Source organism: Anastrepha ludens, chromosome 3, assembly GCF_028408465.1.
Source record: "Anastrepha ludens isolate Willacy chromosome 3, idAnaLude1.1, whole genome shotgun sequence".
Taxonomy (NCBI): Eukaryota; Metazoa; Arthropoda; class Insecta; order Diptera; family Tephritidae; genus Anastrepha; species Anastrepha ludens.
The window spans coordinates 42989915-43050862 of NC_071499.1; the positions used below are offsets into that span (position 1 = coordinate 42989915).

Here is a 60948-nt window from a genome sequence, read left to right on the forward strand (position 1 = left end):
TCTGTTTGCGGTTTTGCAACGTTTATCTGCTTTGGCCGGAAACATTCTGTGATCTCGACTTGCCTTTCAGCCATTATTCACTTTTAAGTAATCGTACGCTGTTGTTTCGGTCTTTAATTTTTTTATTTTTTTTTTTTAATATTTTTTTTGTGTTGCGTTGCCCATTATTGCTTATGATTGCTGATTGTTGTGTCGGATTTTGTTGACCGCTATAGTTGTTGTTTTTTTTTCTTATTCTTTACTTTCAAGTTAAATTTTCCGCAGTTTATATTCTTGGCACCGGCCACTTGGCCACTTCGCTGGCATTCGCGTCCGTTGAAGTGAAAAATGTGAATTGGGACGCGCTGCCACTTGCTTGCCAACTACATATGTTTGTGTGTGTATGTACATTTAATCCGCACATCCGACACACATCCGAGCGCACACAGAGCTCAGCCATTGAAATACACAAGAAACGCTACAAAAAGTTTCGCTTTCGTTACGCGCTTTTCAATTCATTTAATGCACACTTTACTCGCTTTAGCGCCGCTTTCACAGCAACTTGACCAGTTTTCCTGCCAGTTCTTTTATAAATATATTTCTGTGCTTTCTTATTCACGACATTCCTGGCAGCTTGAGTTTTTGCCAAAAATGTGAAGGCTGTACACTTTCTGTTATAGTCGCCATATTTTCCTCTACAAACCTTATGGCATTCTTGTTTTGTTCTCTCCTCCTCCTCCTTTCAATGCCACAATTGTAGCCGGCAATAGCTCGATTTCTGGTGTGGTTGGTTTTTAACAACACAAATAAATAGGAGTTTGTTCAATGAACGAAAGAGGAAAATTTTTATTCGCAACAAAATGCAATTTTATTTGTTTACATATTTTATAAGAGGTAAATATTTGAGCAATGCATTAACTAAAGGAATGCAGAGCGTAGTGAACTTCGCCAAACCAACTTTGGAATATGAATAAAAGAAAAAAACTTAGAGTCACTTAAAATACTTATAAAAGAAAACTGCATAGCATTCACTGATGAAAAATAAAATATTGTAATTTTAAAAAGTCTATGAATCGAACGGGCAGGCCAAAAAATACGACCAAACGGGTTTTGGATAGACGTTAAAGGAGTATTCTGGTCTAGACGCCTTAATTTTAGGTATTTTTAAAAATAAGATTAAAAAAAATGAAAAACATTTTTACTATCCATTTTTTTATGATTTTTATTAATATTAGAAAAGTATATAAAACAAAAATAAATAAAAGAAAATAAAATAAAAAAATCGTGGAATTACAGGCCGGCGGAGTGGGGGCTACATAAAAAACGGTGCTCCATGGTTAACATGATTCCAATCATTGTAGTGATCTAAACAACCAAATTAAAAAAATTCTTCATTAGTTAGGATGTCGCTATCGGAGTACGCCAAATCAAAGAAAAGAAAAAAAATTCACAAAATGGCGTCAACTTGAAAAAAAAAATGTTGTACGCTGTTTTTTATCTTTTCAAATTTTTTAAAAATACTTCAAACTTAAATTTTTCAAAATCCGAGGACGGCGCGATAGACAAATGTATAATAAAAAATTCTTATCAAACTTCAAACCGATCGGTCGAGTAAAACTTGAGATATCATGACAACCATCTCAAAAGAAGTAGTTTTGAGAAAATCGCGTTTGAAGTTTGAGCAACAATTCCAATGGAATAACTTCTATATATATTATTGGTGCGTACACCCTTTTTGGTGTTTGGCCGAGCTCCTCCTCCTATTAGTGGTGTGCGTCTTGATGTTGTTCCACAAATGAAGGGGCCTACAGTTTCAAGCCGACTCCAAACGGCAGATATTTTTATGAGCAGCTTTTTCATGGCAGAAATACACTCGGAGGTTTGCCATTGCCTGCCGAGGGGCGACCGCTATTAGAAAAATGTTTTCCTTAATTTTGGTGTTTCACCGAGAATCGAACCTACGTTCTCCCTGTGAATTCCGAATAGTAGTCATGCACCAACCCATTCGACTACGGCGGCCGAATAACTTAGATCATAATATTTACTACTCACTCTGGATTAAACGGCGATATACCTATTTCCAGGTATATATTATAGAAGTATAAAGTATAGAATAAATAAAGGTTGTGTGGGATACAAAAGATTTTCTGGAAAGAACGAGTCCTCAAGTCGTCCGGTAACATCTGCCATTCATTGTGCGATTCGCTCCACTCGGCCAGCTTAGACGCCACGTCACAAAATCCGCTGTATCTCTGAAAATAATTTTGAAAAATTCGTTGAAGAGCATATTTTTTAAGGTCTAGGCTTTGAAAATATGCAAAAAAAGAAATCGATTTTTTCAAATTTCTAGACCAGAATACCCCCTTAAAGTGTTGAAAACTCAAATCCATTAATTTCAGCTTCGAAAACTCGCGTCCAATTGCAGAAAACAAAGCTTCGGATGAGAAGTACGAGTACCTACAGTGGTAACGTCTGGGATATCCGGTCCCTTAATGGGGAAGGTGCCTCTGCCCAGCTGGTTGATGTCCTCTTGAGGGCAAAGGCTGACATCACTGCCATTGAAGAAATGCGATGGACGGAGCAAGGGAACAAGATCAATTGACCTTGCGACGTCACTACAACTGTCATATAAAAGAGCGCAAACTCTATATTGTATTTATTTTGGTAAAGAGACTTCGTCGCCAAGTAGTTACGTTTACTTCGGTGTATGAATGTCTCGCAATAATCAAAGCGAGATTCTTTAATCGCTCGCTCATTTGGACTCACGTCCCGACAGAAAAGAAGGAAGATTCGTTCTATGAGCGCCTGGAACGTTCTTATGAGCGCTGCCCCCGCCATGACAAAAAAATCGTGCTTGAAAACTTCAGTGCCAGGAACCCACACAGGAAAGAATTTTGATACCACAGTCGGAAAATTTAGCCTGTACAACGAAACATCCGATAACGGACAGAGGCTGATCGACTTTGCCGGGGCCCGAAACATAGTAGTCTGCAGCACCAGATTCCAGCATAAAAAGATACACCACGTCAAACCAGATGGATCATGCTGCGATAGATGGAAGACACGCTTCTAGTAATTGAGATGCACGTACGATCCGAGGACCCAACATCGACTCACATCATTACCTTGCTGCAGCAAAAAGATTTTGTCAGTCAGCCAGAAGATTCGCCACTCGACTCTCACTCCTGCTCTCTGAGAATATTGCCCAGCAATCTGGCATGCACGAGCAATGAGGCGACATTTCTCTTTCTTTAGCCCGAAAAAACCATTTGTAAGACGAGAAATGTCATGCTGCTTCGCAAAGAAAGGGCCTATAGACTGCAACGCAAGCCATGGGGGATCGCTATCGGGAACTGCAAAGGAAGAATCGTGAGGGCGAGGAGCTTGAGATACTGACCAATAGGAAGAACGCCCGAAAATTCTACCAGAAAGTTCTGCGGCTTACTGAAGATTTCAAGGCCGGGACGTTTTCCTGTAAAAACAATTAAGACGATGGTGACTGATATCCAGAGCGTGCTTAAATTACTTAATTCTCGAACTTGTTATTTGTGAAGATCCCGATACCCTAATCGCTGGTAAGGTGTGTGCATCAGCTCTATGCAAAATATGGTCGGATGAAAGCATGCCTGCCGATTGGAATTTAAGTGTGCTCTGCCCAATCCATACGAAGGGCGATCCTGCAATCTGTGCCAATTACCGTGCCTATAAGGTTCCAGGCGAGCGTATTGTGTGAAAGGCTGAAGTCCACCATCAACCAACTGATTGCACCTTATCAGTGTGGCTTTAGACCTGGAAAGTCTACCATCGACCAAATATTTACAATACGCCAAATCTTGGAAAAGACCCATAAAAGGAGAATCAACACACACAATCTTTTCGTCGACTTCAAAGCTGCATTCGACAGTGCGAAAAGGAGTTTCCTGTATGCCGCGATGTCTGAATTTGGTATCCCCGCAAAACTAATACGGCTATGTGAAATGTCATTACTCAATACATGCAGCGCCGTCAGAATTAGGAAGGACCTCTCCGAGTAGTTTGATACCAAACGAGTTTTCAGACAAGGTGACCCTCTGTAGAGTGACTTCTTTAAACTGATGTTTGAGAAGATCGTACGAGCCGCAGAACTTAATCGCTTAAGCACAATATTTTATAAGAGCGTACAATTGTTGGCGTATGCCGATGATATCGACATCATCGGCCTTAACAACCGCGCTGTTAGTTCTCCCTTCTCCAAACTGGATAAAGAGGCAAAGCGAATGGGTCTGGTGGTGAACGAGGACAAAACGAAGTACCTCCTGTCTTCAAACAAACAGTCGGCGCACTCGCGCATCAGCACCCACGTCACTGTAGACAGTTATGATTTCGAGGTTGTAGACGACTTCGTTTATCGGAACCAACAATAACACCGATAACAATGTCAGCCTCGAAATCCAACGAAGAATTTCTCCTACCAACAAGTGCTACTTTGGACTAAGTAGGCAACTGAGTAGTAAAGTTCTCTCTCGACGAACAAAACTAATACCCTAAAAGGCTCTCATCATGCCCGCCCTAACGTATGGCGCAGGCGAGAGGAAGATTTATAAACCTTTGCATGTTAGTGACGGCGTGCATCGTAGGCAATTGAACAATGAGCTGTATGAGCTTTAGTACGGCACAGACATAGAATCCAGATCCAGCGACTTCGATGAATGCAAATGCTGCGAATCTAAGAGTATTCAATGCGGTACCAGCTGGTGGTAGCAGAGGAAGAGGAAGGCCTCCTCTGCATTGTAAAGATCAGGTAGAGAAGGACTTGGTTTCACTTGGTGTGTCCAAATGGCGCCAGTTAGGATGGGAAAGAAACGACTGGTACTTTGTCAAACACGGCCAAAATCGCGTAAGTGGTTATCGTGCCAATCAAGAAGAAGAAAAGTATAAGTATTTAAAACCATTTTTTATTTAATTTAGTAAGTTTAAACAAAAAACCCCAACTGCCAATTAAAGAAATATTAAATACGAACATAACAAGTTGAAATCTCAAGATTTCTTCTGTCATAAAATCATCAAAAAACCACAAATTTTATACTTACACCGAAATATGCAAACAGAAATCAACATGAATCACTATCTTCATTGGAATGCCACCGCAATAGCAATAATAAAGTCATAAAATTCGAGATGTTACCAAACGTTGAAGGAAATGAAGACTTTTATGTCATACTTTACGATAATATTTCAATTACACTTGGCAAAATTGATGAACATTTTTTTTTTTATATATATTTTTTATTTATATTTATATTTAATGGAATAGATATCACAGCTTGCCTAGCCATCATGTAGAGTTACAATTACGGAGAGAGTAAACTCAAAGTGTAGTAAGGGGTGACAATGACGAGTCTGAGTCAAGCGAAACTGCATGAATACTTACGTAGGCACGTAATTAAATAAGTTGTTAGGTTGAACTGGCACTAGGTTGCTAACTGGTTGCCAAAGCAATTAGGTTAAGTTAGTTAAAGTGCCTGCCTTACGACGCACCTAGGCCAAACAAAGAACCCTTTTTATACTTTCCTATCTTTACTTCACTTTGTCCTCTTTAGACCTTCCTGCAAATTTTATAAATCTATCAATTCTAGCTAATTTTATATATATGTAATATCCGCGATGGTGTCCAGAAAAGCGATTTCAAGGAAATTCAACCTTCCTCTACACAGAGCCATGCATCCGCATAAAAGGTGTTCAACTGTAAAAGTTAAAATATGGTGCCCCAATTCTACTGACATGCCTTCCTATAAGACAATGCCCAGATAAAACTCCTACTAATATTCTTGAGATATTCCTATTAAATTTCAATAGTTTGTTAGTGCGACCCACATTCCATTCTGGCCATGCCTGCCTACTAATGCTACAGGTATGTAACTGTGTCCAGCGATTGTTGGCAATACTTAAGGGAAATCTATCTATTTGTAGCTTAAATATTGTAACGGGCATAAGTATATCATTGTCTTGAGTAATTTGCAACGTAGAGTCCATTCTATCTAACTCATCCCCCTTGCAATTATCCTTAATGCTACTGTATCCCGTCACACAGAGTAGAGTTAGAGAGAAAAACTGTGCAAGTACTCTTAATTGTTCATAGCACCCAACCACTGTTTTCGAAGATTGCTTCAATGATGATTACACTTTCAGAGCTGCCTAAATATCGAAATATATGCAGATATTTCTGGCCGTTATTGCGTCTTTATTTTCCGCTAAAAGGTCTTCTTTAATCACCAAAAACTTCAGCTTGGAATACGCTGCAATAATCAGGTAAGCGGACAGGTATACTGATGCTTATAGTTTCCGAATAGACACTGCCTCCCACTCGATCGTGAAGTTCACAATCATTGGTATATATACTGACTCCATTTTCATAAAATACTACACCATTTTTCCAGTCTTCTCTAGATAAAATTTTGATCGTATAAGACCTCTCAGCGAAGAAATTCACCGAGTCATAAAAGTTTGTGGTAACGGAAATGTTTTTCATTTTAAGCGGATACAGTTGACAACTTTTTCGTATTAGTTCTATCAACTGCTTGTGGATAAAGATACAATGAACCATATTTTGTGTAAATGTCCCGCCTTCATCAGACAAAGATTGTTACACTTAAGATCCTGTACGAGGATATTCGAACCCATAGGTGTATGGAATTAGTCTATCAATGACTCATTAGCGAAACTGAAGACGTCTTGGGCAACCAGTTTGTGGTTTCTTATAAATAATTTTCTATTTAACTACCCATCTAAAAACGAAACGGATTAACCATAATGAGGCAGAACTTACTGTACAGGTTAGGAGCAATACAGGATGTTTGTTCCGTTGGGATCATATACTACGGTACTATTTTCTATAGGCATATACAGATGTTATATGATATTGATATCCAATAATTAGGCAGGAAATGCTCATTTTCCCTTTTTTACAATAAAAAAAAAATTAAAAACGATATTTAAATTTTGTAAGTTTTTTATTTAACTTCTTTTGCATACAAAAATGAAAAAAAACAAGATATTTTTTATTTTAATAATTTAAAAAATGGCTCTGAAGTTGACCCCCCCAATTGGGAAAGCTTGTGGCTACTAATCACGGATTTCTCTTTTAAGGGCAATATCGCTATTCTTTCGGATAGCCAAGCTGCAATCCAGGCACTGGACTCGGCTACAACAACCTCTAAATTAGTGGAGCAAAGTAGGAATAGCCTCACCAGCTTGAGCGAAAACCATAAAGTTACCTTAATCTGGGTCCCGAGACATCGGAGCGTCGAAGGTAATGAAAAAGCGGATGAACTGACAAGAGGGGGATCTGCCACGAATAGCGTTCTTGCAGTACCGGTATTCACACCATTAGGTGCAGTCAAGAATGCAATTTCCCTAAAATACCTTCGAATCGCAGATTGTAGATGGAGATACCAGACGGAATGCAAAATCAGCAGGACGTTATGGCCCACCTACAACCTCAAGCAATCGTCGACATTGATAAACATGAAACGACGGGCCGCCTGTAGACTAACGGCAGTCATAACTGGCCGCCAAAAGGGGCATCCCTCACAACACATACTGTCATAGTTGTAAACAACCGGAGAAAAAGGAAACAATCTTCCATTTCTTCTGTGAATGCCCTGCCCTATGGAAGGACAGAATGTAAACCCTGGGTAAACCGATGTTCGAGAGTCTCGCGCAAACTGTCTGGCTTAGACCTCAACAACCTTATTAGGTTCCTAAACCGCACAGACTGGATATAGTCTTGCTGTAAATAACTGTAAAACAAGTTAATAACGAGGATGTGGCAACAAAATGGTGCGGAAGCGCTAGTTGGATTCTGGATGAATCACCACTCTAACCAACCAACCGAAATTCAGACGATTCGGTTGAATAGTTTTTTTTTTTTTTTTGACAACACCAGGCCGAAAAATGTCGTTTCGAGATAAATGAGTTTAAAGTTTGAGGTAAAGGAGCGCGCCGACCGCACTCTACCTAGTAGAAGCTATACTATTGGGAATTTCCTAGTAGAAGCTATACTATGACAATTTCGCGGTATATTCTTAATATACTACACTTTCGAAATATCGAAAAAAATAAAAATCGATTTTATGAAAATTTTAGAGCACCGGGTCCCCTTAACAAAGTCTCGACTCTCGATGGTCATTAGTGCCTTAACTGATAGGTTTTTGCAGTAAGACTCAGCATAACTCGCTGTCCATTTTTGCGGTAGCTGCTTGGAGGATTATGAGATGGAATAATCTCAGCAGCTACTCCTCAGCTACCTTGCATTAGTAGGGCTGAAAATCACGTATCTTGACTACTACTTTTTTACTTACACCCAACGAGCTATCAGTCAAGGATATTAAGGGAGTATTCTAGTGTAAAATTTCGAAAAAATCGAAATTTTTTTTAGCATATTTTCAAAGTTTAGACATTTTCATATAAGGCATTAAGATGATGATTTCAAATTCCTATTATTTCGTGAGTTGTAGTATTTTTGGTGACATGGCATCGGTTCCGATCCGACCGCTTCAACTCGACTTTGAACGCGTTTTCCTCAAAACCACCTTTTTCGAGCTGACGGTAAGGATATCTCGAGTGCAAATGGAAAAATGTTTACTTCAAATTTAGGGAGGATATTCTTTATACATTCCTTCATGGAATGACCCTAGATCGCAACTATACAAGTTTAGTACAAGTTTAGTTTTATGCAAAACAAATTTAAAAATCTTTTTAAATTAAAATTAAATAATTTAAAAAAAATTAAATTTAAAAAATTTAAATTTTTTTTTTTTTTTTTTTTTAATTTTTTAATTTTAATTTAAAAAAATTTAAAAATTTATTTAAAAATAAAAATAATAAAAAAATTTTTTAATTCATTTCATTTTATTTTATTTTATTTTTTTTAGTTAGTTTTTAATGTAGTAATTAATAATCAATAAACAAATGATAAAAAATGGATAGTCCATTTTTTTTTGTACAACACTTCAAAACCGGTCGAAATTCATGCCTCTACACTAGAATACCCCCTTAACTGTCTACGAAATTTTATCATCCACATGCAGCATGTTTCCGGTCTGTCATCGAGATAAAAGACAAGTCATCGAGACAAGACAGCTTTACAGCTGCATAGGCACAGTGCAGCGAATAAAGATCCAGCGGCTCCGCTGGTTAGGTCATGTCATCGGAATGGATACAAAGGATCTGGTCCTGAAAGTATTTGATGCGGTATAAGCTGGTGGTAGCAGAGGATAACAAAGGTCTGCGATTGAAAGATGGAAAAGGATGTGATTGAAAGATGATGAGAGGCTTGGCTTCGGTTGTTGTGTTTATCTGTCACCGGTTAGCACGAAAAATAAACGACTTTGTTAAACTCGGCCAATGTCGCCTAAAAGGTATCGTAATATTAAGAAGAAGAGGAAAAGAAGAAGATTTTACTTAGATATTAGTCCAAATAAAGTAGAATTCCCAAATAATGACTGACTACTGCTAAGCTTTCGAGAAACACGAAAGTATATACGCATTACCTTCATAAGTAAAAAACAAATTATTTCGCTCAGTGTACTTATATACTTGCGTTTTAAGAAAAATGCTTCAAACGAACCCGCCAATGTCGTAAAATAACTATCAACTCAAGATGATTGCCAGCGTTTGCCGTGTGGATGTAACGGTTGTTGGTGACCAGTTGCAGGCATCTTGACGTTAGTATTCTTATAAGTGTGTAAATATGTATGTATGTATATGTATGTTTGTAGATGTAGGTATATGGTAGGAAGAGCTCCGCAGATGTCGGAAGAACACAAATGCAAAATCATGCGCATTTATATTGACTGTTTAAAATGTGAAAGCAAAAATTGATTTCTTAAAGCCAAAATATTGCGAATTATTGTTGAAGGACTAAGGGCTGAAATGTGTTGGTGTGGTGTACGCCGATACATACATAGTCATGTATGTATGTAAGTACTTATGAAAGCAAGCAAACATAAATGAAGTGGAATAAAGGCGCTGAAATGTGTAAGGATACATTGATGTTATTTATTTTACAAAGCCATGAGTAGAAGACACAACTACATTTGCACAATTGTATATGTACTTATATATAGTAAAGGGTGATCAGGTTGGAGGTACTCTTTGGCACAGGGTCTGTTTGACAGATCACGCGTGACTACAAACTAAATACATAATTCTTTTCAGTACTCATTGATATTTCATCACGGAAAGACTTACGCCTCAAGAACGTTTGCAATTCATAAAATTGTATTAAGAAAATCGACGCTCTGTGAAAAGTGTTCAACGCGCTCAGGCCAACTTATGGTGTTCAGCGTAATGGCTAAGTCGATTGACATATTTGGGCTGAAGAGCAACCCGCAGCTATTTCAGAACAGCCATTACATCTATTGAAAACAACCGTTTGGTGCGGCTTATGGGCTGGAGGAATCATCGGCCCATATTTTTTCAAAGAGAAGACTGGCGCCAATGTGATGGACGAACGCGATCGGGTCATAATAAAAGACTTTTTGATGCCAGAAGTTGAAGCCCGTGATCTCCACCACATTTGGTTCCAACAAAGCGGCGGACGCCGCTACCTGCCATACAGCCCGTGAAACAATGATTTTACTGCGTCGTGCATCCTTTTGATGAGCCAACCACCTTTCGTCTCGGACAAGCGATTGGGCAACAACTCACAAAGATCGTTGATATCTCACCTTTTACTTTATTTGTGGGGGTATGTAAAACCTAAATATAGGTATAGGTATATAATTGGCGCGTACACACTATTTGGGTTTTTGGCCGAACTCCTCCTCCTATTTGTGGCATGCGTCTTGATGTTGTTCCACAAATGGAGGGAGCTACAGTTTCAAGCCGACTCCGAACGGTAGAAAATTATTATGGGGAGCTTTTTTATGACAGAAATATACTCGGAGGTTTGCTGTTACCTGCCGAGAGGCAACCACTATTCGAAAAACTTTTTCTTCATTTTGCTTTTTCACCGAGATTCGAACCTACGTTCCCTCTGAATTCCGAATGGTAGTCACGCACCAACCCATTCGGCTACAGCGGCCGCCCACATGAATGCTTTGTAGATAAAACAGCTTTGCTTGAGGCATTGGAAGCCAATATTTCCAAAGTTATTGCGGAAATACTGACCGAAATCCTCCAACAAGTCATTCAAAATTGGTGTTTACAGATGGCCGGATTACGGCACAATTGCGGTTGCATTTTTTTATTTTTATTTAAGGAATTATCTGAAAAAATAAATGTCATGAATGATTCTACACAAAAATAATAAAGATTTCCCAATCAATTTGAGTTTTCGTTATTTTATTTCAATTTAAAATCCGACACCTCTAAATTGACCACCCTTTAGTGCTTATTCGATACGTTGTATTACACAATAAATAGTGGAATTTTCAGTACACAAAAGTAAATTTGGCTGATACGTATGTAATAAAAATGTATAGATGAATGGAGCATTCTGTGTTTGGACAGCATCTCAATCAAGTGCATCTCTAAAATTAACTGTAAATTTTTCTTAAAAATTATTCTTATATTTATTTTGTAGCGCAGTTATTCCAGCAGTGTAGAGCTATTGGATTCGCTGAACGAAAAGTTCAGTAGCGAGCATAACTGAGTTTATTATAATTTTCGTTTTAATATTTATAGTGTTTTCCGAGTTAAAATTTGTTGTTATTATTTTTTTCATACTGTTCTTACTTTATCAAAATCATATAATAAAAAGTGATATAAATCAAACTTTCGAATTTTATATAAAATTTAGAAAAATTCAACAAACTTTTATCTAAATATTAAACTTTTTATTCTGAATTTTTAGAAAAAAATTTTAGTATGCAGTTTTATAGCCCATGAAATTTTGTTGAAGACTTTTGCTCTTTTTGAATTTTTCCGCCTAGGCCGAATGACTACCATTCGAAAATGCGCAGGTTCGAAACCTTTTGCACGAAAGAGCCATTGATAACAAACTTTTTTTCGTTTTGGCTGATTACTTGCAAGTTGTGTGGCAAATAAGTTGTTCGGCAAGTTTTCATCTAATGCCAATTGGCGTAAACATTGCAGACATTCTCACATTTTTTTAAATATTATACCCTTTAGAAATGACAGAAGTTACACGGTCGACACAAGCATCTCATCTTATGCTAGAAGATGTATAGGGATGGTTCCGCTAATAACTAAAACCAGTGCTTCTGATACTGTTCTATATGAAAAAGCCACTCTGAGAGTCCAGGTGCGTTGCACAGATTGTTAAATTTTTCTCTTAGCGAATTATTTCACCAAAGTAAGCAACTCTTGTGGCAGCATGATTTATGAGCGTCCAGTAAGTTAATCTTGAATCTAGTTGCACTCCTAGGTATTTGACCACTCTTTTTGTCAATAAAGTGGCACTTTGGTCTGCGGTCAAAGGATTGGTTAAGCCAGTTTTTAAGGGCTTCTTTGTTATCGCCCTTCATATGGCTTGACAGGGACCGGAAAAGATGGTAATTGGTCGATGTCAGGTCCGAAGAATAAGGCAGATGCTAGCGGACCTCCCATTCGAGCCCTTAGAGTGCGGCTTTGACGATTTGTGCAACATGGGGCCTGGCATTGTCGTGAAGGAGCATGGTTTGACCATGTCGATCAGGTCTTCTCAGTCGAATAGACTCATTTACGTGAGGAAGCTGGGCAATGAGGAGCTCCTTGTTAACCGTGGCATTCTTTTCGAGCATTAGCCAGTTCTCCATGCTCTCCCAATGCCACCAAACACGTATCATAATCTTCTTAGGATGAAGAATTCGAATTCAGTTCTTTGGCCATTTTTGAACTTTGCACACCATATCCGTGCTGTAGACTCGCGTATGACACCCTTTTCATACACGTCTCAAATGTCCCTGGTTGCTTCGGCAGCTTTTTGACTTCGATAAAAATCAAAGAAAAGCAGGTGTCGAAAATGTTGATTTTCGCCTAATGGGTATTCCATTTCTACGGCTCAAAGCTAATAAAACTTAAATAACTTAAAAATACAATTAACATTGTTTTGTAGAGCAGAAAGAGTTCTATCGATTAAATATTTGCACTTTTCCGAGCAGCAAGCAAATCGTTGTAAAAGACAAGAAATTATAAAAACGCTATGAACTTATTCCCCAACGTAATAGATGCACAACCTCGGGCATCTCTATTCGAAGGATTTCAGCGTGGCTTATATTTCAAAGTTCAGGTCCGAGTACCGCCTGCTATTTCTTTCCTCTTGCATCCATTGACAGCTTAACCAGAGCTATGTACACTCTTCACTTTCGACTGAAACCATCCGCTACAGTGGTACTCAAGTTCAGCGCAATCGTCTTAGTACAAATTGCAAGTATTATTCTGATATTTCATCTGCAAATGGTGCATTAGTGTGCCACTTCTTCTAAAATTGTTATAATTGTTAATTGTAACTGAACTTACTCACTTCGCTTTTTTAAGCAAAATGTTGCAGACTCTTAAAAAAATGTATGTTATATTCATTGTCATGAAAATTCACAAAGAAGTGTTTGCCCCTATCAGTTCAAATCAGTTGTTATATTCTCACAAGCAAAAATTCGTATCATACTTGTGTGAAGTGTACGTAGGAGCTCAATAATATTATCACTACTAAAATTTATTACCCGGTAAGCAGGTTCGGCGCCAATGACACTATAATAAAAGGAAGCTAAAATATCGTCATATAACCAACTCAATGTTGCGCTCGAGTACAACAAATGATGTTACGTAGCGGAAAATATTGAGTACACCATTACAAATGCATTTTCAATTGCTCTACTACTATCATACTTAGGCAGTGATGCAAAGACACAATGTCACGCTCTGTCCACATATGCTCCACCAAACACATTCACAGCTCAGTATTGTTAGTGGCAAGTGATCAGCCTGCTTGCCGTATATCAATATTTTCTGGATATGTAAATAATGTAAAAGCAAGTGTGAAACTACAATGACGAAAACATATGTATGCACAAAGTCACACATACATACACGCACTATTTATACTTTCACTACTTCTCGCATCTATTCACATTTTTATCTAATACTTCCACTAGAATGATTTATACCTCAACATTCATTTTTCTTTCTTTTGTGTGATTATAACACATACACAAGCATATAAATTTGCTTGAGTGGTAGTACAATAGCATAAAAAAGCAGTTAAAATATGTAAAAAGCACTAAACTTACTACAAAATAGAAGAATACAAATAGTGCAAGTATCACTACACAAATATAATGTGATCCCATGGCGTATGAGTAACATTATATTTGCCTGCACTTATTGAGAGCATATGGAGGCAATAAACGAGAGTTGCTTATAATTCGAATAATACCATTAACACTTTACATGCATGCAATGTCACAGGGAAGAACAAACACAAGTGTTTACATATACCGTATATATGTATGTGCATATATGTATTGAATGCGAACGGATTGGATATTGTGAAGCACCTTTGAGTTGAGTGAGTTGTATGAGTGCATAGATGAATATAATTTTATTGTAGTTAGGCACGTGACATGAATGAATTTTGATTGTTTAAGTGTATTTCTGAATAGTGAAAATATTGAAAAAAGAATTGACGGCAAAATGGAAATAGGATTGAAATTGGAATTGATTCAAAATGGGTGTTTGATTTACCTCAAGCTTTGCGCAAATATAATACTCGTATATACAAAAACATATAAATGAATAAATAGAAAAGTTGGTGGAAATTTTTACAAATGGTGTCATACGGTAATCATATTTGACACTTATGAACTATACAGCTGCGGAATGCAAATAAACAAGGAATGGAGGGTCAAATAAAGATTCCCATCATCTTTGTTTTTTGTATTTAGTTAAAAAAGTTGTTCAAAAACGAAATTGGATGATTCACATTCGAAATAAAAGTGATGAAATAAATGAAGTGAAATTGTGCGGAATAAAATTTAAGTATAAAAGCCTTTGTTGTAACACGACAGGAAGGCTTTCTAGTAATCCTAGCCATATGAGCACTTGAATGTACAATTTTATATTGTATATATTTTTATTATTATATTATATTTTATAGGAATTCACATTATTTAAGTACATATTAGGTTGGAAAAAAAGAAATCCATTATTTTCTTGGTAGAAGGTCGTGATCGATATCACGTAAAGTATTAATCAAACAATTTAAAATGTACGCTCGTTGTCAAGGTGGCATTTTACACTGAACAAATTCTGTTTTTTGGTTTCTTCCATTCACCTGTGAGTTGCAGGGTGTGAACAATGGAAGTCAGCAAAGAGAAAATTCGGTAAATTTAACAGCCAGGTCGCTGAAATTGTGAATGGTGTTTATGGTGCCGATACCGAAACAACTGTGAGCTAATTAAGTACAATTTTGGTTTCGTCGATTCCGTTCAATCATTCTTGTTATTAAAAGCGCACTTCATATAGGCAGTTCACTAATAAAGTCATCGAAACGATATAAGAGTTTAAAAAAACAAAAACAATTTTTGCAGTGACATTCCCACTTAAACTGTTTTTTTTAGTGTATTTTTGTTTGTTTGTTCAATTTCAAAGTTCGAAACCTCTTGGCTAAGAAACCCCATAGATTGGGGCATACGTTCTTGAGTAGTATTTAGGGGGAGCTTAGAGGGTTTTACAACTGTATGCCACCTCCGAACGGCAGCTGGCTTTTATGGGTAAAAAATACACTTAGCGGTTTGCCATCGCTTTTAGAAAAAATCACACTTCCCAAATTTCCTTAATATTAAACCCCATGACTTATTAGAAGAAAAAACTATTTGTTTGAGATCTCTGAAAATGTAATTTTAATCTTTTTTATTATTTTGGGAGGTTCCTAAATTTTTCGGGGATCTCTGAATTTTTAATTTTTAACTTTTTTTCTAAACTATGAGTGGTCCTTAATTGGTCCCAAGAACGATAGAGTAACGATTGTGCCTTTCGAATTTGCCGTGTCGTAGGAGCGGATGATTAAACAAGCAAAAGGATGGGGAATTACTTGTTTGTGAAGAGGAAGAGTAGGCGAAAGCAATGGAAACAACCAAACACAAGGAATTATACACACACACATACTTTAAAAAAATACACATACCATAAAAGCGCAAACAAACTGCATTTGGCGGCTTTATATTAATTTTTGCTTTCACAATTTAACGCACGGCACTTCATTTTCATTAGTTTGATTACTTTAAATCTCACAAATCACAATACTACCAAGTCACCCACTGAATTCTCACAAACACGTAATTTTTTCTACTTTTGTTTGTTTTGTTCGTTTGTTTTGTATTGCGAACTGAGCTGACGTCAGACTTGTCAAAGTCGCGAAGAATAAAGTAACTGTTGTTTAATGGCGCCGCCGTAGATACTCAATTCGACTTAAATTGGTCCTTATAACAAATAGTTAAAATTATTTTTTTAAATAAATTATTTTCTTCAAATAATAAAAATTTTTTGGGATCTCTGAAATTTGAATTTTTAACTTTTTTTTCTAAATTATGGAAGATCCTTAATTGGGCCCTATAACAAATGGTTTAAAGTAAACAATTAAATTTTAATTTTCAGACTCTTTTAATTGTTCGAAGGTCCTAACTGGTCGCTATAAATCATAGTTGAAGGTATTTTTTTTTTAAATAAAATATGGGATATCGCACTCTGGACATTTATGAAAGAAAATTAGAACATGTAGGAAAGGAATTATTGGTGCGCAACTAAATTCTCGTTGTTTTTTTTTATGAAAATACAACTTTATTCTGAAAAAATGGTTACAAGTGAATCATTTAAAGTATTGCCCATCGCTGGCTACTACTTTTCCCCATCTTTCTGCTAGATCTCGTATACCGTCGCGGTAAAACTGTTCATCTTTTGAAGCTATCCACGGATGAAGTCATTTTTTGATGTCTTCATATGAATGAATCTGCTGGTCAGCTAGACCATGTGCCATCGATCGGAATAGCTGATAATCGGACAGCGCAATATCTGTAGAATAAGACGGGTGGATAGGATTTCCCATTTCAGTGTTTCCAGGTAGGTTTTAACGGGTTTGGCAATGTGAGGCCGAGCGTTGTCATGCTGTAGAATCACTTTTTCATTCCTCTCCGCGTATTGCGGCCGTTTCTCGCACAGTACTCGGCTCAATCGCATAATATTGAAGTCGATACCGATCCCCAGTGATGGTTTTGCTTGATTTTAACAATTCATAAATAAAAAATAACACCAACTTGGTCCCACCAAATACATAGTAATATATAATCTTCGCAGCGTTCATATTCGGCCGACGCGACAACTTAGAAGCATGACCGGGCAGTCCCCATGACTTTCTTTCCTTTGGATTGCTGTAATGAATCCATTTTTCATCACCCGTCACGATGCGAAGAAGAAAACCCTTGTTATTTTGCCGCTGGAGCAGTTGTTCAGTTGTTCACAGGTGCACACGTTCAACATCCCTTGGTCTTAGCTCATAAAGAACCCAAGTCCCCTGTTTCTGCATCATTCCCAAAGCATGCTATCGCTTAGGAATGGATTGATGGGTAACTCCTAATACTGAAGCAAGCTCTGCTTTCGTTTGACACGGATCCTCATTCAGCAATGCCTCCAATTCAGCGTCTTCGACGGCTTTTGGTCTTCCTTCACGCGGACGGTCGTCAACATTAAATTCACCGTCTTTGAAGCGACGTCACTAATCTCGGCACGTTGCTTCACTTAAAGCAGCATCTCTATAAACTTTTTGTAGCTCTCGATGCGCTTCAGCCGCCGTTTTTTCGAATGAAAGAGGAAAATCAACACTTCCCGCAAATGACGATTAAAATAAATAAAAATAAATAATTGGCGCGTACACTTCTGTTAGGTGTTTGGCCGAGCTCCTCCTCCTATTTGTGGTGTGCGTCTTGATGTTGTTCCACAAATGGAGGGACCTACAGTTTCAAGCCGACTCCGAACGGCAGATATTTTTATGAGGAGCTTTTTCATGGCAGAAATACACTCGGAGGTTTGCCCTTGCCTGATGAGGAGCGACCGCTATTAGAAAAATGTTTTTATTAATTTTGCTTTCACCGAGATTCTCTGTGAATTCCGAATGGTAATCACGCACCAACCCATTCGGCTACGGCGGCCGCCAAATGACGATTATTCGGCACAAAATCAGACATTTTCACAAAACGAAAAGTATATGATACCAAAACAAAATCACTAATGTGTCGAAGCAGTTTGTTTACCATATGTCTAAGCTTGGTTTATGACGTTTAGGTTGTGTTAGAATCGACTAGCGCTCACTGCTGGCGGTATCTATTGATGAACAGCGAGAACTTAGTTGCGCACCTAATATTTTATTCCAAATTAATGGAAAAGTGCATTTTTCGTATTCAATTCACAATCAATAGTATTTTTAAAAGCACCTTGGGTAAATATTAAATAAATAAAAAAAGATATCAATTTACTATTTTTTTTTTTTTAAACAACGGAAAAAGCATTTATTTTTCGGTTAGCCTTATGTTCACATATACATGCAAATCTTTAATTTTTCAATACCTCAAAGTAATTGTAGTCCTATTTCTCATTGAATTGTTAAAATTTAATCACGTTTAATCGCAAATCAGAAACACATCTTGCAACGGTTATGAATTCATTACGAAGCTGATTAACACCCACTGGCACACACATACATACAAGTATATACTCAAGTAAACTATCATCACGTATCAACAGGAAGCGAATTTAGTCAAATTTATGATTTCCGTTTTCCCTTTTGTGTATTTGGGTAATTGAGCGATTGCGCCGCAAATCCTTATTGTAGCCAACTTCAAAGTATTTCCTATTCGCAAACTGACCAACTGCAAACCGCAAAAGCAAGTGCCGCGTAACTGCATAACTGCCTACACTAAGGTATGTAGATTTATATGGGTATTTATATGTTAATTAATTAATTATCTATGGACGCATATAACCATGTTCTTGTGCGTGACATTCTGTTCTTGGTTCTTGGCTGTATTTTTACTATGAACTCGAAACAGCAAAATTATAAAAATTATTTGTTCTTTAACAGAAGCAGTTCAAGTCAAATCTCCGAGTGCCATAAAGCAGTGATAGAGGACATGGAAGGGAATTTTTGATGTTATTCTTGCGCCACATATTGAAAGTGAACTCTGGCCTAAACTCCTGCCAGGAATATATGTGTACATATATATATATAAACATATATATATTCTTAATAGACTTATGTACTATACTCCTACATACGAGGTGTGTTCAAAAAGTATCGCGAATTTTGAATTTTCGCAGGTTAAGTATATTCGAATTTCGATTTTTTTCTCTCACTCATGCCGACAAGTTCGACCATTTTGAATGTTCAGTTAATTGTTGACAGCTGCTTTGCTTGCACGTGTTTCGTCTCGTCTTCGATTTTCACCTATTCAAAAATGGATCAAAGAACCTGTATCAAATTTTGTGTGAAAAACGAAATTAAGTGCGCGGATGCATTCCGAATGTTGACTGTGTCATACGGAGAAGCTACTTTGGACCAAACGTTTATCGGTGGTACAAAATGCTCTCAGAAGGCCGAGAAGATGTGAATGACGAAAAGCGTGCCGGGCGTCCGAGCACTTCAACAACAGACGAAAAAATTGGCGAAGTGAAGAAAATGGTATTGGCCAATCGTCGAATCACCAACACACTAATGATGCCACAGCCACCGTATTCCCCAGATCTGGCCCCCTGTGACTTTTTCTTGTTCTCGAAACTGAAGAGGCCCATGAAAGGACGACGCTACGCTACGAGTGACGAGATAAAGACGACATCGAAGGAGTAGCTGAACAAGTTAAAAAAAAAAATGGTTTTTTGAAGTGCTCCGAAGGTTGGAAAAAACGTTGGCACAAGTGCATAATATCTCATGGGGATCACTCTGAAGGGGACAAAATAAATATTAATGAATAAATAAATAATTTTTGAAAAAACACAAAATTCGCGATACTTTTTGAACATACCTCGTACATATGGTATACTCCAATAGCATACAAGCATAGGAAATGTATAAATGCAATTCGTAAACGTGCAATGATAGGCACTCAAAGCGGAATAATTAAACGCATGCTGTCACATTCAATTATGAACACTTCGCTTGCTGCATACCGACACAAATGTTCATATGGCTCATCTTCCAGGAAACGCGGAGCTAGCGAATCAAATTTATAGTTCAAAATTAACTAAGTAGTGGCTTTTCGCCTATTGCGCACTACCTCGTCACAGATGTTGCGAATAGTGATGACTACGGCTACTCATGCGCCGAGTTGCTGGCTTGAATCAGGCTGGATGATGTGTGTGTTTTTTTTAAGTTAATAAGCAGTGTGTTTTGCTGTCGATCTTAGTGCCTTCTGCTGCGCAGGCAATCACGAAAAGTACAATGACTTCGTTGAGTAAAACTCGCATGTTAGGTATTAAACAGGGTTATACAGGGTATTACGATATGAAGTGTTACCTATTCAAAACATCATTACTTTTTTGTGTGAAATTACAATAGTTTTTATTGATTTCAAAGAAAAATTGTTCAAAAATGATTACAATTTTAACATATATTAACTTTAGCTCGGTATGACCACCTTTTGCCTTGACTTTAGCCTTCAAACGGTCAAAAAATCGGTTGCATGCTGCACGAATGTGATCTTGAGTTATTTTAGCCCATTCTCGTATAATCGCTTTTTTCAGCGCATCCATATTGGCATATTTTTTAGTCCTCACTTTGCTCTGCAAAATGGACCAGATGGAATAGTGCATCGGATTTACCTCTGGCGAATTCGAAAGCCATTGAGTGGACGAAATGAAGTGTGGAACATGATTTTTTAACCATTCTTGATTCACACGAGCTTTATGAGCCGGTGCCGAGTCCTGTTGGAACGTCCATGGCCTACGACCGAAATGTTTGCGTGTCCACGGCTCTAAAGCAGCTTCTAAAACTTTTTCCCGATAATAAGTCGCATTCACTTTGACACCAGGCTCGATAAAAACGATTGGAGAGCATCCATCAGCGGTCACTGCGGCCCAAACCATTACTTGCGATGGGAAATTGCTTCGAGTGGCCATACGTAGGCTCAAATTCTCGTATGAGCGTTCGGTCAAGTAAACACGATCGTTTTGAGTGTTTATGAATATATCAATTGGGACATTTTTTTTATCAGAAAACACAATGTTAGGAAATTCGCCATGTTCGTGAAAGCGCAACAACTTCTTTGCTCTTTCGCACCGAACTTTTTTTTGCTGGGGCGAAAGGTCATGTTCTTTTTTGGAACTTGTAAGCCTTGACCTTGAGCTCATTTTTTAATATGCGTCGAATGCTGTATTGCGATATTTTCAGTTCTTTGGCCATTTTTCTTCCACTTCGACGTGGATTTCGTTCAAGTCGAGCCTTCACTTTCCGAACCATTTGTGGCGTTGTTGCGGTTTTTTTTGGTCCACCTCTATAGCGTTTTGCAATGCTACCAGTATCATTGTAACGTTTTAGAGTGCGATACACAAACATTTTATTCACTTTGAGGTGTCTGAGCTCGCGAACAATGGCTGGTTGTGATTTTCCAGCCAAATATAACGCAATCACACTATTACGTTTGAATTCCATCATAGAAAAAAAATACAACCAAACTGAGACGCAAATGCTTTTTGATGGCTTATAAACAATATATTAAACTCTCATTAGACGTTGATGTCATGAGAGGTTTAACAGATACAAGCAGTGTGAAGTTGGTAACACTTCATATCACTCAGTAGTAAGAAGAGGATTTTACTTTTATTTTTAAACAATGGTCTAGTGTTCCCTACCAGAGAAGGTGGAATTGGATTCCAATTGGATCTAGTTAGATTTTGCCATAGAGAATTTTCTCCGCGTGTTTTCGTGAATGAGTTGCAAATTCTCTTTTTTACGCGTTCTCTGCCCCTACTATAATAACTACAACTAATAAATATGCATACACATACGCAGCTCTCAAATTAACACGTTACTTTTACTCTCCCCAACTGACCGCCCACTCTCTCTAAACTAAACAATGTACCGATAAGGGCGCATGTGTATTTGAGTACACTTTTAATCACCTTTGGTTGAGATTAATTGCAGCTGATGCAGTCTGCTGCTACAATCGCCGGAAAATTAAATTAAATGAGATTTTATTGTCAATTAAGCTATTAATGCATAATTACAATAATTACATCGGTGGGCAGATGAACAATATATATGGCAATGTTTATATTACATACATACATACGTACATTACATATATATAAGTGTACATGTGTACATGTGTTATGTCAGTACAAGCACCGTCAGATAGGAGGAAAAGCTATTGCAAGTCTCCGAACGATAGTGTGGCAACAATCAGTTGTTGCATACGCCTTTCGGCAGCAAATGTGGTTAATCAGATATTTTTGCTGTCATTGTGGTTTACATTTTATACACACATAAATTTGAATAATGACATGTATATTCAATAAAACAATATTTACACTACTTTACATATCGGAACTTGTAAATTTTTTTTTTGTCTGTGCGTTTTTTTTTTAATGAGAAATATTTGACTTTTAGTTCTTTTTAAATGGCAACAGTAATTTTGTGCATTTAATCAAACTACTATTTTCTAAGGAGGAGTAGCTCGGTCAAACACCCAAAACGGGTGTACGCGCCAATTATATATATATAAATATATATTATTTTCTAAAGTCCTGCCCTATAATATGAGAGTACCACTGCTCGTCTGACTGATGCTCAGGTGAACACAGAAGCCAACAATGCCGCTGCCCAATTTAAATAGCATAAATGCATGCTTTGTGAAATAGTACAAATGCAGCAAGAGAATTTTAGTAACCTGCCGGTACCAGGAGCCAATGCTAGACTGATGCATCGTAAATCCCTTGTTAAACACCTTTAATCCCAGCCCAGTCTACTTTCTACTTTCGATTCACATATTTAACATGTCCATATTTTAGGCAGTAGGCCATCGCTACTGCAGCATTACAAGTAGATAGCAAAATACATGCGGGAGAGCAGTCCCCACCCCAGTCACTTAAGAGAATTAATATTAAAAATGCAAAATTAGCTTACTTGAATTATTTAAATTTACATTTCTTTTATTTTTCTTCCTTATAATTTATTATTTTTGTTTAAAAAGCATTTTTAAAGTCTTTACTGAGTTAGGTAGGTTGTTAAATGGTTGAAGTGCCAGTCCGAAACTCCTCAAATAGCACTGAACGGCCGTTTTGATACCATTATGAGACCTCCCACAGGCCAGAGCTGTTGATATAATAGAGAAGATTGATGGCATTTGGGTTGGCACACTACCCCAGGTTGTCGAAGAAAGGAGCACCCAGTGACCTTAATCGTCTAGCTGCCAAACCCGGACATTTGCAGAGAAAGTACTCAACAGTCGCCTTCTCTGAAAGGTTCCCACAGCTTCTGCAATGTGCTTTCTGCACAGCTTTTTCGCGTGTGTGCCTATCGTCCAATGACCGGTGAACTCAGCTATGAGTTTGGCAATTGATTGGCGAGAAGTCCAAAGGACTTTCTGAGTCCTTCGTATATTGTACTGGGGCGAAATGGGTTTCGAAATAGCACATGAAGAAATGGAGCTCCAACTTTTCTGCGCTTTCCTGAGAAGTAATTTGTGCAGTTCCTCTTTTACAACTGTCAGGGGAATGCCAATGACCGGGTAGAAGGTCTCTGAGGCCAATTCAGTCCCCTTCCTGGCAAACTCATCAGCAATTCCATTTCCTTCTCTGTTCCTATGTCCTGGAACCCAGATCAGAGAAATGTTACCTGCACAGCCAAGAGATTTGATCTCCTCCTTACAGGAGTTTAATAATTTCGTTCTGCATCATGGTATCGTCAGAGCCTTGATCGCGGCTTGACTATCGGAGAAAATGTTCTGAGTTATAATCAGAAAAAAATATTTTATTTACACTTATGATTTTATGATTTACACATTCATGATTTTGATTTTAATGAAAAGTTAGGAAATTAAAAAAAACAACCCTTACCCACCCTTGAGTGACATCCTTCGTCACGATATTAAAATATTATATTACTACTTTATTTATCACAAAGAAACTGATAACAAAAGCGCGCAACAATAAGGCAATCGGAAAAGTTTTTTCAGTTCTTCGCCATAATCCTCTCTTCTTCTTCTGAATTGGCACGATAACCGCTTGCGCGATTTAAACCGAGTTTAACAAAGCGCGCCAGTCGTTTCTTTCTCGTGATAACCGGCTCCAGTTGGACGCACCAAGTGAAGCCAAGTCCTTCTCCACCTGATCTTCTCAACGCAGAGGAGGCCTTCCTCTTGCTCTGCTACCACCAGCTGGTACCGCTTCGAACACTTTCAGAACCGGTGCGTTTGTATCCATTCGGACGACATGACCCAGGCAACAGAGCTGCACTATGTCTATGCCGTTCTAAAGCTCATAAAGCTCATTGTTCCATCGCCTACGATACTCGCCGTCGCCAACATGCAAAGGTCCAAAAATCTTCCGCAGAATCTTTATCTCAAACACTCCAAGCGTCGCTTCATCGAATGCTGTCATCGTCCAAGCTTCTGCGCCATACGTTAGAACGGGCATGATGAGTGCCTTCTAGGGTATTAGTTTTGTTCGTTGAGAGAGGACCTTACTACTCAGTTGCCTACTTAGTCCAAAGTAGCACTTGTTGGTAAGAGAGATTCTACGTTGGATTTCGAGGCTGACAATGTTATCGGTGTTAATGATGGTTCCTAGATAAACGGAGTCTTCTACAACCTCGAAGTCATAACTGTCAACAGTGACGTGGGTGCCGATACGCGAGTGCGCCGACTATTTGTTTGATGACAGGAGGTACTTTGTTTTGTCCTCGTTCACCACTAGGCCCATTCGCTTCGCTTCTTTATCCAATTTGGAGAGGGCAGAACTAACAGCGCGTTTGTTAAGGCCGGTGATGTCAATATCTTCGGCATACGTCAACAATTGTACGCTTTCATAGAAAATTATACCTGAGCAAGTAATTCTGCGGCTCGCACGATCCTCTCCAACATCAGGTTAAAGAAGTCACACGACAGCGAGTTACCTTGTCTGGACACTCGCTTGGTATAAAACGGCTCGGAGAAGTTCTTCCCAATTCTGACGGCGCTGCTGGTGTTGAGCAACGTCATCTTGCATAGCCGTATTAGTTTTGCGGGGATACCAAATTCAGGCATCGCGGCATATAGGAAACTGCTTTTCGTACTGTCGAATGCAGCTTTAAAATCGACGAAAAGGTGATATATCTCGATTCTCCTTTCATGGGTATTTTCCAAGACTTTTCATATTGTGAATAGCTGGTCGATTGTGTACTTTGTAATATAACCATTTTGTTTAAATTTGATGTTCAAACTTTACTTTGTTTCTAAATTACTTATCCAGTTGGTCGCACTAGCACCCTTACGACCACTTTAAGCTTTTCCATGCATTTCTTTTATTTAGTTTTATTATTCCCAAATGTAAAGGTACATATTTTCATTTTACGAACCACCAAATATACTGTGAACATTTGCAGCTGTCGCAAAGTGGTGTTTTTATTAACAACACTGGGCATTTCCTGTGAAAACAATGAAAACAAATAGATGTGTACATATGTATGTATTTATAAATTTAACACACGGAATTATGGTAATTATCTACCCCGTCAATGAAACGTTTATTATCCATAAAAGTAAGAATAATAAGTAAAATGTTGTTTAAATAATAAATAAGTCGAAATATGCGCGAATGTGTGCCCGATTTGTGTAACCATGCAATTATATTAATTTATATTATTATTTTAAAGAAAAAATGAACAGGCGAGAGTGTGAAGCAAAACCGAGTGCAAGTTAACTACTTCCACTTTGCGTTCCACAAAGCCGAAGATCGAGTATAATTTTGAGATAATAAATTTGATATAACTTGAACAAGAAAAATACAAGGTGAATTACAAAATAAATAGGACTGGCATCATAAAAATGTTTTTGATGGCGCGTTTTTTTTAATGAGTAGAGTCAGCTTACTTCCAGGGACAACTTGGTGACATTCGGTTCAGTGGAAGCGAAGTTATTGTGTCTAAAGTGTCAGTATGTTTGTGTCATCGGTACAAAAATGAGTTTCGAACAAAGACCTAATATCAAATTTTGTATTAAACTCGGTGAAACGTGTACCGATGATTGTCTGTGCCAGAGTTCATGAGTGGTTTACACGTTTCAGAGGACGTAAATGACAATTAACATACGGGTCGCACAAACTCAGTAACACCGAAAACTCCATCGAAATTGTTCGTAAATTTATCAAAAATGAATCGCAATCATCGTTGAAATTCATGGAATCGGAGTTAAATATCTCCAAAACTTAAATTTATCGCATTTTAACTGATCATTTGGGCTTACGAAAGGTCTGTGCACGTTTCACAAGTTAACTGCGAGACCAAAAATTACTCAGAATTCAACATTCGAAAGACCTCTTTAAAGAGGCGAGAAAAGGCGAGAACTTCCTTTACAACATTGTAACGGGTGATGAAACGTGGTATATCCAACATGCACCTGAAACTAAGCGTTAAAGTGCCGAATGGATGGCCCCAGACGAGCCACCACACAAAAAATTGCGTTTTGAGAAGTCAAAAATCAAGTCGATGCTCATTTGTTTTTACGATACCAAGGAAACTGTCCACAAGGAGTTCGTGCCAACGGGCCAAACCGTCAATGCAATTTTCTACTTTGGCGTTTTGAAACGTTTGTTGCATCGCATTCGTCGAATTCGCCCTGAATACCACGAAGGAGGAAGCTGGCGCTTATTGCATGATAATGCACCATCTCATCGATCCACTCTTGTGACCGATTTTTTGTCTAGAAATCGCATTTTAACCATCAGTCACTCACCGTTGTCGCCTGATATGGCTCTCTGTGACTTCCACCTATTCGGAAAATTGCATTTGGCCATGAAAGGAAAACTTTTTGTGTCCGTAGAGGCCATGCAAAAGCCTTGCACCGACACCCTGAAGGGCACTCCGGTCAATGACCTGAAACACCCTTTCGAAAAGCTTTTAGATCGCGCAAAACAGCGTATCGAGGCCAGAGGGGGCTATTTTGAATAAATAAATGCGAAGTTATCAGAACAAAGCTCCTGTCGTTTCTATTTTGGCTCATTCTTGTTTATTTTGGACTTCACTTTGTATACTTAAAAATTACTCCAAGGTCTTTGGATTCATCCACAGCATGGAGTACATTACTATTCGAGTCATCGTATAATAATGACGACTATAGAATATCATGAGATTTGGAGCCTCTTACATCTGAGCCTCGTGTTCCTACACCTGCTGCTACATCCCGTAATACTGTCATTTCTTCCGCTTTATATTGGGTCAAATACAGAATCTAATTTGGAAGTGGCCCTGCGTACGTATCAAGTGATTGCATCTCTCATCGTTTAACCCAACGATTGTAACTGAAAATATTATTATTAATAAATATATAAGAAGTTTGCTTGCTGGCTGTGGACTAGTTAAATAAAAGGTCGCTGTAAGTTCTATTAAGAAAATTCATTTTAAACTTGGAGTCTCTGATTCCACTTAGGACAACTTTTATATCCTACTGCCTGACCTGCCAGTGTCAATATGCGGCCGTTTAGTTTTTTGTTTTCTCAAAAATCAGGAGAGCCACGTAAGTAATCATATATCCAGTAAATCTGTAAGTTAAATCCTGGCGATGTATTTCGTAAATATAGAGACGCGGCAAAAAATGTGTTCTATTCTCTTATTAATCAACTTTATATTCGTACACCCCTCCTGGCAGTTCTGAAAGCCTCTACAAAGCGTATATGGGTAAAATTACATCCCTAGTTTCAAACTCGAATAACGGCAGTAAATTTCTTGCCCGAGTGATTTCAATTTAGGTAGCATCACATGGTTCCAAGCTTATAACGGTAGTAACGGTAGGTAATCCGCATATATTGTGGGAATTAAGTCTAGCAGTTTACCCGTTTAAGTCTATTAGTTTAAATCTCTGACGACATAACGAATTCGGAAGGCGCAACCTTGGATTCTTTGATCCTGGGATGGTATCAGCACAAGAATGATAGAGAAGGGAGTTCGCCTTGGTATTAGTATACCAACTGGTTGGTTTTTTCTTTCGCACTATCGTTGAACACGTGTAGCTCCAACTTTATGTCGGCTGTGCAATGTAGTTCGTACTTTCCTCTTCTACTCCTTTTTGTCGGGACATTCTAATGTACAAAACGTTGTTGTTCGACTAGTGCCACCACCTTGAAATTTGTATAGGGCGAGCCAAGGAGCACCAAGAGAGTGGCTCCGAAAATACTCAGGCTAAAAAGCCCATTGTATTTAGAGCTCTGGAAAGAGGATAGATAGTCAAGGAGGAAAGGAGAAAAGTATCAGAGAAAGAGATGGGAAAGAATAGAGACAGAAACAAAGGTAGTAAGTCCTGTGAGAATTTTCCAGATTCTGTGGCAAATCTGTAAATATCCTACAGTTTTAGAGAACGAATTTACTCATTCTCACGACATCGGATCCCAAAGCTCGTAGCCTTGCTCTAGCAAAGGCAGGACACTCACAGAGAAAATGCTACTGCTATCCGCCTCCTCCAAGCAAGACATTGGGCCCGCAATGATTCCAATGGTGGTAATATGCTGACCCCATGGGTTGTGTCCTGTAACAATAACGACCATCAACCGAACGTCTTTCGTTCCAAGTTTTAGTAGAAAGTTCGACAGTTTTCTGTTCGGTCTTGTCACAAAATTCTTTGCAGTTCTGCAGCGTTCCAGACCGGACCATCGCTCTTTATGTAAATTACTTACATAATAGCTGATCCAATTCAAGAATCCTGCGAAACTGATTCCAATTATTGGCTCTGCTCCTTGTGGGGGAACCGCTGATCCACGGTTGCCAATTCATCGTCAATCTCGTTTCCTTGAACACCGGAGTGTCCCGGAACCCATATAAGTACAAGCCTGTTTTGTCTTGCGACAGAATTAAACTTCTTCTTACATTCTTGAACTATCTTTGATGTTTTCTTCGCGTTCTCCAGGGCCTTCAATGCAGCCTGACTGTCACTGAAGACTCCAATCTGTTTCCCGCTTTATTATCCATTCGGCTACTTTCAGGAGGGCAAAAACTTCCGGTTGGAAAACAGTTGCCATTTCCCCCATAGCATAGTGATACTTATAACTATCGTTTATGTACCATCTGGCTCCAGACCTTATTTTATTCTTGGACCCATCGGTAAAGAAAATATCCGTCAAACCTCCCTGAATGTACTCCGAATTGCTCCATTGCTCAAGCAATGGAAATCTGACATCAAATTTCCTTCCAAATGAAACTGTGGGTATCAGGTCATCTTTAGGTGCCAAGAACAGTGAACACTGCTCAGATATCAGCTTAAAGGGAAGAGAGATACCTGTAAAATTTCGAAAAAAAAAATTTTTTTTTCATAAAATGTTAAGAATACAGCGCACGCTCGATAACGTGAACGCTCTAAAGCGTGAACACCCCAAAATGTGAACAGACATTTTTATGCATTGACTACTCTAAAACGTGAACAAACCCAAAAAGCTCAATTACAATTATTTGAATGTAGTTTACATTGATTCAAGTAATTCTGAAATTGGGGAATCCCCTAATTATAAAATAGGCATTTTATTCATAATTGCATGTAAGGAGTAGAATATTTCAGTCGCGGTTTTGGTTTTGCAAAGTATGTTTCGACTTAATATATGTTTTCTAGTAAAATTGAGTTCTAAAACACCCGTGTGCTTGACATTAAAACAAAATGCTAAAATTCTCGGCTTTTTAAAAAAAGTGACGATTTTAGCAAAGAAATATAATGTTGCTAAATTATCAATTGAAACATTAAAGCGAAAAGCAAGTGATTTTAAAATGCGTTAACAACACGTATTGTGGATCTACAGAGTTACCCGAAATGGAAATAGCTCTTTATAGTTGGTTTAACCGAATGCGAGATAAAAACTGGACAGTAAGTGCTCTAATGTTGAAAGAAAAGGCAAAAACACTGCATGCCAAATTTAAAGAAAATGAAGCAAACTTGTTCGCTAGTAATGGATGGCTCTAAGGATTCAAGAAGAGGTACGGTATTCGTCTTCTTAAAATATCAGGCGAAAAACTGTCTTCGCAACCTCAGCTAGTGGATCCGTTTAAAGAAAAACTTAAAGCTAAAATGGCCGAATTGGAGTTGTGCAACGAACAGTTATATAAAGCTGATGAGTCGGGGTTATTCTGGAGACTTTTGCCAGAGAAAACGTACGCGTCAAGTTTGGAGAAGAGAGCCCCAGGGGTAAAGTTCGAGAAGCAGCGAATCACGTTTTTATGCTGTTCAAACGCCACTGGATGCCACAAGCTTAAGCTTTTGGTAATTGGAAAGGCGAAGAATCCACGCTGCTTTTACCCGATTTACACGAGGAGACATCTGGAAGGGAAACATTTTGTTCGGTGGCGAAGGACGGTCGGGGAAGAGAGAAGGGATTTTGTCTCCCGTACTCGGTGAGACGCTTTGCTCTTCTTATTCGTATTTCTTATCTTAAAGCAATTTTTGACAGTTGCTTCATTCGTTTTCTTCCTTTGTGGAAGAAAGTTCTAAGTTATGTGTTGGTTTTCATACAAACGGAAGATAACAACGATGACAAACATCCGAACGCTGCTTGGGAAATGCACGATTATTTTTGCTAGTAAATTAGGTATAATTTAAAATAGTTATGGGACATGTTTATGTTGATTTCTAATTTTTCCCTGCATTTCTAGATACTCAAGCTAATTTTAAGTTAATTATTTTCATATGAAGTATTTTTAATTTAATTTTTTTTATTCAAGTATAAGAATTTATAAATATATTTCAATAAAAAAAACAACAAATTATTTATTATTTAACCAGTTTGCATTTTTCATTCATATATTTAAGAAACTGTTGTCGAACGCTCTCTGCTTTACATGTAAGCGCGTGCTAGAATACATCCGAACCAGACGATGCTAAAGTATTAAATGTCAAAATGTCGCGGAGACATTTTTGCCTGTGTGAACGCGAATGAAACATCAAAAGAGAATTTCCAGTGTCTCCCTTCCAGATGTCTCCTCGTGTAAATCGGGTCTTTATAAAACTTTCAGTATCTCACCGACTATAAGAGCTCGAAATCCGCCTGGATGACGTCGGCTGTTTTCATGCAATGGTTTCATGAGTCATTTGTTCCACAGGTAAATATTCCTTTGAAGTTTTGTCCAATTTTTAAGGTAAACTGGTTGTTTTTTAAGGTTACATCGTTTTTAAAGGAGAAAGCCTTACCAATTAAAGCTCTCCTCCTAATCGACAATGCTCCTTCTCACCCAAATGAAGCTGAACTGACAACGGAGAATGGGCAAATTTGGGCAATGTTTATGCCACCAAACGTTACTCTCCTCATTCAACCGATGGATCAGAAGAATGCAATAAAAATCACTAAGTTGCATTACAGAAACAGCCTTCTAGCTTCAATAGCAGCGACAAAGTCTGATTTGCTCGAGCCGTTGAAAAAAATTAACTTAAAAACAGTTATAAATCTTTGGATGCGGCTTGGTTTCGTGTTGGTGAAGCAACATTAGCTAAGTGCTGGAACAGTGTTTTTAATTTTGCGGTACACAATGATGATCCCGAAGATAATGTTCCGTTGGCGGTTTTAAAAGAAAAAAATGGGAAGCTGAACTTCGCACCTTGATGAGCAACACCGTCGAACTCCTTAGTAGTTTAACTCCTGAGGTTCGTTCGTGTTCGCAGATATGCTCAAAGATATGTATGTGGGTATTGAAAAAATCTTTTTTTGATTAAAAATTTCAGATTAAATTCACATTACCAGCCATTCATGAATGGAACAAAGATATCGAGGAGGGCAGTGCAGATGACGATCATCAACAAGAGAACGAATCCGATGATGACAGCGTATCAGAGCAACTGGAGAAAATTAAGCCGACTGAAGCAGTTGAAATTTTCAATAAGGCGTTAATATGGGCTGGTCATGAAGACGTCGATCAAAATGATATGAGTGTGCTAAGACGGTTAAGGGAGAAAGCTGTGCTTCAAGTTTTAGAAAAACTTTTTTTTAGAAGATCCAAAAAAAGATTACTGATTTTTTTTAAATAAAACCATCGTATGACTTATTATTCAATTAATATGTAACGAAAACATGAATAAAATTGGAATTCAAATGTGAAAAAATATATTTACTTAGTCTTTTTGGGCATTCCAAAACGTGAGCACTTTTGTTAACGTGAACTGCCTTGGTTTTAATTAATTCACGTTATCGAGCCTGTGCTGTATGTCAAAAAAATTTTAGAACTAAAATTAAGTATTTCTTATATTATAGATCGTCAACCGTGACGACTCTATTCTTTGCGTTCGAGCGCTGGGAGAGGTATATAGTAAGTTACCTTGCCGACTTTAGACGCGTTTTTCTCAAAACTATATTATATTTTTCGAATTGGCGTACACGATAACTCGAAAAGTTATTGACCGATCTCCCTGAAATTTTACACACATATTTTTTATGATATTACTTTCGTTGTGAATTTACAAGTTTTCGAAAGTTTTTGAAAAAAAAAAAAATTTTTTTCAAAGTAAAAGGCTTAAAAAAATGAATTTTGATGCAAATTTTCCTACTATAATTTGCCTCGAAATTCATTTTTTTAAGCATTTTACTCTGCGAATTTTTTTTCCATTTTTTTTAAATTAATTCATATAGAAATTATGACATTAATAAACAAAAAAAATGTTTGGTTTTTTGTATTCCGGTCACTGACGCCGATGCTACAATGCCCGCCGATTGAGAAGCCCCGCTGCGACCTTCCTGGAAGAATTGAGTGTATATCCGCCATTTTAAATGATTAAAAAAAAACAAAAACCAGTCTAACGGTTAGGAGCGGGATAATTATAGGTTCTTTATAATATTGCTATAAAGTTCATATTTTATTATCTTCATTTTATTATTATTCATCCTCAATGTTTTCAATTTTAACAAATGATACGAGTGGCTTATGATAGCTAAAATATGATACAAATGCTTTGGTTTCGATGTTGTCAACATATCTTTGAAATACCGCGTCAATGGTTGTTTTCGATCGTGTTATCGATTCAGTGCGATTGTTACACATTTTTAAATTGAATGTTGTATTGAGAACGTCAATTAAAGGAACCGCTGTGTCCAATGCAAAATTTACGTTAAAATCGCCACTTAAAATCATTGGAACTTTATTGTAATCTTTTCTAAGTATCCGCGATACTTCTGGTGTATACTTTATTAGATTTTCGTGAATGAATTCCGTGATGCTATTTATTGATTGATTCGGTGAAATATAAATTGCCACAATTAAAACTGTTTTTCCATTGCTCAATCTGGTTTCGCATGCACATATTTCTCCCACTTTAGAGAGCTGAACAGACAGTGATTCTAGTTGCTGTGCATTTAGATCTATCTGTGGAGTTACAATACGAGCACCGTCATTTTGATTGTGGTATATTGCAACACCGCCTGCAATTGCGGTAAATATTTAAAAATGAAAATATTTACGAATATAAAAATACGGACGCAATACAGTACACGCGGTTGCTATTATGAGCGTCGTAACGCGTATATTACACAGACGTACTAACATACACACAAACATTCGTAGGACGCTTGGTCTAAGCAAGTATTAGGTAGTGTAGTATAGGTATACATAATGCCTTCTCGCTCACCGTGGCTCCCCACACGTACGTACTAGCATACATACAAACATACATACGTATGACGCTTGAACTAAACACCAAAGCAAGTAATAGACAGTGTAGTATACATACTACAATACTCACTATACTAGAGTGGCTCAGCAGTACGCAGCCACACACATATACGTCTATCAACATATAACGCTTCGTAGCCAAGAGTGTCGCTTTTTCGTTTCATCGAGTCTCAAATCACTCCCAACGATTCTAAAGAAGTTTTCACTTCAAAAAATGTTTATATTATTTTAATGTATAAATAAACTGTATGCCAATTTTGAAAAAAAATATATTGGCTTCATTTTAAATAATTTTAATGAAAATCAGGGCAAATATTGCCGTTTACAGGTATCTGTCCCCTTAAAGATTTCTCTGCGCCTTGGAAAGTCCCAATTTTTAGAAGGCTGAAAATGCATTCACAATTAATTATACTCACCGTGCGTACCCTTAGCCTGCTTTAGAGGCTTCAAAAAATCGATTTTTTTTTTTGCATAAATGGCTTCCCAAGTTATCCAAGAATGTATCCTCAAAATTTCAGAAGCAAATTCAAAATATTTTTGGAGTTACAGAAGAAATTGTGAGCAAGCGTCGAGCAGGTATACGAGCGGCCGGATCGCTCGAAGTGCGATTTCCGGGCTTTGTATTTTTGCGATTTTTCCTAATTGGCGGGAAATATAGGGAAGAAGTTAAACGTCCTATCGAAACGAGATAACATTGATTGTATTTGGAATTCAATTCTCTTCTAGTTGAACCTAAAAAACCTTAAGAAAGTTATGATTAACCCACTTTTTAAACAATCCAAAGTGAATTTGTTTTTCAAAAAAAATGATTTTTTTTTTATTTAGCGAAAAATTATTGAATTTCTCACTTTGTGTTTAATTTCCTTGGTTTAACTAGAAGCTATACTATACTAAAATAAACATGTTTTTAGGTTTTTGGTTTCAGATGAAAATTGCGACCTGCATCTTTCCCGCCGCACGACACATGCACACTCGAGGCGCCTCGGCAAAATGCTTGCATCAAGCATAATATGACATATATTTTAATGAAAAAATTTGAGAAGACTGTTGAAATATATCACAATAAGACCTGAAAGTTTTGTTTCAATCGAATATTTCTTTCCCTGCCAAACAAATCCACGAAAAAATCGTTTTTTTGAAGCCTCTAAAGCAAGCTCCCCCCTTAAATTGGTTATTGCCGAAATCGATTTCTTTTAAACCCAAATACGATTTATGTGTTTTTTTATATTTTTATTGTGTCTACTATTTTATTTATTCACGATTTGCTGTAAATAAGTAAAAATGATTTTGTTTTTTATAAAAAAGGAAACACTGAAATTAGTTGATACGCCCGCAGCTTTGCTACGCAATTCAATTTAATTATTTTAAAATGAAAATAGACAATGCAAATTTTTATTCTATGCAAATATCCAATTTTTTACACATTTTTTTAGTTCGCTTGCATAAGGAAAGCGCGGCGCAACAACTTATCTATTAGGAATTTTTACTGATTTTTTCGGATACATTATCCTTGCGATGCTTGCACACACACATGCACACCGGAATAGCAGATATATGGTGTGTATGTATGTATGAGCCAATGTTGCGCTTGGAAAAGTATTGCGTAGTTGTAAATCTTTATAATTTTTATTGTTGCCCTTTTTGAATTACTTTCTGCTCTACTCTAGTGCCATTTTTATTGAACCCTTGCTTATTTGTTGCTTGTTGTTTTTTTTAAGTTATTGATTGCAATTTGTTTTACACAAAAAAGTTCACTTTATTTTCTTCTTTCATTGCTGCTTTAAAAAAATTGCCTTATCCACGTTCAATTAATTAGAGCTAGTTTTCTTTATGGTTATTGTTGTTTAATTTACTTCTTTCGTATTTCGCTATATCATTTCAAAATACATAAAAATAAAATAAATTTCATGTCGTTGACAAGAATGGTTGAAGAGGACAAATACTTGAGGTTAAATTTGGTTAAATATAAAAGAAAATTATTAACCAATTTGATGCCTACTGCGCCTTGCGAGTTGTGAAATTTTAGTACGAGAATTAAAAGCAGAACTGTCAAAGCTCAATAGAAATAGATGCTATAGGAGTGGCAATAGAATTGCATGTAGGATGCATTTTGTTTAGGAAATAATAGAGTAGTGTTTAATAATACGCAAATATATTTTGTGATTTTTGTAGTTACTTTTTTGCTCTACTCCTTCCGCACTGTTTTCGTTCTCACAATGAGTTGTACGCATAATAGTTTTCTGATGTATTACAACAACTGTTCCATACTTAGTATGCATGTACGCATGTACGTATGTATGTATGTGTATAAGTTAAATCTGTTTCATATTATTGTATTTATTGTAATTGCTAATTTGCGCATACATTAAGCGCTGATATAATGGTTTCTCGGATGTTTGCAATCTCCATTGTTCGAACATTTCATTGTTTCCCTATTTTTTTTAATTTTTAATTTTTTTTTTTTGTTCTAGATTTTAGTCAACGCATTTATTCAGCTTAAACTTTCAAATCAGCGTTTAATTGATGTGTATGTGTATGAATTTATAAATGTAGGTATCTAGACATTATCTATCGGTTATATTGGTGTTACGGCTGCTACGTTCGTTTTACTCTGGCTGTTGTAGTTGTGGTTTGTTGTTGTTGTAAATATTGTTGAAAGATTTGTTGTTATGGTTGCATATCATATGCATATTGCAGTTGTATTACAAATCCGCAGTCTTCTCATCAGCAGATATAGCATTCGGCTTTGATTTCTCATCTACGTGATTTTCATCATTGGCAGCTGAGGTTGGTGCGTCCACAATGTCCTTAAAGATGCGCGCATACTTGAAACGCTGCTGGCACGTTGCCCGGTATTGTATCAAATCCTCATCGCAATCACCGAACACGCCATCCCGGAGCGCTTCATAGATTTTAGAGGCTTCCTTTAAAATTAGTAATAAAAATAAAAGTTTAATTTAAATATACTAAATATAAATTAAAAGCATAAAATCATTGGGATTTCACTATTCCACTACTTACTTCAAGTTTAATTTTATTAATGTCAAATGAGGTAATCAACTTGATGGCGACATTACGTTTACTTGGCTCCAGTTCGTACATGATACGTGCGCCCTCATACAGATGCATTATGGAAGCACCATTTTGCGCGACGAACTCATCGTTCAATTGTTGTACACTCTTTGTTCCTATCAGTTCTTTGGTGGCCTTGTCGACGACAGTTTTAATGCTCGCATTCAACTCTCCATTGGCTGTCAGTTTGGGTAATGCTCCCGCCAACCTTACTATGCACGCATGCACAGATGGATGTGTTGCATCGATGGCGCTCGCGCGTCTAATGGATTGCAGCATAAGTAGAATTTTGTTCTTGCGGCAGTAGAGTTCGAATGCCAGTAAATGCGTTTCAATACGATCTTTGGCCAATTGTTGCAGCGGTTTCAGGAACTCAATGGCCTTTTCAAGTGGATCCTCCGGTCGCTCCAACTTCTCTGGTATGAGCTCATCCAATTGCGGCGCCTCAGGATCAGCTTCCTGATTAGCCTGTTGTTTGGATTTCTGATGTTGCTCGCGCTTCACCTGTGCTTGTGCTGCTTGTGCGCTTTCAAGTTCGGCTTTCTTCTTAGCTTTGCGCTGTTTGCTACGAAGCTTCTTAAGCTCTGATGGCGGGAGATTTTCTGTAATTATATTTCGAATTTATGTATTATTTTTGTACTACATGAAGGGAAAATGAACTTGTACCTGAATCAATTTCCTCTATTGTTTCCTCCGATTTAAGTGGTTTGTCATATAAGCGAATGTACACCTTGGAAAAATCAAATATATGATATAATTTCTCTCCGTCTCTTTTCTCTTTACTTGCTTACCTCTATGGCACATTTCGCCGCCCTAAAATAGAAAGGATGGCGACGTAGCACATCTTCCAAACGCAACAATCCGATATATGCCCGCAAAGTCATTTTGCGCATACAGTACGTGTGGAAATCGAATTGGTCTTCAATGATCTCGGAGAAGTGACGATCTACTTCGTGGCACTTTTTCAGCGCATCGCCCCAGCGACCCATGCGCTGGTAAGCCAGTGCACATTCTGTTTGGAACCACATACATTGCATCTCATTTAGATTCTCCATGGCGGTCACACCCTCTCGAGTGAATTTCGAACAAACCTCTTCAGCCTCTTTCACCATATTAGCGCGTAGCATATATTTGGCGCACTTCGAATTAATATAACTGTAGAAATATGTAAAATATGGAATTTATCGGTTGTGATGGCTCAAGAGAAGCGAAAAGAAAATAAAGTAAGGTGTACTTTGGTTTACTACAAAGGGTTCCTATGACCACCCACTCACCGATCTGCAGTGTCCATACTCTGCGCTTCATCCATCCACATATAGGCTTCCACGGGGTCACCTGCATGCTTGTATATGCGACCCTTCGTCATAAAGAGCTCAATGAGGGTAGGTGTATGATCGATAGCCGCATTAACATATTCTAGAGCATGTTCCGTGTCGCGCTTATAGTCATAGTGCTGCGCCAAGAACAAAGCAGTCCAAACAAGTGCGGACGCTGGTTCCACTGGGAGATTAGCATCGGCATCTTCTCTCGAAAAGTGTCCCGAACGTGTTAAATTTTCGTAATATTGTAGCACAAGTTCCTCGATAATAGTCGCCTTTTCAGGCACACGATGTAGCACACGTACATTTACGAACAATGGCGGGACCCCTTTACGTAGACCACGGCGTAGATATGAATCCAAAGCAGAACGAAAAGCATCGCCGCTTGCGACATCCAATGGCAAACGTTTAGGGCACATGGCTCGCGGGTATATTTCTTCAAATTGTTTGAAAGCAGCTAGTTTATCGGCTGCATCTGTAAATTCCCGAGCAGCAAAATATTGAGAATAGTAAAGTGTGTTCTCAGGATTACGTCGGATAAGTTCCTCAAAGATGGGAACAGCTAATTCGGGTTGTCCGAGTTTAATATACAAGTCCCCTACTGACTCTTGAACAGCCAGCTTATCAACAATTTGGCTCTCGTATTGTCGCAGATGATCGAGTGCGCGCTGAATGTTACCAGCTTCTACAAGGATTTGGTTTTGGTACAGCAAAAGTTCCGAATGCCGATAGTCGTGCGTTTCCTGCCAGTAAAATATATAGCGAAAAAAGAAATTAGTGAGTGCTATTTAAAAATAACGGTTGTTTGTACTCACTATAGAAGCCTGGGATTGGCTGAACGTTTCCAAAATGCTATTAGCCATTTCAAGATCACCAATTAGATGATAGCTCATGGCAAAGCCAATCCAGCTGGCATGTTGTGAGGGTCTCAAAGTAAATAAATGGTGACGTGTTTCTTTATAGCCTTCGAGATCACGCATTTGTATCTGCAGCAACGATAAATCTTTCAGGATTTGAAGATTATCCTTTTCCCACTTCAGCGCATTACGATAGCATTTAATCGCTTCATCATACTTCTTATCACTTCGCTGCAGTAAACCATAAACATGCCAGCAAACGTGTGAGCGTAAATCTTTACGCAGTCCCAAGCGTACATACTTATACGCCTCCTCTCGTCGTCCTAAACCGTTAAGTGTCAGGCCTTTCATCGCCAAAGTTTCGCCATGCTCCGCATACTTGGGGTTGGATAGAATCTGCTTGGCTAATTTCAAACCATTTTTGTACTGCTTCATTTCGTAACATTTCTAGTGTAAATTGTGGATATAAAGTTATAAAAAATATTAATTATGCAATAGATTTAAAGATCTTTTATTCGAACATATCGAATATTTAAATTAAAACAATTTTGCACCCCACGATTAACCCGCAAACCGCATTTTGAGGTTATGTATTCTGAATATTTTGCACCAGAAACAAATATTGAATTTAAAAGATACTCCAAAAGGTATCACTACCACGTATATAAGCCAATACAGTTCAAGCTAATGCACATTAATTTATAATGTGAGAATGTAGTGCGGCGATCGCCAACTCCTTGATTCAAAGTAGGATGACTCGTAGAATCAATGTGACATTGAACCCAACGAAGTACCGCTTTGGTTACGGAACATTCCATTTACAATGCTAATGCACCAACTTAAGTTTATCATGAACGCCTATGATGCAGAACTAAAACAAAATATTGTTTTTCAGTATTTAAGCACCCACCAACAGCTTCCTGAAGAGCGCACTCTCCTTGGGCGGCAGTGGATCGCTGGAAGGCATTTTGCACACTCAACTCTATTACAAACGCACGAGCTGCACACTTTTTGGTCTATCTACTATAATGCAAACGGAATACACCAAACTTCACTAATTTTCGCTACGGGCGGTGAAAATTTCCACAAAAGTTCTGTGGAAGCTTGACCACGAGCAAAATTGAGATGTCGATCCGTGCTCGACAGAAAAGAAGAAGAAGACAAGCAGAGCAGCTATGAACACGCACACGCACAAACAAACGACTAATCAGCTATGAACATGAAATTGTCAAATCGGTCAATTGTCAATTGTATCTTCTGATGCCAGACTTTTGAAATTTCTCCAATAAAACTCCAATCAATTTTGGTATATCTAATACAAATTGTAGAGTAGTGCTTTACTTTATAATTGCCCAGATTTTTATTAATATTCTTTTTATCAATTGTAGCTCATATACTTCAAAATACTTATAAGCGTTGCTCAAAATTCACAAGTACGACAACACCAGACCCAAACCTGATTTCCACTGAAACGTAACATCAAACACAAATCTAACTGAACTAATTGTGGTCAACAATCAGCTGTTCAAGTCATTCAATCCAAGGAAACTCGACAAATGAACCAATTGAGTAGCAGGATTGGCAACTTTGTATGCCAAAGTGTACAAATTGCAGGATGCGGCGTAAGTAAAACTTCAATTAATTCTCATGTGCAGTTATGTAGAATTATAAATTCCCAAACAGCTGCAGCAGGTGCGTACAAAGTATGCAGATTGGCGTATGATTCGTGATGTCAAGCGTCGTAAATGTGTGGCGGAGCATGCCAAGGAGCGGTTACGTGTAAATGCCCTACGCAAAAATGATATTTTGCCGGCTGAGTTGCGTGAGGTTGCTGATGCTGAGATAGCTGCCTTCCCGCGAGACTCGTGTTTAGTGAGGGTGCGTGAACGATGCGCCATTACGTCACGTTCGCGAGGTATTGTACACAGGTATCGTCTAAGTCGTATGGTTTGGCGACATTTGGCCGATTATAACAAATTATCGGGCGTTCAACGTGCTATGTGGTAGATATCAATTTTTTTTATTGAAACAGCTAAAGGATCCTCGCATTGGTTAATGCTGCTGAAGTAAATATCAAGTAGATGGCTCCATTGTAACTAAATTTAATAAATCTAATATAAGTTACATGTAATTGGTACATTTAAATTAAACTAAAATTGGTAGTTCTGTTTTCAATTCCCGCAAGCTTATGCTGTTGTAAGACATAGCGGCAATGCGTTCATAACAATCTCTGCATATGTCAGGGTACTTCTCCCCTAGTCGGGCGATGGCGTCTAAGAAAACAGGAAAGTTATATCTTGAAGAAATATTATCTATAAAATATGTGTCACCTTTTATGGCCTTTTGTAAACGCACTTCTGGGCCTTCATAATGTAGAAACATCATATCAAGAGCCTTTTTAACGAATGTCTCCCACATTTGATGCTCGTAATCGTTTTCTTCACCTTTTGCTTTACTAAATTTTGGGTTTAATTTTGGAATCGCCATAGCAGCCAATTCACGTATATCGGCTGAAGGATCATCTAAGCGTTGCAAGGTAGCTAAAATGGAAACAATTTTAAATTATGTCCAAAATAAAGTAATTATATAAGCGAACCGTAAGCAATGGGCTTCAGCTGATCTACGCCAACTTCCCCAAAATTGAGCAAGCACTTAACCGAATAAAGACGTGTTGCGACTGCACGATCCTCAAGTAAACTTGGAAGATATTTGCCAACGAATTCTGGTAAGACAAACGGTGCTTCTTCGCGTGCACCCTGTGACAGAGAGCTAAGGGTAGCCATAGCCAGTGAACGCATAGACTCGGCATTAGCACCCGCACGCCACTGCAAATGCGGCTCAATTACTGACGTTACGAACGTTCGTAGGAGTTGTATACTTTCGTCTAGCGGTCGATTAATAGTTTCCGACCATTGGAGCATGGCAATGGATATGCTACTGAAGATCTTAACTTTCGCCGAATCGGCACTATTTTCCCAAACGAAGTTTATTTTTGCTTGTAGAACTGTAAGGTATGTTGATCGTAGTTTGGCTATATTGATCAAGCCATTTAGCAACAAAATAGGTTCGGTCAGTTCATCCAAAAAAGCATCTAAATTTTGTACATAATTTAAGGCGCTATCAAAATATTTTTCGTGCAAGGCGGCAATGCTCATTTTACTTCGATCAGATACTTTGGCCAGTATGCTGTGACCCATCTCTTGCAAATCTTGAGCATTGGACTGTTCAGATTCAAACGATAGCGCCAAAATTTTAACAGTGGCAATATAAATGTTCAAGTCGAGCTTTTGAGTTCTTTCTCGCAATTCCGCCAAATTTTCCGCAGATGACTGTTTATTGATTTCGTTGGATTTAAAGAGTAACGATTCCATCATCTTCAGTACATATAATTGAAATTGCGGTTTAAGTGTCTGTGAGAACTCGCTTTCAACCAACAATTCAGAAACGCGAATAATGTCATCTATCTTAAGCGTGGAGCTAGCGGTAAACATATAGTAGAAACATTTCAAAAATCCTTCTTTAGAATTTTTTGCCAAACCATCGAAGCCATGTTCTATCCAGTCGTCATAGGAGAAAAGTCGACCCATCAAATCAGCTACTTTAAAAGCCTCCCGTGCTACCATGACCTCTGGATCACGGCAAGCTTGTGCCAGGTCTGCAAAAATCTCAAAGAATTTGGCCGTCATCGCAGCTTCTGAATGCAATACGAACTGATAAAGCAACTTGAGGGAATGGAGACGAACATTCACTTTCCAATCACTTGACTCACGTGTGATGAGACGCAAAAGACGTAATGAACGCTGTACTATGGCGCGACAACCAATGGTTGGGCGTTCAACTCCACAAGGATAATTTTTAACAGGCAAATCTGCTATTTCCTGTTTGCTCAACTCTTCCTCATTTTCTTCGTAATACTGCTTGCCACATTGGGTCCATCGTGGGCGTATGTAGTCTACTACTTCAGGAGAGTCATCCTTCAAGCTGCAAATACCAAATATATCTGTGCATTTCAACACATATTTTCTGTGGATAATTTCCAAATTTCTTACCAACATAAAACAAATGGAATTAGCCGATCAAAGTAGGAATACCGGTCACGCAATTCTAGCATTAAGAGCAAACCTAGTTGGCCACATTCGCGGCGCACCAGTGGCATTGAATCCATTAACAATGGTGAAACTTCCATTAACAACTGTGACAAACTATCATTTTTCGGATCCACATGTAATGCCAAACGCCCGATTGCTTCCACTGCTGCTAAGCGCGCCAATGAATGCTTATGATTTAACATTCCATAAAGGGGTTTTGCTAACTGCTCCGTAAATGGCTGGATGGCCATTGTATCAGCTGCACTCATAAGAGAAACTACACAAGCACAAGATTCTCGTTGTACTGCAGGGTACTGATCGCGCAGAGATTTTGCCAAAATACAAGCAATATGATTGTAACATTCCTGAAGCGAGCGATTGTTTCCAGTTACAATATATTGGTGTATGAGCGTATGCAATTGAGTTATATACAGCAAACGCACTTCTTCACTGGACTCCAATGTCTCCTGTTGGCCCATACGTCCAACCAATGTTGACACAATATTCATTAAATGGAAGTCATTTGGTGGTAGCTGTTTAGTAAATTCTGTCACCGTCAGCACAGCCTGCTCACGTACGCTCTCAAACCGATCGTCATAGCATTTTAACAAATGTAAATAGGTATCGTCGAATAAATCAAGCAATTGTGATGCATCTTTCTTTTCGCACTGCCGTTGAAGGAACTCCAATGCAGAAAGTTTTATGCGCCGTTCGGACGACTGAAGATTATCGCAAACTTCCTCAATATTTAAAGACATATTGAGCCAATATCAATGGCAACTAATTGAAACCTTGTCAAATTTTCCCCAGAAATTTTAATTTAGAAATTACTAGATATTCAAACAGAAATATGTTGCTAGGTAACATGCCGCCTTATGCCTTCAATCTTTTTCATGGATAACTTTTTTTCGTAAAAACTTCACAGTCAGATAACAGCTCTGTTCGCATACGTAATAATTTGTAGCAATTGTTAAAAATTATCACGTTTTAACGTTGCGCAGGATGATATTTTATTATTATTCATATATTTTTTCAGTGTGACATAAGCCCTGTTTGTTCAAAAAACCAGAAAGAATTAACTTGAACCAAAGATCACATATACGAAGGAGAAATAAAAAGTTTGTTTGTCATAAAATGTTACAAAGAAAGAAAACAAAAAAGTGCTGTGATTGAGTGCGATTGTTAATGGAAAAGTATATAAGTAAAATTGGCAGTTGTCGTCAAAATGTTGGGCAGGACTTCATTGTGTAGATTCATAAGTAAAAATACTTTCAGCTGGTTGTCAACAATGCCTACAGCTGAGAAATACTGCAGCCCTTTTCTTTAACCCCACATCTATACCTCCTACAGATTATGTCAAAAAGGTTCAATTAAAACAGAAATGTTAGGTAGAGACTGGGAATTTCACTGCTAAAACATATTTGTCTTACCGAATTTCTTGCTATCACCGTAGTTGTTGTTGTTGTTGTAGCAGTTTAACAAGCCCTGCTATCACGGTGTAGTCACCGGTCGTCATTGTCTATGTATATCATCTAACAGTAGGTCTTGGAAACATGCAGTTTCGGTGAGTTGTGCCCAAAGGGAGGGGGTGTTAGGCAAATGGGTTTAAGGGGGCCCGTGAATCGATATATTTAATGTCGTGTGCAGATGTCCAATACTTAATGCTTTTTGTCTTAAGTTCGACATTCGTAATTTATGTATTTGTATGAAATTTCAATACCTTAGCATAATCGGTTCTAGATAAAAACTATATGAAGGTCTCAGTTTGTATGGAGGCTCCTACGCCCCATTTTCAAATACCTAACACTTTTCACCATAAGACAGATATTAGCATTTGGCAATTTGTGGAACTGCATCATATTTCATTATCTTAGCTTTTTTGGTTCCGGAGAAAAGCGATTTGGAAATTTTTGCTTAGATGGGAGGTGCCACGTCCCCTTTTCCGATACCTACCACTTTTCACCATAAGTACGGTAAATACAATCTATGCATTCAGGCCAAGTTTTAGTTCTCTAGTTTAATTGTTTTTAGAGATATATTGGTTTTCACATTTTGGTCTCATATTAGATTCCACACCCATTATATACCAGGGCCAACATTATAATATAATTCTGTTTAATTACTATTAGCAACATTAAAAAACGTCATCTTATATTCTCTTTGTAAAAAGAAAATTTAAAAGAAATTCCGTAGAAGGGCGCATATCCGATAAACACTATATAATTTACTTTTTTACCAACCATGTTTTTTTGTGTATTCTTAATTAATATATGTGTTAATTCATCAATTCCGAATGGAACGCAATACGCAATTAATAATTACAATGGTTCCATTTTTTTCTTTATAAAAAATATTTACATGTACAAATAGAGTTACTATGGGTCACAAGCAAGTCGAAGATATGTTGGTCCAATGTTATCTAATATTAAACGCCATAGATATCTATGTCATCTATAGTAAACGCGACTGGCAGTTCGCTGCCAGAGATTGCGAGGGAGAACCATCGACATGTTTTAACAAAGAGGCAATCGACAAAAACATGTCCGTTTATATAACTACAGTATCTACTTTTTCGAACTTAACCCCCAATCTGTAATTTGAAAGAGAGATTACCTATATAAGATAGATTACCCTATTCTGAAATAAGAGATAATAAAATAATCTTTTAATACGTTCACATATAAGTAGATGATCTACTTATTCGTGCTTAAAAAGCAAGATTTGCCATACAAAATTTCTCACCCAAAATCTTAGATTATAAAATAATAATAGATAATAACCATATTTTTTGACATACAACCCTGTGTTATCCATAATTATTATTACGAATGTAATGGCCTCTGATGACGCTCCAGCATGCTTGTCCAACAGGCGTATATGTGTGCGTGTCGGGTGCTTGACGCTAATATCTAAAATTTTTGATTTTCATCATGCAAAAGCCGACAACAAGTATGTGTGACACGAAGCAAGTACTCGTGTCACCCGACACGCACACATATACGCCTGTTGGACAAGCATGCTGGAGCGTCACCAGGGGCCATAAGGACAAACATCAAAATAAAAACTAAATGAAATGGACGCCGGCAAAGAAAACAGGTTTGTAGACATAATTCTAATAAAATAATATCGAATTTCGCGTGCATATACCTGCCATAATTTTCCGCACTTCAGTAAACGTCGTTTACGAATTTAGTCCAATTGCCTATTACTAGCAGGAAATTGCCCAATGAAATTAACTATTTCTCCTCTTTGCCTTTTCTTCATTTCTTAATAATAATTAAACAAACCAAAAACACTAAAATATTCCACCAAACCAATTTCTATGAAGTAAAACCTTGCAAAACTGTCTTGACAGCTGATTGTCAATGTTGTAGCTAATCTGCCATATGTGAACGGGTATATTTATTTTTTTTGTAGATTTATTGCTATCTCTGCATTTATGAACGAATTTGATTTTAGCTCTGTTATTTATCGCATGAGGTCTCCATTTGCATTTAATTGCATGAGATTTTTTGTATGTGCTTAGCGTGCGAACGCTGGGACAAGGGGGTTCTAATTGTATACATTGTACAAGTGATTAAAAAAACAAACAAAAATAGTTGAGAGTGACTTTTATTGGGCAGTCTACTTACCAATTTACATTTTATAAATCCAAGAAAACTAAAATCCATCGTGTTATAACTCGTAAATAAATACAAGCACATAATTAACTTAAATATTCGCCGAAATCCAAATGAGTGATTTAACTGATAAAGTTATTATTGCAAAGACAGCTTTGATTGCCGCTTTGGGCGACAATGCATCCAAATATTTGGCCAACATGAAGCTGTGGTTCCGTTACAAGTGGTCCAAGGAGGAATTTGACGGTGAATCAAGAAAATTTCTTACACCCGACAAAATGCATTTACACAATCAATTTCTCATTGCTATACTGAACAAAATCGATGCTTTCCACACACCGGAACAAGCACCAGCTCTTTTTGCTACACATAACAGCGCCGGTATAAACAGTACATCGGGTGCTGCCAGTGGTGGTAGCAGTAGCAGTCGCAGCCGCAAACGCAAAAGAACTTCACGAGCATGCAGTGATCGCGTTACTTTCGAACCGTATGATTTTCTCGATTTTATAGTTGAAGATAATTTGGAATGCATTCGCCCCACGGCTGGTACGGACGCTAATGTTCAAATATTGCCAACCCAACGCTACTGTGTACAAGAGTTGTTTTTGCCTGACGCAGGATTTGTTATGGGTCGCTTCCTCATCGGCGCTTGGGAAGTGGGTCTCACGAATGTTGAAGATAATGTGGCCGAGTATGTAGCAATGGCAGTGCAAGTGCTCTTGAAAAATCTTGTATCCGCAATTGTAATGAACCGTAAACATTACAAAGTAACAGGAGATGGATCATTTTACTATGATGTTGGGGCACAATTAAAAGATCCTTCGCTGCGTAATACTGTCACACGACAAAAAATTGATGATGGACCATTGGAACTGGATAAAGAAATTACTTCGCCGAATTTCATGCGCCGTTCAAATGAGGATGGCGTTTTCTTATCAGCCTGTGAGGAAGTGTAAGTATATGATATGTCATAACATTCCCACGACAGTCGAATCTGCCGGAATTTACATCCGGTGAAAGACCAATATCTGAAACTATCCTCAAAGAAGTTTATCGAATATATTTTATGTTGTTATAATAACAACAAAAGCACTAATTATTTGTAAAGCAGTAATCATATTTTAATTATAGCGCACCACAAAAACGAGAAATGATAACATTAAAGGATGCTCAGCGCGCTTTTACCGATCACAACTTGATAGCATCGCACTCGGTGTTTACGATCAATATGGAGAGGTTAACGCAAATGTTGCACTAATATAAATAAATAAATGTAGCAATAAGTAATATTACAAAATTTATTCTTATTAATATGAAAAAAAAGACGTATTGGTTTCACAATTTTGAGAAAGTTGGTTGTTCCTTGGTCAACGAAGATACCGCTGCTTTGGCGAAGTCTTCAGATTGCATATTTATGGTATTCATTTGTCGCTGGAAAACAAAAACATTTTATTTGGAGTATATTTCTAATATATGTATAAATAGTTTTTACAATATGATCCAATCCATCCTGATTCGGTCTAGATTGGGAGTAAACTATGTTCCTCTTAGTAGCCTGTACTGCCACAGGACTCTTCTCAGCAATAGTGGCTGCCAATTCTAAGGCACCCTCTACACACGCTTCTTTGGTTGGGAAAACTTTGCTTACTAAACCGAAGCTATGCGCTTCTGCAGCACCAAAGCGGCGTGCGGTGAAGCAAAGTTCTCGGGCTAACGATTCGCTGCCAACAACTTTTGGTAAACGCTGTAAAACTCCCACGTCTGCAGCCATACCGATATCAACTTCTTTCACACAGAAAAATGCATTTTCACTGCAATAACGTATATCAGCAGCTGTTATAAGATCAACACCGGCGCCAATGCAGGCCGAATGTATGGCCGTTATAACAGGTTTAGGGCATACTTCCAAGGAGGAAATCGAATTTTGATATAGCTTGATTATATGCTCTAGCAAAACAGCTTTCCGAGCCACATCCTCGACTGCACCCAACTCTTGACCGAATTTCATCGCATCAGCCAAATCAAGTCCACCAGTGAAGTGTTTTCCGATTGCTGAGAGAACAATAACACGGCATTCGGGAGAAGCGCTAAGATTCTCAAAGCACTGCTCAATTTCCCTAAGAGTTTTAGCATGTGTATTAAACTATAGAAGCGTATTTCTATCCGAAAAAGTGTACTCACAACCACATATCTTTATTAAAGGTGTTAAGGTTTTTTGGACGATTAAGCTCAACATGATAAACAAACGGCTTAGGAGTAGTCACATGTAAAGTGTGATATTTCAAATCGCCACCACTTTTGTGGAGAATTGTACTGCTCATATTGCGCTGCACTTTAGGGATAAAAGTCCGCGGAACTGTAACGAAATAAAAAACAAGTAGCCTTATGAACTTTGGACTTTCGGTAGCAGGAATACTAACCGAATGAACCAAGTAAAACAAACGATTTCTTTCCAGATGCACTCAATGCCATGTCTTTTAAAAACCTTAAAGTTATAGCAAATTTAATTGTTTATATTATATTCGTTGGTTAAGTAAATAAATAAATACACAATTATAAACCGAATATACATTTATAAGTGAAAAGGAATAGATTGATCAAATTCTTTTATTGAGAGAAATGCACTCGTATTTCTCTTTTGTCAATTAAGGTACCACCACGTACATACATCTATGGCTTACCTGTATTTTTTTTATTGATACCACTTTACTCAAGGCGAATCTAATCGTCTTGACTTTACTATAAAGATGCTCAAATGTTATGCGGGAAATTCTATTTTTGTTTACGCTATATTTCCGAAAGTCGAATCTAACAAGGGAACTGCTGATTTTTTTTTTGTGATTTGGTGATCAGAAAGAGAAAGTAATCTGTTTTCCTTTTATTGTTGTTAAATTACATTCTGTTGGTATTTGTTATTGTATCCACTAAGTTGCAAAACCAAAAAGCATATAAATTTTGTTTTTGTACTACTACCATCTACTATTGCTATCATGTTGTACGAGTCCGCCTTGGCAATACCTTGCCGCATAAAGCATTCACAATAGAACTCAGCTGTTTTCTTTTTTTTTTTTTGCTAATCTAAAGATAAACCAAAGATCCCTTTCACAGTTCTTAGTTTTTGACATTTTAGTATTAACTTTATTTATTTAAACATATTTTATTCGGAAGTCTTTTCAAAATTGCTTTCGTAGTAATTAAATAAAAAATATGTCTATTCTGAAGAACGCAAGGCGTGCTCATCTAATGGTAAAAGCGCTTCGTAAATGTGGTATGTCAGTTATGTATGTATATTAGCTAATACGGCCGCTCTTAAGTAGATGGTTCCTTTAAGATCGCATTGCATTTACTTCTTCAACGGCAATAACGCCTGATGCAACGGCCGCTGCTTCTCTGAGTAAAAACTTTTTACAAACTTTACGCTCGGAAACATTTGGGCAACCTACTTACGTGACACATCCTCATCTTGTGAACGAAGGTGAACTAGTTATAGGCCAAAATGTGGAATCATTTCGGGAGCGCCGTTCTTGGCTTATGAGCGGCATTCAAAAGCTCGATGCAGAAGATGCGAAAAATGTGCAATGCAAAAAGAAGTCTCATTTGGTAAAATAACATTTAAATTAGCAAATTATACTTTATTTAAAACATTTTTTAAGGTTATAGTACCATCATCGTCTAAGAAGTACATGAGCGATAAAATTCCTTACGTTTTTCGTCAAAACTCCGACTTTTATTACTTAACTGGTTGTCTGGAACCGGACTCTGTGCTGGTTATGACCATCAACGAGAACGAAGATGTCAAATCTACACTATTTATGAGGCCGAAAGATAAGCACGCCGAATTGTGGGATGGCACTCGTACAGGAGCTGAGAATGCACCCGATTTTTTCGGCGTGGATGAAGCTTATACAATAGAACAATTTTCACAAGTGCTAAAAAAATACGTAACAAGTGAAAAGCCTCTTGTTTGGTATGATTCACCTGCTTCAGATCAAGCCAACATTACCAGCGAGGTACAACAGGTAGCTGATAAAATATCAGAGGTTAAATCTCCCGCTGTCTATATACAAAGTCTCCGACTCTATAAATCGTCTAGTGAGCAAGATTTGATGCGTCGCACATGCCAAATTGCGTCAAGAGCAATAAATGAGGTAATAGCCGAATCGAAACCCGGGATTTCTGAGCATCATTTATTTGCTTCAGTCGACTATAAGTGCCGTATGAAAAATGCCAGCTATTTAGCATATCCGCCGGTGGTAGCGAGCGGTAACAATGCGACAACAATTCATTACATTAATAATACACAGTTGACAAGAAGTGGTGAACTCGTGCTAATGGATGCTGGTTGTGAATATGGTGGTTATACGAGTGATATTACCCGTACATGGCCCATAGATGGAACCTTCACACCGGCTCAGAAAATCCTGTACGATGTGGTGTTACAACTGCAAAAAGAATTGATAGGTAAAACACAATAATGGCTGTTTTCAAAAAATACTCACTAAAGATTCTTATAGCTACACTGTTAAAGCCTGGCGGAGAGACTTTGGACAACCTTTTCGATACAATGTGCATTAAATTGGGAAAATATTTGCAAGAAGCCGGAATAGTTCCAAAGAATATCGTTGACGATATTAGCTATGCCAGGGTATTTTATTTTCAAATATTCCATAAGTAACTTCAATAAAATATATTTTTGTATTTAGGCTGGTTATAAATTCTGCCCCCACCATGTATCCCACTATCTTGGCATGGATGTACATGACACACCACTAATTCCACGGACATTTCCATTGCAACCGGGTATGGTGTTCACAGTGGAACCTGGAATTTATATAGGACATGATCGTCAAGATGTGCCAAAAGAATTTCGCGGCATTGGCATACGTATAGAGGATGATGTGCTAATCACCAGCGACAATAACGTGGAAGTACTCACCGCCGAATGTATAAAAGAGCGGGCAGAAATCGAAAATATGTTTTTGACTAAACGCTAATTTAATATTGGATCAATTTTATGTAAGCTTCGTTAATTTCTATCATTGGTGTGTTTGATGAAGTAAAAATTATACAAAAAAAAAAGAAATATTAATAATTAAAATTTTAATAAAATTGAGTGTTGTATTTTTTGTGGCCAATGAAAGTAGACATGCGTGTCATGGCGTCTCCGTGGGCAATCACATATGTATGTTCTGGATCATAAAACTCAGTTACAATAGCTAAAAAAATGAGTTTGTATTTTTTATGAAATAAGTTATAACGTAACGTGGGCTACTTACCCTCTTGTAGGCTTTCATAAGAAGAGAAAAGATTCACCGGGGCGGGCTGCATTTCGGTTAGATGAATACATTTCAGACTAGATAATATTTCCAGCAGAAACATTATTTCCACGGGTGGCAAATGTGGGAACTTTGAGCATATATCAAAAATCATACAGCCCGAACGACTAACACATTCGGTGAGAACAGATCCCAACCAACGATCTAAAACGCGCCGATTAATGGTACCATTTAGACGTATCCATGGGTGAGGTTTCATCACAATAACATCCCTGTCGAAAAAAATGACTTATTTTAATCAATTATTATTTTAATTGTTTTTATTTTAAGTAAAGTTTAATAAGAAAATAATTCCTACTAAGCTTGGTATACTATCTTAAAAGGTCACTCGTTGAAGGGTCTTGCGCAGCCACTAGACAAGAAATAGGAGAAAATAAAAAACACAAGTAAAGATAATAAAACTGAGTAAACGTAGTTAACTAACCGGAACGACCCGGTTGAATACGTTCCCACGACAGTCGGTTCTACGTAACCGGAACGACCCGGATTTATATCCGGCCAAGGACTGTCACTTCAACAAAACTCCTCGTATATGCACGGGGAATGTTATGCTACTACAACAACAACAACAACCCGGTTTTATAACCAGCCAAGGACTGTCATTTCAGCAGCATTCCCCGCATATGTATGGGGAATGTTTATGCTGCTACAACAACAACGCAACCCAAGAGGACAAAGGACTTTAAAATAAGTTTAAGTTCTGATTTAAATCTAAAGTTTTAAGACTTTTTTAAGTACTTACCTTTTCCAGTCTTTTTCATTAGTATTTGCTTGTGGAGTGTCGCTCTGAAACCGTTTGACCGGTTTTGAGACACGCTTGCTGATCTTCTCATCTTTTGCTGATCCACTGGGGTCATCAGATAACCTAGCTCTTTTACCGTAACTGGCTTCTTCAGCTTCATCGCTTCCTTCTTCCTCCACATTCGCGTTTTCACTGGCGCCGGCACTGTTTGCCACGTGTTTAAGATTCACTGTACCATCCGGCCCCAATTTTTCACGCTCCAGCCGTTTAAGGTGAAATGTGTGCACAACCCAGGGACGAATGTGAGCTTTATGCACGTATAGCATTGTAGAGACGCCAACACGTTTGATGAGGTAATGCTCAGAGAGAACACGCAAAGCGCGCGATAGAAATTGGGCATAAGGAAATTCACGCTGAAAAGAATGGACATTGAAAGTCTCTCAAAGTAATTTAAAAACTTAATGCACAATGAATACCTTCAAATCCGTCACAGGCACACCAAATTTACACTTTTCTATATATTTGAGTAGATCTTCAACGTGTTGTTGCTCCATAGCATTAAAGTCCAGTTTATTTAGCTTGGGCTTAAGTATCTCGAAGGTATTATCTGTGTATTTCCAATGCGATTCACTGGCATAAGAAATAGTAATTAATTAAATTTACTTATCTAGAGCTAAATTTCATAGTTGACTTACTCCACAATTTTTCTCAAGATAAGGTCACGATCAATTTCAGCCTCCACTAAGCGCTTGGGCACACACAGTTCACCATGTAGCACAGTCTCTTTACTGGACAAAAGGAAATTCTTATCTACGTCTAACTGCAGAGTTGGCAGATTCACTACAAAAACATCTTGTGCGCGCGCAAAGCGCTCCTCCTTGTTCAGTGTTGGCTCGTACTCATCATTTTTGTCGTTATCTTCTTCCGCCACATTAAACTCCAATATTTCACAACACAACTGATGCCAGTCGATGGATTTGTTGACCTTTACATTTGCCGACACACGTCCCAGATCTTTGCGTTCATATGGAGTTTCCTTCTCACGCCAAAATGACTCTAACATACGCACTAGCGTTAGTAAATTGGAGGATTCAACAGTCACCGAACAACCATTCATGGCCATATTCAATACTTTCTGTGGTGGCATTTCAGTAAGCTCTCTTAAAATCGTTCTCTTTTCCTGTACTATCCGTTCAATCGCATTAATATAGTTGGCATGTTTCAGCACACAGTTGAAGGGGCATTCGATGCTGAGTGTATCGTGTTCATCATCTTTGTGCATCAGACGGCTAAAATTGATATCTACTTCGTGGTTGAGGTGATCGAGTGCACAGAAGAAGTGTATGTGGCGCACGGGCAGCTTGGATATAAAATCGTAGGGGTTGTATGTGATCTTGTAGCTTAAATTGGCTGGTTGGAATTTAACGCGGACCTTTGATAAATAAAAAACGGGAAACAAATTTTATTGTAAAGTAAAGTAAACTTAAAATTCTTTTACAAAATTACCATTTTCAATTAAACAATCATCCGTATTACATTTACCTGTTTCTCATTGGCTTCACTTTCGAAACTTTTCGTGTACTCTGTTTCGGGCGCATTGTCGAAAATGCAATGATAATGATCAAGTATCCGATCCATCGACGATAATGTCTGTCTTTGTTCGGCATCAACGGTCAATATATTGATTGGCAATTTGATATTGCAAGTCCAAAAGCTTCGTGCCAGCCCTTCGGTGAGGAAGAAGAGTTGCCCCGCATTCGGCGACTTTAGCTCTACAACATTTGCCATCGACTGTCCTTTACTAGTCGATGGTTGTTCGATGAACTCCTCCTTGGGCTTCATCAAAACACCTAGCACATTTTCAAAGAACCCAAAGAGCGAGTCGTAAATGTAAAAAGGTATACGTAAAGAGATCAAACGACGTTGATAATGTGCCGAAAGCGAATAGGCTGGACTCGTTAGTTGGCTGGGCAGCATTTCTATATTCTTGCGCTTATTCGCCACAATGAGTGCGCCATTACGCGCTATATTGAAGGCGCTTTGCAATATTTCTTCAGAGAATTTTTTAAAAATCTCAAAAGCTTGCGCCGTGTATGTGGTCTTGTCTAGCGCCGAACAAAGCGAACTGTGCAGAACCCCAATAGCGAGCATTGTAAGTGCTTCTTGTTCATTGCTTGGATTTATGTATTTCATTGCTCTCTCTTCTGAGACCGCAGCGCGCATAATAAATAGTCGATTGAATTCGTCAAGAGCATCGGGTATCATAAAGCGCGGTCTCATAGCAGCAAATGCTTCCTTGCCCTTAATGTTGTGCACCAGCTGATACAAGAAATAGAAAATTTGTATGAAATGTATAGTCAACGCTCCAGCGTACTCCTCACGCTCCGCATACACATTTTTCAGTTGTTGCAAGAAATTCTCTCCATAACGCTGCTGAATTTCAACGTTTGTTTGTAGCATGTGCACCCAAGTGGGGACTTCGGGGATGTGGCGTTCTTTCTTCACGATATACTGCATACGCCGATGGCATGCCTGGGTTGTTTTATTGCATATACCTAGATTATGCCTGATAACGTCACGGCAAATCTTACCAACTACCATAAGCCCAAGTATGGGCACCGGCGCTGCTACATAGATATAGACAGCACGTGCTAGTTTCAGCAAATCATCTTCATCCTTGCTCCAGCAGGCTCGTAAGGTGCGCATATTTTTCAAAGCATCTCGATCGATGGCGTCGCGCATGGAAGCCGATTTCTTTTTTGTGGTGCGTTTTACTGCAGCCGAATGAGGCAGCCGCTTGATTTGCGCTGCATGTAAACGGGTTTTACGTAAACCCATAAGACGCAAGTGTTTACTACTAGTAGCACGTAATAGTGGTGCACGACCGGTGCGTATTTGTTTCGGTTTGGTGTTCGTTCGCAACACCCACGACCAGCTGCGCAAGGTATGAGCAAAGAGATGCGCGGCAAAACCAGCGGCACCTGCCCGGTCACCAGGCACCTCACCGTTATCATATTGTGGAGCTTCGTCGAAACCTACAGCACTTAAAAATTGCAATTCCCTGCGACTTGCCGACTTTTCGTCATTTTTGGCACTCCGCAGGCCGAGTTTGGTGTACACACAAATACGATGAAGCTGATTCCAGTATTGAGTAACATCATTGGATGTGGAAAAATAAAAATCTAACTCGTCATATTTCCGAGCTGCATTTACTTTAGCATAGCTAGCCTCGGATGGTGTGGTATCAAGGATTTGCGTACGCCGATTTAAATAAACCCACATCATCATCGTCTCTTTGAAATTTGCGGATCCACCAACCTGTATTAATCCCATGTGATTCAACAATTTTAGTACCAAAGTGCAAATGCGCAGGAGATATATGCGATTAATTAAATTTTGCAGCTCTGCCGGCAATTGACGTATAAGGTAGTGTTGACGTACTGGATGTGTCAAATATTCGCCGAGTTTATCGCCATCTGTTTGTTGGAAACGAAATATTTTATCAAAAATTGAGAGTGGCATCCGGTCCATAGCGTCCACAAAGTACACCCAACCCGCAGGCTTATCTGCATAGTTCGGCAGAGGTGTTATGAAGGTACGCCAACTAATCTGTTGCGTGTATGCATGTTGCACTTCCGTTCCCGAGTGCAAGCCGTTCAAAAACTCGTTAATTTGCAATGCTGGCTCAGATTCTTTCCAATTTTTCAGCAAAGCTTCGTCTATTTCAAGCATCTGTTGATGCTCGTTTAACTCCACCACAATATAAAACAGAAACTCGTGCATATATCGCGATATAAGAAATTTTGGTGGTTTAGGCAGATTATTACTATTAGGCAAATGCTCCGTTGGAGATTCTGTTATTACAGGCTTTACTTGAACAGTTTTCTGTGTCTTTCGAGTAATCTGCCGAGAAATGCGTAATCGATTCTGTTTTTTTTGCTCTTCCCGTTCTCTCGTCACCAAAAGTATGTTCTTCAAACGCCTTATTTCGCGCTGGATCAAAACGTGATTTGAATCTATTTCAGGATGGGCCACGTAACGATAAGTACGTACGTGTCCTTTATATTTTAGGTTAACTTCGTACGCCTTTAAATTGTCAGTTTTCTTAAGTTCCATAAACATTCGTCGCAGCGACTTAAAACATATTTCATCTGTGAACCCCCGTTCTCGTTCACTTTCCTGTAGCTTGTTACGTAAAATGACCGTTTGTATAATTATGTGCTCGTTTAGCTGTCGAATTATAAAATCACGACGATATTGTTGGCGGGCTGTATAAGTCACGCGAAATTGCTTGTCATTGTATTTATATTCTTCTACAGATGTTTCGATTTGTGGAAAATCGACAGCGAACGCCTCTTCAACTTGGGGTGTAGGCTGTAAAAAGAAAGAGGGATGTTAAGTATGTACATACTTAATTTGATGACCATGTGTGTTTTTTTTCGTACCGGTAGATCGATGAATTTTACCATTCCTGGCTCTGGAACGTCTTTCTCTTTGGCAGCCTTCTCTGCAATTATCACTTCTACCGCGACGAATCTAAAACAGCAAAACAAAAATTTAAATAATTGAGAATCCTTATGTTCGTTTTTTGGTATACCTATGAATTCGTTGCCGGCCCTCATCTACAACATGCGATATTATCAGTCCATCACGACTCATTCCCTTGACCATCTGACGTACCACGCAGTGTGATGCACTGAGATAGTTGGCAAGCTCTGTATGACTGCAACCACGTGCACCATGCCGCAAAACAGCACGATAAAATTCTTCTTTAAGTGGCATATCTGTAAAAGCGTGTTTATTATTAACAAAAGCGTCAGTTAGGCTGATGCCTCCTTCTTTTTCCTCATCTATGACACTTTCAATTAGCTGGTCTATGGGCATTTCACAATCTTTTAAAGTAATCGCTAGGACTTGAACATCATTCCCCTTGCAACTTTTCCTTCCGGTATACACCTTCTGCAATATGAATTGAATCAATAGATCTAATCGTAGTGCAGTTCTATTGGAAAAGCCCATATTGAAGAGCGTTACACCCACCTTCACCTCGAAAATTCGCCGAAAATAAGGTGTTAATAGTAAACGGCGAAAAGTCGATTTACGTGAAAACTCTGTCATTTTGCTGCGTAGTTCCGTCACCGGAACATTATTCTCGGGTGATTCTTTAACCATATCATAAATTTGTTCCACAATAGCTATTATATTACGTGGTATATCCGGTACATACTGTGGCAAATTAAGTAAGGATGTAACAGCGAGACGATCTTCGCGAAATTCATTAAAAGCTTGTTGTACTACCAAACCAAGGTTAATCAATTTATTCCTAAAAACATAGACATTTGTAGTAATTTTTTGTTACTCATTATTACCAGTTTTTACTTGATATAGAAAACCACCGATGAATCTTTGCACAACTGAAACAGTGAGTTCGTTCCGGACGTTGTTTCTCCATTATAACGCGAGCGGCCAATGGCTTCCCAAAAACAATATTGTAATACCGTTAAGTCTTGAGGTATAGGTTTATTCCTAGGTGTAAGAACGCAATAGCGTAGTTCTTGTGAGGCAACTATAACAAAGCGGTTGCCCCATCTGCGTAAAAATGAAAGTATAAATAAAAAAATGGAAAAAATATAAGGTTGTCAAAAAAGTCTTGCGGTATTTCCGCAAGCTTGTCTTTGCAAGCGCGTAGTTCTAGTTGTATTCGTCGCATCGGTTCACGCTAGAGCTTTTTGGAAAGCTCTTTTCACGTGCTAACACGTGTTTGATTAATTATTGTTTGCTTTTAGTCGTTCGTGAGTTATAGCGTCGCAAACATGGAGCAAAATAAAGAGAAAATACGGCATATTTTACAGTACTACTACGATAAAGGCAAAAATGCATCTCATGCTGCCAATAAAATGTGTGCAGTTTATGAACCCGATACAGTTTCCATTTCCACCGCACAACGATGGTTTCAACGTTTTCGTTGTGGTCCAGAGGTGATCGAAGATGCGCCACGGTCCGGAAGGCCTGTCGTCGAAAATTGCGATAAAATCGTTGAATTGATCGAAAGAGACCGGCATAGTAGAAGCCGTAGCATCGGCCAAGAGCTGGGCATGAGTCATCAAACCGTTGAAGCTTTGAAGAAGCTTGGATTCAAAAAGAAGCTCGATGTATGGGTGCCACACGACTGGACGCAAAACAACATTTTTGCCCGTATGGATGCATGCGAATCGCTTCTGAATCGCAACAAAATCGACCCGTTTTTGAAGCGGATGGCGACTGGCGATGAAACGTGGGTCACTTACGACAACGTGAAGCGCAAACGGTCGTGGTCGAAAAGCGGTGAAGCTGCCCAGACGGTGGCCAGACGGTGGCCAAGCCTGGATTGACGGCCAGGAAGGTTCTTCTGTGTGTTTGGTGGGATTGGCAGGGAATCATCCACTATGAGCTGCTCCCCTATGGCCAAACGCTCAATTCGGACCTGTACTGCCAACAACTGGACCGCTTGAATGCAGCACTCATGCAGAAGAGGTCATCTTTGATCAACAGAGGCCGAATTGTCTTCCATCAGGACAACGCCAGGCCACACACATCTTTGGTGACGCGCCAGAAGCTCAAGGAGCTCGGATGGGAGGTTCTTTTGCATCCACCGTATAGTCCGGATCTCGCACCAAGTGATTACCACCTATTTCTGTCCATGGCGAACGAGCTTGGTAGTCGGAAGTTGTCCACAAGAGAGTCCTGTGAAAATTGGCTCTCCGAGTTTTTTGACATAAGGGAAGCGAGCTTCTATAAGAGGGGCATTATGAAGTTGGCATCTCGTTGGGAACTCGTCATCGAACAAAACGGTGCATATTTGACTTAAATCGCATTATTATAACCAATTTTATGAACAATTGAAAATTCAATAAAAATACCGCAAAACTTTTTTGACATATATATATATGGAGGGCGCACCTCTCAATTACAGTTTCCGCATTTAAATCGCTCACTTCGGTAGCTTCTATTCGTTTTCGCTCTTTATAAAATTCACAAGAGCCGCGTATATTACCATCCTCAATGGGCAGAAACGTATTGCGTGGAAATTTTTTCGGATCCTTTTATTTTAAAATCAAGTATTAATTTTAATATGTAGCATAAATCATATTTCATACCAGCGCAAGAGGCACTCCAAAGTCAGGATCTACGTATGAAATCCGACTTTCTAACGGCACTGTTGGTCTTTCAGAGGGTAATTCATAAAAATCTAATTGATGAGTGTTGCGCTTTATGAAATCCCACACGCGATTTAAGACATCTGATGGCAAAGGTAGGGGTACTTCTAAATCGACACCTAGGTAAGCCCAAAGTGCTAGAAGGAGTGAAAAAAATATTTATTGTAAATTGACACGAGTATTTAAAAAATATTAATATATACATGATAGCGTAATGCCCTCTAAGCCCTCCAATGCAATTTCTTCCAATACAATCTGCGAAACCGGACTGCGTCTAATGGGTCGAATCATTTTAAATTCACTTTTCTTTACTTAAACAGATTATGCCTATTTGTAGATATCACCATAATGTCCGTGGAAAGGATATATAGGCACCTTATAATTTTAAAAGTGGGAACGATATTCTTAATTAGTGTCAGTAAAACCAAATTCGATTCAACAAATTGCGAAAATAAAAATAAATAGCAGTGGCTGCCATATTTCAGTAACATTCCATTTTTGAATGGATGCCACACTCTTTATAAAATGCGATAAAATTTTCAAAACATAGTTTAATTGATTAAAAAACGCAAACAACAACTTTTGCACATACTTATATACATTTTATTTTATAATTCATTAACGTAATAAAAAAAACCTCCCAATGCATTTGCTTAACATAAATACAAAATTTCGATTTAAAAAGTTCAATATACGAGCAATATATGTGAATATTAACCTTTTCTCGAAAAAATGTCATCATTACGAAAAATACGTGGGGTCAGCATATGACCACCATTGGAATCATTGAGGACCCGATGTGGTTGTCTTGCTTGGAGGAGGCGGATAGCACTGAGCACTTTCGCTGTGAGTGTCCTGCCTTTGCTAGAACAAGGCTACGAGTTTTGGGTTCTGATGTCGTGAGAATGAGTAATATTCGTTCTCTAAAACTGTAGGATATTTACAGATTTTCCAAAGA

At 38.2% G+C, this 60948-nt stretch overlaps 7 protein-coding genes across 8 annotated transcripts; 3 read left to right on the top strand and 4 right to left on the bottom strand.

Moving 5' to 3' along the window:
• Window positions 1–35507: 35507 nt before the first annotated feature.
• Window positions 35508–40180, bottom strand: LOC128857816 (N-alpha-acetyltransferase 16, NatA auxiliary subunit). The gene is made up of 7 exons (XM_054093593.1): window positions 39919–40180; window positions 38967–39455; window positions 38107–38894; window positions 37624–37987; window positions 37499–37562; window positions 36782–37434; window positions 35508–36684 (listed from the first exon to the last, which is right to left on the bottom strand). Exons 1-7 carry the CDS (start codon window positions 39973–39975, stop codon window positions 36463–36465), a joined length of 2637 nt encoding a protein of 878 aa, XP_053949568.1. The 5' UTR covers window positions 39976–40180; the 3' UTR covers window positions 35508–36462.
• A 326-nt stretch (window positions 40181–40506) lies between these two features.
• LOC128857819 (28S ribosomal protein S14, mitochondrial) lies at window positions 40507–41183 on the top strand. Its single transcript, XM_054093595.1, has 2 exons — window positions 40507–40630; window positions 40692–41183. The coding sequence occupies exons 1-2, from the start codon at window positions 40565–40567 to the stop codon at window positions 41013–41015; spliced, it is 390 nt and encodes a 129-aa protein (XP_053949570.1). The 5' UTR covers window positions 40507–40564; the 3' UTR covers window positions 41016–41183.
• Window positions 41095–44334, bottom strand: LOC128857817 (dynein axonemal assembly factor 5). Its single transcript, XM_054093594.1, has 4 exons — window positions 43058–44334; window positions 41605–42989; window positions 41339–41548; window positions 41095–41281 (listed from the first exon to the last, which is right to left on the bottom strand). Exons 1-4 carry the CDS (start codon window positions 43852–43854, stop codon window positions 41154–41156), a joined length of 2520 nt encoding a protein of 839 aa, XP_053949569.1. The 5' UTR covers window positions 43855–44334; the 3' UTR covers window positions 41095–41153.
• A 2171-nt stretch (window positions 44335–46505) lies between these two features.
• Window positions 46506–47974, top strand: LOC128857822 (transcriptional adapter 1-like). The gene is made up of 2 exons (XM_054093599.1): window positions 46506–47668; window positions 47848–47974. The coding sequence occupies exons 1-2, from the start codon at window positions 46830–46832 to the stop codon at window positions 47972–47974; spliced, it is 966 nt and encodes a 321-aa protein (XP_053949574.1). The 5' UTR covers window positions 46506–46829.
• A 22-nt stretch (window positions 47975–47996) lies between these two features.
• On the bottom strand, window positions 47997–49670 carry LOC128857823 (delta(3,5)-Delta(2,4)-dienoyl-CoA isomerase, mitochondrial). 2 transcript variants are annotated; one of them, XM_054093601.1, is made up of 5 exons: window positions 49398–49670; window positions 49137–49201; window positions 48898–49072; window positions 48209–48833; window positions 47997–48147 (listed from the first exon to the last, which is right to left on the bottom strand). In XM_054093601.1, exons 2-5 carry the CDS (start codon window positions 49186–49188, stop codon window positions 48052–48054), a joined length of 948 nt encoding a protein of 315 aa, XP_053949576.1. In that variant the 5' UTR covers window positions 49189–49201; window positions 49398–49670; the 3' UTR covers window positions 47997–48051. The 2 variants fall into 2 exon arrangements, with proteins under 2 accessions (XP_053949576.1, XP_053949575.1); XM_054093600.1 differs by lacking the exon at window positions 49398–49670 and having other exon boundaries at window positions 49137–49357.
• A 120-nt stretch (window positions 49671–49790) lies between these two features.
• On the top strand, window positions 49791–51804 carry LOC128857821 (xaa-Pro aminopeptidase 3). The gene is made up of 5 exons (XM_054093597.1): window positions 49791–49984; window positions 50048–50316; window positions 50370–51177; window positions 51231–51361; window positions 51420–51804. Exons 1-5 carry the CDS (start codon window positions 49924–49926, stop codon window positions 51708–51710), a joined length of 1560 nt encoding a protein of 519 aa, XP_053949572.1. The 5' UTR covers window positions 49791–49923; the 3' UTR covers window positions 51711–51804.
• On the bottom strand, window positions 50328–60458 carry LOC128857820 (general transcription factor 3C polypeptide 1). Its single transcript, XM_054093596.1, has 13 exons — window positions 60194–60458; window positions 59931–60127; window positions 59734–59873; window positions 58174–58383; window positions 57835–58117; window positions 57392–57753; window positions 57240–57330; window positions 54337–57168; window positions 53490–54226; window positions 53271–53424; window positions 52795–53207; window positions 51993–52264; window positions 50328–51932 (listed from the first exon to the last, which is right to left on the bottom strand). The coding sequence occupies exons 1-13, from the start codon at window positions 60279–60281 to the stop codon at window positions 51817–51819; spliced, it is 5895 nt and encodes a 1964-aa protein (XP_053949571.1). The 5' UTR covers window positions 60282–60458; the 3' UTR covers window positions 50328–51816.
• Window positions 60459–60948: the final 490 nt, after the last annotated feature.

Excerpts from the sequence above, each read along its gene's own strand:
- LOC128857820 (XM_054093596.1), bottom strand. The coding sequence starts at position 60,281 with ATGATTCGACCCATTAGACGCAGTCCGGTTTCGCAGATTGTATTGGAA. Across the intron at positions 59,874-59,930 it reads TTGGAGTGCCTCTTGCGCTG|GATCCGAAAAAATTTCCACG; the intron begins GTATGAAATATG and ends TTAAAATAAAAG. Across the intron at positions 51,933-51,992 it reads TTATGAAAGCCTACAAGAGG|CTATTGTAACTGAGTTTTAT; the intron begins GTAAGTAGCCCA and ends TCATTTTTTTAG.
- LOC128857821 (XM_054093597.1), top strand. The coding sequence starts at position 49,924 with ATGTCTATTCTGAAGAACGCAAGGCGTGCTCATCTAATGGTAAAAGCG. Across the intron at positions 50,317-50,369 it reads GCAAAAAGAAGTCTCATTTG|GTTATAGTACCATCATCGTC; the intron begins GTAAAATAACAT and ends ACATTTTTTAAG. Across the intron at positions 51,362-51,419 it reads ACGATATTAGCTATGCCAGG|GCTGGTTATAAATTCTGCCC; the intron begins GTATTTTATTTT and ends TTTTGTATTTAG.
- LOC128857823 (XM_054093601.1), bottom strand. The coding sequence starts at position 49,188 with ATGGCATTGAGTGCATCTGGAAAGAAATCGTTTGTTTTACTTGGTTCA. Across the intron at positions 49,073-49,136 it reads TGTTTTACTTGGTTCATTCG|TTCCGCGGACTTTTATCCCT; the intron begins GTTAGTATTCCT and ends ATTTCGTTACAG. Across the intron at positions 48,834-48,897 it reads TTTAATAAAGATATGTGGTT|GGAAATTGAGCAGTGCTTTG; the intron begins GTGAGTACACTT and ends TAAAACTCTTAG.
- LOC128857817 (XM_054093594.1), bottom strand. The coding sequence starts at position 43,854 with ATGTCTTTAAATATTGAGGAAGTTTGCGATAATCTTCAGTCGTCCGAA. Across the intron at positions 41,549-41,604 it reads GCTGAAGCCCATTGCTTACG|CTACCTTGCAACGCTTAGAT; the intron begins GTTCGCTTATAT and ends TTTCCATTTTAG. Across the intron at positions 41,282-41,338 it reads TTTACAAAAGGCCATAAAAG|ACGCCATCGCCCGACTAGGG; the intron begins GTGACACATATT and ends CTGTTTTCTTAG.
- LOC128857816 (XM_054093593.1), bottom strand. The coding sequence starts at position 39,975 with ATGCCTTCCAGCGATCCACTGCCGCCCAAGGAGAGTGCGCTCTTCAGG. Across the intron at positions 39,456-39,918 it reads CGCTCTTCAGGAAGCTGTTG|AAATGTTACGAAATGAAGCA; the intron begins GTGGGTGCTTAA and ends AATTTACACTAG. Across the intron at positions 37,563-37,623 it reads CGGCGAAATGTGCCATAGAG|GTGTACATTCGCTTATATGA; the intron begins GTAAGCAAGTAA and ends GATTTTTCCAAG.
- LOC128857822 (XM_054093599.1), top strand. The coding sequence starts at position 46,830 with ATGAGTGATTTAACTGATAAAGTTATTATTGCAAAGACAGCTTTGATT. Across the intron at positions 47,669-47,847 it reads TTATCAGCCTGTGAGGAAGT|CGCACCACAAAAACGAGAAA; the intron begins GTAAGTATATGA and ends TTTTAATTATAG.
- LOC128857819 (XM_054093595.1), top strand. The coding sequence starts at position 40,565 with ATGAACCAATTGAGTAGCAGGATTGGCAACTTTGTATGCCAAAGTGTA. Across the intron at positions 40,631-40,691 it reads TACAAATTGCAGGATGCGGC|CTGCAGCAGGTGCGTACAAA; the intron begins GTAAGTAAAACT and ends ATTCCCAAACAG.